This window comes from Salvia hispanica, chromosome 1, assembly GCF_029641045.1.
Source record: "Salvia hispanica isolate PSC_SH4W2 chromosome 1, Shi_PSC_v1, whole genome shotgun sequence".
In the NCBI taxonomy this organism is placed as follows: Eukaryota; Viridiplantae; Streptophyta; class Magnoliopsida; order Lamiales; family Lamiaceae; genus Salvia; species Salvia hispanica.
The window spans coordinates 35,657,677-35,719,777 of record NC_142692.1 but is presented as its reverse complement, the minus strand read 5'-3'; the positions used below and the strand labels follow the sequence as shown (position 1 = coordinate 35,719,777).

The 62,101-nt window shown below is 36.3% G+C and overlaps 4 protein-coding genes and 2 long non-coding RNA genes across 8 annotated transcripts; 2 read left to right on the top strand and 4 right to left on the bottom strand.

Moving 5' to 3' along the window:
- The first annotated feature begins 10,827 nt into the window (after positions 1-10,827).
- On the top strand, positions 10,828-14,025 carry LOC125197470 (uncharacterized). 3 transcript variants are annotated; one of them, XM_048096221.2, is made up of 3 exons: positions 10,828-10,955; positions 12,974-13,315; positions 13,401-14,025. In XM_048096221.2, the coding sequence occupies exons 2-3, from the start codon at positions 12,974-12,976 to the stop codon at positions 13,941-13,943; spliced, it is 885 nt and encodes a 294-aa protein (XP_047952178.1). In that variant the 5' UTR covers positions 10,828-10,955; the 3' UTR covers positions 13,944-14,025. The 3 variants fall into 3 exon arrangements, with proteins under 3 accessions (XP_047952178.1, XP_047952177.2, XP_088922148.1); XM_048096220.2 differs by lacking the exon at positions 10,828-10,955 and having other exon boundaries at positions 12,863-13,145; positions 13,239-13,315; XM_089066022.1 differs by lacking the exon at positions 10,828-10,955 and having other exon boundaries at positions 12,863-13,315.
- A 1,071-nt stretch (positions 14,026-15,096) lies between these two features.
- On the bottom strand, positions 15,097-15,608 carry LOC148933693 (uncharacterized). The gene is made up of 2 exons (XR_016135933.1): positions 15,438-15,608; positions 15,097-15,325 (listed from the first exon to the last, which is right to left on the bottom strand). It is a non-coding gene; the product is annotated as an uncharacterized LOC148933693 (long non-coding RNA).
- Positions 15,609-25,851: 10,243 nt separating this feature from the next.
- Positions 25,852-28,080, bottom strand: LOC125194801 (protein FAR1-RELATED SEQUENCE 5-like). Its single transcript, XM_048093023.2, has one exon. It carries the CDS (start codon positions 28,078-28,080, stop codon positions 25,852-25,854), a length of 2,229 nt encoding a protein of 742 aa, XP_047948980.2.
- A 1,320-nt stretch (positions 28,081-29,400) lies between these two features.
- On the bottom strand, positions 29,401-30,029 carry LOC148933692 (uncharacterized). The gene is made up of 2 exons (XR_016134475.1): positions 29,861-30,029; positions 29,401-29,756 (listed from the first exon to the last, which is right to left on the bottom strand). It is a non-coding gene; the product is annotated as an uncharacterized LOC148933692 (long non-coding RNA).
- Positions 30,030-37,011: 6,982 nt separating this feature from the next.
- On the top strand, positions 37,012-41,251 carry LOC148933691 (uncharacterized). Its single transcript, XM_089061162.1, has 12 exons — positions 37,012-37,060; positions 37,517-38,322; positions 38,412-39,087; positions 39,192-39,268; positions 39,349-39,501; positions 39,615-39,617; positions 39,732-39,905; positions 39,971-40,122; positions 40,194-40,374; positions 40,457-40,579; positions 40,642-40,785; positions 40,883-41,251. The coding sequence occupies exons 1-12, from the start codon at positions 37,012-37,014 to the stop codon at positions 41,249-41,251; spliced, it is 2,907 nt and encodes a 968-aa protein (XP_088917288.1).
- A 690-nt stretch (positions 41,252-41,941) lies between these two features.
- On the bottom strand, positions 41,942-44,903 carry LOC125199291 (protein FAR1-RELATED SEQUENCE 5-like). The gene is made up of 3 exons (XM_089061158.1): positions 44,894-44,903; positions 43,544-44,309; positions 41,942-43,412 (listed from the first exon to the last, which is right to left on the bottom strand). The coding sequence occupies exons 1-3, from the start codon at positions 44,901-44,903 to the stop codon at positions 41,942-41,944; spliced, it is 2,247 nt and encodes a 748-aa protein (XP_088917284.1).
- Between the last annotated feature and the right edge of the window lie 17,198 nt (positions 44,904-62,101).

Here is a 62,101-nt window from a genome sequence, read left to right as displayed (position 1 = left end):
CTGCCTTAAGGCTAAAGGATAATTAATTAAAACCATAACTCAATATCTAAGCGATAATTATGAACTAAAAGTTTATATATGGTCTCCATCGGTTGGACTGCCAAATTTTGTGAAGCTGATTTTCTAATATTATCGCCACCTACAGAGTAGGGACAATAATCCTACGAAAACAGTAAGTTCATAAGGGCGGACTTCTCAAGTAATAAATAGAATGAACTAGAAAGTGGTTCCTAATATTATCGCCACCTACAGAGTAGGGACAATAATCCTAAGGAACTACGAGTTTCAGGGTTCAATCAGAATTTATGAGATAGCTTGGTTTTGTTATCAACACATGAATATTGTTATGGGAGTGTGTTGTAGAAATAAAATTCTGTAATGCTAAACCTGATGGTCGTGCTTAGGCAGCATTAGATATGTCGACCTCCAGAGGAGGAAGCTATTGATATGTCGGTGTTGTGACCAGTAAATTGTCAAAATTTTAATGCGTATTAACCTCCAGAGGAGGATACAATTTATTAATTTGGCTGTTGTAAGATTTTGAAAAGTTTTATGGTTAATCTACTCAATTTCCTTACATAAGTTTATGACAAATAGTAAAATCTTCTGTTTGCAGTGCAATAAAATCCGTCAAGATGTCTTTTAATCCTCTTTCTGCCATTCTCAAAGAAAACAAACTCGAAGGCCAAAATTACATCGAATGGAAACAAAACTTGGATATCGTTCTCACAGCCGAAGAGTACAAGTTCGTGCTCACTACTCCACGCCCAGCTGTGCCGGCAGCTAATGCCGCGCAAGCATTGCGAGATGCACATAGACGGTGGCATAAGGCGAATGAGATGGCTAAGTGCTATATGTTGGCTTCTATGTCATCAGTACTCAAGCATCAGCATTCTGCCATGGAAACTGCCGCCGAGATCATGACAAATCTCGCAAATCTTTTTGGTACTCAGAATCGAACGGCTAAGTCTCAAGCTTTTCGGAGTATCATGACGAAGTCTATGAAGGAAGGCTCGTCTGTGAGGCAACACGTCCTCGAGATGATGAGTCACCTCAACCAAATTGAGGTATTGGGAGGGACGATCGATCCCGAGTCCCAGGTTACTATTATCCTTCAGAGTCTTCCCCCTAGCTTCCAACAGTTCAAGCTCAACTTCGAGATGAACAAGCGGAATTACACTTTGGCAGAGCTGCTGACTGAACTTCAGTCGGCAGAGGACCTTATGGTTCAGGCTAAGGTAGCCATGTTGAGTTTGGCGCCTAATTCCTCTGGCTCTAAGCCTAGAAAAGGAAAGAAAAAGGCACCGAACCCAGTGGCAGCTAAGAATGCTAAGGGAAAGAAGAAACAACGGGGTGACAAGAAGCAAACTGGAAAGTGCTTCAAATGTGGAGAGAAAGGGCATTGGAAGCCAGACTGTCCTAAAAAGGGCAAGGCTACAGGTATGCACCATGCTCTAGTAGTCGAGTCATGTTTGGCTTCGACATCTACTCATACTTGGGTTATTGATACTGGAGCAACTGATCATATATGTTTTGATCCTGACTTAATGCAGGTGACAAGACGGCTACATGATCGTGAGATCGAAGTCCAGCTGGGCGACGCTACGAAAGTGGCGGCCGTTGCAGTGGGAGACGTTTATTTACGTTTTTCTAGTGATAGATTTTTGATTTTGAAGAATGTTTTGTTGATACCTTCTTTTAGAAGAAATTTAATTTCAGTTTCTAAATTGTCTTTTGATGGATATTCGATTTCTTTTGATGACAATTGCGTTATTAAGAAAGATGGCTCTTATATCTGTCGTGGTATCATGGAAAACAATCTGTACACAATCACTTCTACACAATTTAATCAACGTAAATCAGAACTCAATGCTACATCGAAAATTTCTAAGAAAAGAAAAGAACCTTCAACTTCAATGAATGAAACGTACTTATGGCACCTTAGACTTGGTCATGCCAACGAAAGAAGGATTCATGCGATGGTTGATCAAGATCTTATTAAAGGTCTTGAGAAGGAACCGTTTTCGAAGTGTGAGTCCTGTCTCGAAGGCAAGATGACTAAGAGACCTTTTAGGTCAAAAGGGAATAGGGCCAAGGAAGTACTTGAGCTCATTCATACTGATGTGTGTGGACCAATGTCAACCGAGGCAAGGGGCGGTTTTCGATACTTCGTCACCTTTACAGATGACTACTCGAAAATCGGATACATCTATTTGATGCGCTACAAGTCTGAAACTTTTGACAAGTTCAAGGAGTTTAAGTCTAAAGTAGAGACGCATCATGGTAAGAGTATCAAATGCCTGCGATCTGATCGCGGAGGCGAATACCTAAGTGCCGAGTTTTTGGACTATTTATCAGTGGCGGGAATTGAATCCCAAACGACTGCGCCGGGCACACCCCAGCAGAATGGCGTGGCTGAAAGAAGGAACAGGACCTTATTGAATATGGTCCGATCGATGATGAGTTATGCACGGTTACCTGTTTCGTTTTGGGGTCACGCTTTGCTTTCAGCAAACTATCTTTTAGACAACTTACCTTCTAAATCAGTTCCTACTACCCCGTATGAGTTGTGGAATGGGCGTAAGCCCAATCTGGAACATCTCAGAGTATGGGGGTGTCCGGCTCATGTATTGGAAAAGGATCCAACTAAGCTGGAATCTAGGACGAAGGTTTGTGTGTTTATAGGATACCCTAGAGGAACGAAAGCTTATGAATTCTATAGTCTCAGAGATCAGAAAGTGATTGTGAGCACCCATGCCACATTCTTAGAGGAAGATTATGTAATGAATCATAAGCCCAGCAGTGAGATAGCTCTTGAAGAGCTCACTCAAGTTATAACTTCCATTAACCAAGAACAATTACCTAGTGTACAAACAATTCCAGAAATTTCAACTAATACACCAAATATTGTAGTGCCGCGCCGCAGTGGGAGGGTCTCTCATGAGCCCGATAGATACATTGGTTTGGGAGAGTGCATGGATCACTCCTCGGACAGCAATGTACTCGATCCCTGGAATTTTGCAGAGGTGCAGGCAGATGTCGGTCATTGCGAATGGGTGAAAGCAATGGATTCGGAACTACAATCAATGGTAGACAAAGACGTCTACGTTTTGTCTGTCCTACCCGAAGGCTGTACTGCCATTGGGAGCAAGTGGATATACAAACGTAAACGTGGACCCGATGGAAGAGTTAAAGTCTTCAAGGCAAGACTAGTGGCTAAGGGGTATACCCAAAAGGAAGGCATCGATTACGATGAGACCTTCTCCCCAGTGGCCATGCTCAAATCGATCCGTATACTTTTGTCTATAGCAGCTTACATGGATTGGGAAGTATGGCAGATGGACGTTAAGACTGCGTTTTTAAACGGGAGTCTTGAGGAGACCATCTACATGGAACAACCGGAAGGCTATGTGGTAAAGGGCAAGGAACACATGGTTTGGAAGCTTAAGAAGGCCATTTATGGCCTCAAGCAAGCATCTAGATCATGGAACCAGTGTTTCGATCAAACAGTTCAAAAGTTTGGATTCGAAAAATGCCCTAATGAAAGCTGTGTGTATAAGAAGGTTGAAAAAGGAAATGTTGTGTTCTTAGTTTTGTATGTAGATGACATTCTTCTAATTGGAAACAATAAAAAGATGTTGTCATCAGTGCGAACTTGGTTGTCCAGCCAGTTCGAGATGAAAGATATGGGTGAAGCGGGACACATTCTCGGTATCAAGGTTCTTAGGAACCGAGCTAAGAGAATGTTGTGCTTATCCCAAGAATCTTACATCGAAACAGTGCTTAGACGATTTAGCATGCAAGATGCCAAGAAAGGTTTTCTACCTTTTAGACATGGCATCCATTTATCTCAAGAGATGTGTCCTAAGACAGCATCTGAGATAGCAGAGATGAGAAGAATACCATATGCCTCGGCAGTTGGTAGTCTCATGTATGCTATACTTTGTACTAGACCCGATATCTGCTTTGCTGTTGGCATGGTAGCAAGATATCAATCTAATCCCGGCCAAGGACATTGGACTGCCGTAAAGAACATACTCAAGTACCTTAATCGGACTAAGGACTATGTTCTAGTTTACAATGCAGCCGAGCTCTGTCCTTTAGGATATACAGATTCAGATTTTCAATCTGATATAGATTCGAGGAAATCAACTTCCGAATATGTGTTTACCTTAGGAGGTGGAGCCGTAATTTGGAAGAGTGTAAAGCAGAAATGCATTGCAGACTCTACCATGGAAGCCGAATATGTGGCCGCTTCGGAGGCTGCAAAAGAGGCTGTATGGCTTAAGAACTTCCTTCTGGACTTAGGAGTGGTCGCGAATATGCCCAAGAGCATCACCATTTATTGCGATAATTCTGGTGCTGTGGCAAATTCGAGGGAACCGCGGGCTCATAAGGCGAGCAAGCACATGGAGAGGAAGTATCATATCATTCGAGATATAGTGTAGAGAGGAGACATACAAGTGGTCAAGATTGAGTCAGAGAACAACCTGGCAGATCCTTTCACGAAGGCATTAGCGGTAAAGCCGTATGAAAGCCATGTTGAAGGAATGGGAGTTCGACTAATTCAAGACCTCAATCCGCTTTCAGTATAAGTGGGAGAATATTAGACGTTAGCACATTTTTTGTATACTCGAAAGTGTTTTGAGTATAAGTGGGAGATTGTTAGAGTTTGTATACTAGAAATCACGTTTCGAGTGATTGAATACTGTAAAACTCTTATTTTATTTTCCAATAAATAAAACAGATTATTTTTGTCATAATGTTGTTATGTTTTACATTTAATGGATGTTAATGCATGTTTAAATGTATAAGTTAACTTAACAAAGTCTAAGTCTTTTGTTTTAGTAGACTGGTTGTGGGCGTCGTCCACTTTAAGGTAATACGGTCAGTTCTAAACAAAGAAAAAGATGAATTTCACAACCTAGATGGAATTTGACTACCCATCGAGAAAGGTTGCAATGTCAGTCCGCATATTTCTAAGCCTTACTGAAATAAGATGACATTGGTGTGGTATAGCACTGAACGGATCTAACAGCAAGACTTGCCTTAGGCTATCTACTGAAAGGCGAGGTCTTGATAAATATTTATTTCTTAATCAATGTAGGTTAGCATTGAGCATACGGTATTGATTATGCATTACTTTGACTTATCAAATGGTGCGGGTTTTTCGTAACCCAATTATCCTGATATATTGGGTAGTGGTGATCGATACCTAGCGATGCTAGGATTGCTGTTATATTGAATCGTGCACGAGCTGAGTCTCGTTTGATAATGTCCTCAAGAGGAGCGCGAAACGAGGTTTTATTATTCGGAACCTAGCTAGTTGGAGTGTGATTACTCTATGAATAATAAATAAGTGTTTCATGCTAAGTCCACTCTTGGAATTAATAAGAAGTTAATTAATTAAGTCAATAGCAGACATTAATTAATTAATGGACATTTTAATCTTAAGCACGGGAAATGAAAGTTAAACGGAAACCCGGATTACTTGTAATTTCGGATTTGGATGGGGAGAGTTCAATATTACTTCTGTAGTGGCTGCTCGTAATATTCCAATTATAACTTATATTAAATTGTGGGTTCAATTTAATTAGTAAAAAGTAAATTGGATGAGCCCATATCCAAAACCTTCCATAGATCCCTGTCTGGGCCCAAAAGGAACTTAATATAAATAGGAGAATAAAGGAGACAGAAATAACACAATTCAGATTAGTGTAATTTTCGAAAATTATAGCTCCAAGCTGTAGAGATTTTCGAATTCCTCTCCTATTCCAAAAAGGATTTCTTCTGTCTTCTTCATTTAAGTCCTAGTATTCTAGTAAGATCAGCCCACACTGATATTGGGATACAGTTCGGGAACCAGAGAGAAGATTTGTGGTTTAGTACTCAAAGCATCACGTGGAGAAGAAGCTAGCCATCTTCAATTCTTTGGAGAATTAATTAGGTATTTTTCCTGCTCCGTAGAAAAGCATGTTTTAGGTTTTCAATATTCTTAAAGCATGATTAATTCAAGTTATGAGCATGATACATGTGATAATTACGCGAATAGCTTTTGTCTAAATAATCTGCTAAATAGATCTGATTATTATGTGATTGTTATTTATGCACCCGCTTCCGCTGCCGGTTCCAACAGTTGATACATTGATTATCTTAGCCGCGACACCGGAGTCTCCAGGGTAAGGCGAGGGGAAGCATATCCTCACGCGCGAGGCACAGGCTCTGGTTCGACAGCCACTTCAGGTTACATGGATCGAGACGATGTGGCGTTTGAAATCCCTGCCCCCTTGCGCAAGCATCCTTGTCGTGGTCTCTCTGCAACGAGGCAGAAAATGATCGAATCTTGCAGAATTTAAGCGTATGAAAAAAGTGTTTCGGACCACCTCTGCTTGAGCTTGTATGGAATGACAGTAGTCCATTATGCCGTCCACGGTCCATTGGGGAAAATGCTTCAGCAAAATCTCGAGGGCTTTAAATGCAGCAAGGCCCTGAGAGTCATAGGCAAAATACGAGAAATGAGACGGAATGGAAAGGGGAAATGTAGAACTTAACTATATTGGGTTCATTTGGGTATTGGGTTTAGGCCTTGAGAAATCTCGTGCCGGAGGTCAGCCTTAGCCTGCAACGAGAAAGGGTATAGCCACATCAAACAGTGCGAGACATGGATGCAGCAATTTGTAAAGATGTTCCTCCGTCCCTAGAATCAGCATCTACGCGGATACCACCAACTCCATAAGCTCCTTGTTTCCTCAAGTCCTTTCACAACTCCGCCACCTTGCCTCACCACAAATACAATTTTGACATGTCCTTCTTTGGGGCACCTTCTATCCACTCATGCACTTTCTCCAATCCCAATCAACAAGAGTTGAATTAAATATCTCTTCAAGAATTAAACTAAATTATTAGGCTTCTATTTTTATTAATACAATATAAAATGCTTAAGCTAAAAAATGATGAACTAAGAATATTCAAAATATTAAAACAAAATGAAGTCAATGCAAAACCAAGATGAGAAGCAAATCTTTAATTAATTTAATTCTTATTCACCAGAAAATATTAATTTCACAATAGCTTTAATCAGAATGAAAAGTTCCAAAAATAAACTCAAAATAGTTATAGATGTTGAGTTGTCTATCCTCGCATAAAATGCAGACTATTAGCATTGGATGCCTTCTACTAAAAAAATCCTACCAGTTTTCTTATAAAACTATTTCACAATCACTATGTATTGAATTTATTAACTTGAATAGTCTTTTCTTTTCGTTATTCTTATTTTTTTTATTTGGCAATTTTCATGTTGGTTACAAGAAAAAGATTATTCTAGGCATAAAATAGCCAATTTGGGATTGTTGTTTATGTCAAGTACTGCAACTAATAAACATTTTTGCGCTGAGGTAAATTATTGAATAAACTTTAATCCTGTTTTTATTGAATTAGACTTAAGTTTAAACCCTCCTAATAAATCTTTAAAAACAAATTTTTTTAGTATTTTAAATAAAAATTTTGTCGGCAACGAATAATTTGGACTTGAGATAATGTCTTAACCCATACAATTTGGCCCTGAGTTAATATCAACTGCAGCTAATTAAATCAAGATTAATTTATATGCAATATAATATCATCTTATGCTTTATACCCACGGATAAAAATAATAACAGTTACGCTATTTTTTTTTCAGAGTGCATCTAGTTTAAAAATTCTAATAAAAAAATATGTTCAGTCATAACTCCCGAAATTGATTGAAATTAAAAATATTAATAAAGTAATACGGAGTACAATTTATTTATTAGGTACTTAGAGCAATACATGAAAAGCATCACTCAACATGAGATCCATCACTTTATTGGACATAACTTTAATATAAAAAAGGAATATAAAAGAAAGGTGGATCTCCGAAAATTATAATCTTAACCGATAGTGGGAGTGACAATGATGTTTCCACACTCGTTCACCACAACCCAGACGCGGTTGCAGCTGAAATTCAAGATCTTGGGAGATCCTTCTTTTATAATAATCGCCGTCACAAACTCATTCTCACTCTCTATCACAGCCGATGCCTCTTCCCCGTTCTTCATCAACAACTCCGGCCACGAATTCTTCCCTATACATACATTCACAATAAACTATAACTAAATACTTCATCTCAACTTGTGTATAGAGAGAGACATTCAACAAAACATTTGTAGCTACAGAGAATTAATTAAGGTTGTTCTTGCCTGGACATATTGATTCATCTACTATTGATTGCATGCTTGCTTCTTGCTTGAGTGAATTGTTGATGATTGATGATGCTATATTTGCAAAGACTTCACACCGTATTATTTATAGAGAGAAATAGATAGAAAGAGACAATTGCACGATTATAGCACGTTTAGAATAAAGTTTGAAAAATGGGACCATTGCAATTTTTTTAATATCATTTTGCAATATTGCTTGCTATGAATTTATGAGGAGATATATTGTCCAAACTTTCTCCTTCACACACAAATTTGATCTTATCCTTTCTCAAAAAATAAAACTAAAAATAAAAATAAAAATAAAAATAAAAATAAATCAAGAGTGTGTTTAAATTTTAGTACAAAACTCTTCTCTTTAATGAAGAGAAATTTGAAATGTCTCAACTTTTTTGCTTCGTTAGATCTGAATAATTGTCGAGTTGAGACACAAACATTTTCATGTTTGTACAATGAGCATACTTCGTAAGAAAAAAATAAGTTCAAATTCTAATTACTCACACTCATGCTCTTGATTTTTAGAGAAAATATAGTTGAATTAAACCAAAAAATGATGAACTATAACATCATAGAAACAATTCAAAATATATAGTACTCGTATATAATTAAGTTTTATAGTAACTTCTTCTTTTTTTGTCCTCTAAAAATAGAGAAACTTGTAAATGACACGAGTTTTAATGTGCAATTGATAAAATAAGTGAGAAATGAGAAAAACCAAAAAAAGTGAGAGAGAGAGGAAAAAAAATAATGAAAGCAGTGTTAGTTAATTGTATGACGAGTAAATGAAGGTTTATAGCCTTTAATTGAAGCAATGCACTTTTGTTTCGAGTTAATTATCAAATAAACTTCAATTCTATTTTTTTGAAGCAGACATTAAAGTTTAAACCCACTTAACAAATTGTAAAAAAGGAAAAAAATTTAGTAAATTAATGAAAAATGTTGTCGGCAACAAATTATTTGGACTGGAGATGATGTCTGAAACCAAACAATTTGGGCTGGAGTTAGTATCAACTGCAACCAATTTAATCGAGAGTAAATTTATATACAATCTCATCTAATTCATTATAGCCACCAACAAAAATGATATTAAAACAAATATTACATCCGTTTTATTATAGTTGCAATATTTATTTTTAACATGTGATTTAAAAAATTTACTCCGTATTTTATTAGTTAAGTAAAAAAAATAAAATAAGAAAAATAAAATTACAAAAATACAATTTATTTATTTATTGGACACTTATTACAATACATAAGCATCTAAGAACTTTACATTATATCAATCACTTTATTCGACAGAACTTTGAAATTAAAAGAAAACATAAAGATGAATCTCCGACGGTCACTATAAGGTATAACACTATAGTTCAACCGACAATAGGAACATGAATAACGTTTCCACAATCATTCACCCAAACAAAGACTCGGTCACAAGACTCACAATGGTAACCAAAGGTAGTTGGACTTCCATCTTTTAGAACAATTGCCGTCCGTCACAGACTTATTCTCACTCTCTATCACCACCACCGCGTCTTCGCCCTTCTTCATCAACAACTCCGGCCAGCAATTCTTCTCTATACATGCAATTTTCATATTAAAATTACCTAAATATTTTATCTCATTCTCAACTTATATACAGACATTCAATAAAACAGATGCATGCTTAATTCTTGCTTCTTGCTTAAGTGAAATAGATGGTTGATGATGGTATATATTTGCACATACGTCACACCATATTATATATATAGAGAGAAATGGAAAATATAGATTTTTTTTAGATGAGAGAGAGAGAGAGAGGTTGCACGTTTAGAATTAAGTTTTAGGACCATTGTAATTTTTGTACTATCATTTGCAATTTTGAGCTTTTTATGAATTTTTGTGGAGATACATTGATCTTATATGATTCTTATCCTATCGTTAAAATTTGTGGAGATACATTGATCTTATATGATTCGTATCCTATCGTTAAAATAAAATCGAGAGTGTGTCAATTCAAAAAATAAAAATATCAAGAGTGTGCTGTAATTTGGTAATGTGACTACTCATTCTCCAGAATTTCAAAAAATAAAATAATCAAGAGTATACTGTAATTTAAAAAAATAAAAATAAAATAAATAAATTAATATTTTATCCTTAACTCCTCTAGTTTAAAATTTTAATAAATTTAAAATTGTTTACTTCACAAGTCACAACACTCCAACTTGACTGAAATTTGTTTTGCCAATATTTGTTTCTTTATTATAGAATAATAATTTAACCGACAGTGGGAGTGAGAATGATTTGTTAAAAATGAAGTTTGAAATTGCAAATATTTTATTTTTATATAGGGGATTATCATTTGTAATTTTGCTTGTTATCAATTTATGTGGTCATATATTTTCCAAACTCTAAGGCCACGTTTGGTTGCCCGGATTCTGGCAGGGAAAGTAATTTGATTCCTCAAATTTTAAATTCCAATGTTTGTTTGATTTTTAAAGAAATTAGGAAAGTAATCAGAATCCTAAAAATGTGGAAAGTTGGGCAAAATACGCGGATTATGATTCCCTAGCCTAACCCAGTTATTCTTTTTCCAAATCTGAGGATTTTAAAAGATAGCAAAAAATATACGCAAAAAAATTCCTCTCTTCTCTTCTATTTATTTGCGGTTCTTTTCTATTCTCCACACCTTCACTTTTGATTTGCAGTCAGTCAAATTTCTGCCCAAATTCTCTTCAATAACAAGTAAGATTTTTGCTTCTTATCAAGAAATTTATGATTTATATTCTAGGTTTCTACAATTTTTTGAGCACTGAGTCGTATATATGCATATGACTGCTTCTGTTTTGTATTTTCATATATGCACGTATATTTGTATTGTACTATGTATATAAAATGTGTTATGTCCGTGAGATCTTATGGTGTATAGCTTTTAAATGTCACAAATTTTCAATTCAGATTATTCTTTGTGAATATGTGCAAGTTTATTGTTGTAGTTCTAATTATTTATTCTTATCAGCTTTATATTAGGCTTGTTTAGAAATAATTTTGTTTTAGTTTTTAAAAATTGTTATGTCTAGCTTTAATTTCTCAGGGTCTCTTGGGAAGGATGATGAAAGTAAAATCAAATTTGGGAAAAAATCTTTTCCTTCTAATTAGTACGCATATGAAGAGAATGGATACATTGAAGCTAATGATGCTTATGATTAGAGCTATTGTTGCACATCACTATCGAAAATATTATTTAAAGACCCCATATTCCGTGAGTGAGATTGACCGATCACGTTACATTCACAGACTGATCTATGAGAGTGATACCACATGTCATGAACAATTACGTATGGATAGATATACATTTAGGCGCCTAGTTCACATGCTTGGAACTATTGGACGACTAAGACCTACGAATAACCTGACAGTTGATGAGCAAGTTGCTATATTTTTGTACATCCTAGCCCATCATCAAAAGAATCGTACAATGAAAACTAATTTCATGCGGTCAGGTGAAACAATTAGTAGGTATTTCAATAGGGTACTCAATGCAGTTCTTAGGCTTCAAGGTCATTTACTAAAAGCTCCCTCCTCTATACCTGAGGATTCAATTGATGCGAAATGGAAATGGTTTAAGGTATCCTAAAAACACCTTCTTTGTCATTATATAAACAAATATCTTTAATATTGATTGAGTTAAAATTGTAGAATTGCATAGGAGCTCTTGATGGTACCCACATTGAAGTGAAAGTATCCGAGGTTGATAAACCTAGATATCGCAATAGAAAAGGTCATACTTCTACAAATGTTTTAGGAGTATGTTCACAAGACATGCAATTTATATATGTACTTGCGGGTTGGGAAGGCTCAGCGGTAGATGGTAGAGTGCTTCGAGATGCTTTAAGTAGAAGAAATGGGTTACCAATACAAGATGGTACGTAGCTAGACACTTTTAAAATTTGAATTCAATATATATGAATAATCTAATCAATAAATTTTTAAAATTAGGTTACTACTATTTAGTGGATGCGGGTTACACAAATGGCAAAGGCTTTCTTGCTCCTTTTAGAGGGCAAAGATATCATCTTAGTGAATGGAGGAATGGGCGTCAACCAACAACTCCAGAAGAATTTTTTAATATGAAGCACGCATCAGCTAGAAATGTTATTGAGAGGTGCTTTGGTATGCTAAAGATGCGCTGGGGCATTATTAGGAATCCAAATTTTTATCCAATCAAGCAACAAGGAAGAATTATAATGGCATGTTGTCTTCTTCAAAATCACATTAGAGAACATATGCCAGTTGATCCAATTGAAAATGATTATGGTGACAATTTGCGAAATGAAGAAGAGGCTATTGGACTAGATGGAGAATCAATTACTTCTGTTGAACCAACTCAAGAGTGGACAAATTGGAGATATAATTTAGCTAATGAAATGTTTAGTCAGTGGATGGAAAGTAGACATGTTGCTTGATATTAGTATTTTATTTTTTTCTTTCATAATATCTGAATTTACAAGTGGCAATCTGACATTTTGTGTTGATTGAGGTTATTAATATCTTTTTGTTGATTTATCCGATAAATTCTTTTAGCTTTCAGTTTGATTTTTTTTGTATCTTTTATATCATAACATGTATGTTAGTTTCTAGTATATTTGCTCATGTTTGATATCAAGAATCTCATTATCTTGCTTCTTTGGTGTTTTTTATTTATGTTTGAAGCTCATTCATATAAGAGAATTGTACAGTACTTGTTTCTATCAATTTTTCAGATGGCTCGCCGAGGAAAGAGTAATCATGTATGGACTATTGAAGAAGATGCAAAACTCGTAGAATCCATTGTTGAGTTGAAGAGGAGTAAGAATTGGGATGGTGAAAGTGGAAGTGGGTTGAGGAAAGGTTATCAAAAGGAGTTGGAAAAAATATTACAAGAAAAGCTTCCAGGTAATGGTCTTAAAGAAAAGCCACACATCGAATCTCGTTGTAAGTTACTGAAAAAACAATATCATGCTATCTATGATGTACGTGCTAATGGAGAATTGAGTGGCTTTGGCTGGGATGATGAAAGAAAATGTGTTACTGCAAGTGCGGATGTTTGGGATGATTATTTGAAGGTAAAAATTTGTATATTTCTTATTCCATTTTTATTTATTTGTTGCATGACGAAATATTATAATGAAATTGTGTTATTGTGTGTAGAGCCATCCAGATTGTACTTTCATGAAAAACAAGTCTTTCCCTTACTTTGATCAACTATCAATTGTATGGGGTAAAGATAGAGCTGCTGGATTACATGCTGAAGTTCCAGTAGATGTAGTCGAGGAATTAGATAGAGAAGAAAATGTAGATCAAGTAGATGGAGAATCTGGTGAAGATGGTGTACCTTCATTAACTACACCTCGCGACGAAGGAACTTCAAAAAGACTTGATCGTAAGAGGAGAAGAAGTTCAGATGGTTTCATATCAAGTTTGGAGCGAATGACTAATGTGCTTGCTGCGCATATGGATAAGTCGAATGATCAAATGAACAAGATTCTGGAAAGTGTTACCGGAGGTGACAAAGAGAAAAAAGACAATCGTCGTATGCTTTATGAGAAATTGCAAGAGATTGAAGCGTTAACTGATTCTCAGAGACAAAAAGCTGCAATGAAACTTGTTCGAGATCCTGATTTATTAGATTACTTTTTCACTCTTCATGATGAAGGGGCGAAAAAGATGTTTCTAATAGAACTATTAGGATGAAATTACTTTTTTACGTTTTTGCTACCGGACTAGACTTCTTCAATTTCATGTTATTGACTATCTAAACATTATTTGCTTTTTTAATTATATTCAATCCGTGTTTTTTTAAAAGTAATTTTTGTATTGTATTTTCTATATTTTCATAAATTTATTAGATGCATGTAATGAGAATTATATTTAATTAGCATTATTGATATTAGAAGGATGATATATATATATATATATATATATATATTTTGATTAATTGTTGTAGTTTTTAGTTTAGTATAAAGTTAATATAAAATTCAAAATCTTGACGTTTTCCAAACACTGGAAAGTAAAATTATTGGGAATCATATTACTAGGAATCACTTTCCTGGAAATTACTTTCCCTGACAACTTTTCTTTCCATTACTTTCCTGACAACCAAACATGCCCTAAGTAGTTTTCCCACTTTCCCAAGAAGAAGAAGAAAGATTGCGCCAATTAAAAAAAAAAAAAAACCAAGAGTGTGCAACAATTTAATTAGTAATGTGAATACGTACTAATCAATTTTTTTATTAATAAGCTATTAACACCAAGTTATATCACACACATAAAATACAGATTCTAAGAAGAATTGATAAAAAAAATAATATTACTATAGTTTTTATCATTAAAGTATCTAGATTAAAATTTAAATTCAAAATTTGTTTAATTAGTTCATTACTACCGAAATTGAAAGGAAAATCGAGAGAATTTTTTTTTTTCAGATCCACATGTTATTATTGTGAAATTATTCTTTAATTAAAGAAATGTATATATGATATATGTATTGTGTTAGTTGTCAAATAAACTATATTCCCATATTTTTTTTGGTAAATTAGACTTTAATTAGTAGATATTTTTTGGACAGTGAATTTTTTTGAATTGTGGTTGTTTTTAAATTTGCATTTTTTTGGATAAAGTCTTAACTTTCCATCTAATATGGAGTATATAACATTAACATTTCATTATAAAATTTAAAGCCAAATTTACTTCTGGAGCTAGAAACATAAATTTCTGCACAAAGTATTCACAAAACATAGACAGTAGTAGTACGATTTATTCATTGTCCACTAAATATCAACACTTGATATCATATTCATCATTTTATTCGACATAATTTTAAAATAAAAAAGCAAAACACGAAGGATGAATCTCCACAAATGATCTTAGTGCAATTTAACCGACATAAGGAGCGGTAACGACGTAACCACAGGCGTCTACCCAAACCCTGACGCGGTTACAATTGATTTCCTTGGTAGTAGGAGTTCCTTCCAGTATAATTAACGCCTTTACATACTTATTCTCACTCTCTATCACCTCCGCGGCCTCTTCGCCCTTCTTCCCCACCAACTCCGGCCATGCTTCCTTCCCTATACCTACATTCACATTAAAACCAAATAGTCTTAATTTAATCTCAAGACTCAAGTTATGTATACAAAAATTCTGGAATAAAAATATTAGTAGATAGTATTAAAATGTTGTTCTTGCCTGGACAAAATGATGGAAAATCTAGAATTGATTGCATGCTTGATTTCTTTTTGAGTGAATTAGATGAAATTGGTTGATGATGTTGGATTCTACATACTTCACACCATATATATAGAGCGAGAGAGGGGATTGCACGTTTAAAATGAAATTTGAAAAATGGGGCCATTGCAATTTTTTATTTAATATTTAGGGGATTATAATTTTCAAATTTGATTGTTATGAATTTATGTGGAGATGCGTACTATATCATCCAAACTTTCACTGTCACTTCTAAGTAGCCCTCGATCCTTCACATACATAAATTTGTCCTTATCCTCTTATAAAAAATCTAGTGTGAGAATTAAATAAAAAAAAAAGGTGACTACTAATTTACATGAACTAGCCATTAAAACCTAATTATATTACTCAATTAATTAAGCAAATTATTGATTTCATTGAATCCACACTCAGTGGATATAATAATAAGTCAGTTAACTACGATCTCAATAATACTCCAGTTAAATAGTACTCCCTCCGTCCGCGAATAGGAGTCCCGGTTGGCCATTTTCATCCGTCCGCCATTAGAAGTCCCGGTTAGACATTTTATCTTGGGAGTATAAAAAATGACCCCACTTTTCCCTTAATTTAGAAGCTGCAATTAATTTTAATCCAATTGCAAATAATAATATAAATGGGTCTCACATTCCACTATCACACACTTAAATTATTACACTCAAACTTTTCTTAAAACCCACACCCAACTCAACTGGGACTCCTATTCGCGGACGGAGGGAGTACTCCCTCCGTCCCGCTTTATCAGTCTCATTGACTTTTCTGCCCTCTTTTTGTAAAAATAATAAAAAATAGTTAAAGTGGAGAAATGGTAAAGTAAGAGAGACAATAATTTAGAATAAGACTCTTCTCTATATTATTCTCTCTCTTAATTTATCATTTCTCCTTTTTAACTAATTTTTATCATTTTTACAAAAAGAGGGCAGACAAGTCAATGGGACTGCTAAAGCGGGACGGAGTGAGTATTATTGAATGAAATTTCGAGTAATATTCCAGTTGCAAGTTTAATTCAGATTTTTATGCCAAATAAAATAAGAAAACAAAACATACATTGTTTTATTCTGCACTAAAGTTCGTAATTAATGCATATTTTTATTTTCTCTTTTCATTCAGACGATGAATAAGGGTAGTTTTCCATATACTCATATAACGACTCGAACTTTCAACTTATTGGATGAATGTGCGGTTCGTTTGGAAAATTCCTACCTCTCTATCTCTGAGATGTTTGATTAAACAATACGGGTCTGAATTCATCTTTGGGGAGTACTAATGGTTAAAAAAGCATATCTGCATATCATATTTATTACTAGTATTTTTAATAATTAGAGACTATCGAGTAAAATGAAGGCTGTATATAAAATTAGCCTTTAATTATAGAAATGCTTTTTTGTATTGGGTTTGTTAACTCTCAAATGAATTTTATTACCTTCCTTGGAAAATTAGACTTAATTCCCAAATCAAAGGATATTGTCTATATTTTTTGGACAGTGGTTTTTGTCGAACAAACTAGTTCGATGTGTCTAGACAAAACTGTTAGAATTTTTGGACTTCCACATTACTAATGTAATGTGTATGACTATCTTTCAGTTGCCCAATTAAAATGATCCAATAAAAATTAAGGTTTGGGCTAAAGTGTATTTAATTGTTATGAAAATAAGTGTAGATGCCATAAAGTGATTTTCTATTTGATGAGGGACCGAATAGAAAATAAAGAGGTTTATATTTAATATAAATATAAGCTAGGGTTATGGTCCCCAATGTCAGAAGAACGTTCAATATCTCTGTATTCTCTCGGCAGACTATTGCGAAGAATGTCTCTGATCGTTTGGAAGATCCATAGCCGTTGCAAAGCAATTCTGCCTTTCAATTCGTTATGGATCAAGGTACGCTTCCACTCTATAGTTTCTGCTCCTTCTCCGTCGTTCTTGGTTAATCATCATAGAGAGCTTTTAAGTAATTGTTCATTCAATTATTCCAACAAGTGGTATCAGAGCCACTCTATTGATGATTCTCTGAGAATTGGAAAAGGAGAATTAAGGTTTTTTGTTCTCGTTTATATTTGGATTTCAAGAAATTAAATTTCTTGATATTAGGGTTTGTGATTTCGGTGATATAATTCTCTGTCAAAACTTTGGAATAGAATGAATTATGCAATATCCTAGTTAAATACGACCGCCGCTTTTAAGAAACAGGAACAATTTGAGTATGAATTTATAATCCATGTAGGGGTGGGTAGGTAAGGTATACCTTACCGAAACCACCATACCGTATACCTTACCGTAAATACGGTATGCGAAAAAGTCATACCTTTACCTTACCAAAGTTTTCGGTATACCGAACTTCGGTATACCTTATATTCGGTATGACAAATTTCCATACCGATACCGTACCTCATTTTCGGTATACCGTACCGAAGTTCGGTATACCTTATTTTTGCGGTATACCTGACTTTCAACATCAATTAAAATAGAAAATTAGAGTTTTTAAAATATTATTTATAGTTTATAATTTTAAAAATAACTTAAATATTATTTATTCATAATTATATTTATATTTCACAATAGATTTATAATTTAAAAAAATATAAAATATATTTTATATACAATTGTGTTTATATTATTGTGGTATATACCTTAATTTACGGTATATACCTTAGTTTACGGTATATACCGAATTTCGGTATGCAGCGGTATACCTCGGTATTTGAAAATTCATATCGTTACCTTACCGCAATCTTTCGGTAAGGTATCATACCATACCGAAAGTCACGGTATACCAAAAATTCGGTATTTTTGGTATTTTTTCGGTACGATAAGACCGGTTTTTTTGGTATTTCGGTATTTTTTCCCAGCCCTAAATCCATGTTATGCACATGTCGTGAATTTCCTTTGTTGAATAAATTGAGTTTTTCAATTCAAGGTTATTTGTTTGTCACACATACCCGTAATTTTCTTACAGTTGTATTAAGATTAAAGTTTCCTTATTACATGTGTTTTACTGCCGCCACATATTTAGGAACAGTGAATTGAGATCATTATGCATACCAAGAATTTACTTTTGCTTGATGATTTTACAATTTGTGGTGGATGTTTGGTAAAGTATTCACGACAGAATTATTGATGTGGATGTTTCTTTATTTTGGTATGCAAATCAATATTTTATAAAGTATTTGGTTTGCTTTTGTGGTAGAGGAATATCTTTTATTTCCATGAAAGAATTGATGAATTGATTTATCAATTCAAGTTTGTACGTATTGATGTACACCTATTGAGGTTGTTCTAGTGATGAACTGAATTTTCAATTTATAGTGTTATGTGCGCAAAAGCATGTATAATTTATTATTGAGGATGAGATTTTCGTTTAGCAAGAATTTCATTTGGAGAATTTGAGTTTTGGTTCTTGCTTATTAAGGTAAATCCATGAAATTTAGGGTTTGTGTTTCATGCATTTGTTTGGTTATTTATTTTGATGTTGTGTTTGCTTGTTATGTTCGTTGGTTACGATCTTGGGAACATCAAAATTCAGAATTTTTGTAGATTTTGTGGAAAAATTGAAATTGGAAAAGTAAACGGAATCCCATTAGGAGTCAGCAATTTGCGATTTGCTGGGGAGCTTCTGGAATGGCTGTCAGGATTCAGTGACTCTCTGAGTTCACGAGGTACATGAACCCAGTGACTCATTGGCTAGCCATTGTATTCCAGAAAGTTATTAATGACTCGCTTGCGAGCGTTTATATTCAGGTTTAAGTTTTATTTTTAAATTCAAATTTTTGGGTACATCTCATGTTCCTTATTTTCTACTAATGAGGGTGTATTTTAATGCGGATATTAGTCGGCCAAAAGGAAGATTAATATTTGGCACGAAATACACATATACTTATGGTAATAAATACGTGACAATTATTCAGTTTTCTTGTGAGAAGTGTGATGCCAAAAGGTGGACACTACTTAACAGGATCTTATTGTAAGTATTTAACCACTTTAAGGAGGTTGCCATTTACAAGTTCATATTACTGTCAAAAGACTTTATATGGATGTTGTGCTCGGTACCTCGTAATGTTTTACTAATGTTCAAAGTAGATTAGTCGAAGCAAGACGTTGCAAAAGTAACCTCTCTTGTCTAGATTTCTTTATTGCGAATGTTAGGACTATATGTGTATATGTATTTTAATGCAGATATTAGTCGGCCAAAAGGAAGATTAATGTTTGGCACGAAATACATATATACCTGTGGTGATAAATATGTGATTATTATTCAGTGTTCATGTGAGTAGTGTGATGCCAAAAGGTGGACATTACTTGACCAGATCTTATTGTCAATGTTTGATCACTACAATGAGGTTACCAATTACAAGTTCATATTACTGTCAAAAGACTTGATATGGATGTTGTGCCGGTACCTCGAGATGTTACCTTCTTATTTTGATTTTATTATGTGAGCATGACAACTATTTTGGTTTTGTTCTCTATTCAGTTATGATGTCTGCTTCTGTAGTTTCTTCCAACATGAACATATGTTAGTGTTGAATGGGTCAAATTTTAAGGATTGTAAAGATTATATTTTGATTGCTCTGGGTTGCATGGATCTGGATTACGCGCTAAGGATTGAGATCCTACTTCTCTTACGGACGTAGTACTTCTTATCGAAGGAGAAACTACGAGAAGTAGGAATACTCGAATCGTGTAAGTCTACTGATCATTGGGTTTAGCATCCCAAAAGCCTTTCGAGGCACTGCATCTGAGTATATCACTAAGGATAGTGAATACCTTGCCAAAGTTAAGGAACGTTTTGTGAAAAATGATAAGATTGAGACAAGCGGGTTTGATCTCAATAAAGTATATAAGGGCAAGTGCAACATAAGGGAGCACATTATGAAAATGTCTCACGTTGCTTCACTCAAGCTTGAATTCTAAAGACTTGTTTTCGCATTTGGTTTAACACATCTGGTCAGTATCTCAAGAAACAAAGTAAAGGGCATTAAGAGAAAATGTATTGAGAATGTTGCTATGGATAAGGGTTCATCACAAAAGAAATAACATAAGGTAATGATAGTTGTTTCTTTTGTGGTAAACATGGATATAAAAGGAAGAATTGTAAATATCACGCATCGCGTGCAAAAGAAGTTACAATTCTTGTTTTGGTATGTTATGAAGTTAATTTGGCTTTAGTCCCTAATGATATTTAATGGGTAGATTTTGGTGCTACTACTCACATAAGGTTATCAATGCAAATGCTGTTTGAGCTGCCGAAAGTTAATTGGTGTTGAAAGATACATCATAAGTGTGATATGATAAATCGGTGGAAGTATAGGCTATTGGGCATTGTAAATTGTTATTAAATATTGGAATTTTTCTGATTTTGAAGGATACTTTATTGTACTGTATTTTAGACAAAATTTGGTTTCTATTTCTGCTTTGGACAAATTTGGTTTTTCTTGTTCATTCAGAAATAGTTAAGTTCTTCCTTCAAATAATTCGAGTATTGTGGGCACTGTTTCTTAAGTGCATATAACAGTCTTTGTATGCTCGATTATGTTATTTCATATTCAGAAGCTTTACATGTTGAATCAAATGGGACTAAGCAAATTAAATGATGAAAATTTGGTTAATTTATGACACAAGTGTTTTGGTTATATCTTAAAATAAAGGATTGTGAGACTTGTGTCAGATGTTGTATTGAATACACTTATCTTTTCAGAACTTGATTTGTGTGTTTAATATATCGAAGGAAAGCAGACCAAACTTAAGAAATTAGGTGCCAATAGAGCTATACATTTTAGAATTGATATATACGGACATTTGTGGTTCATTCACTTCGGTTTCTTGGAATGATCAACAATATTTTATATCATTCATAAATGAATATTCTTGTTTTGGGCACCTACATTTAATCTATTAAAAGTCTGAGGCTTTAGACAAGTTCAAAATATTCAGGGTTGATGTTGAGCTCCAACTCAACAAAGGCATTAAGAAAGTCAAATCTGACCGTGGTGGCGAATACTACGATAGAAATGACTGCTCAAGTGAATAATGTCAAATACCTTTTGTCTTCTATTTGGAAGAGTGTGGGATCATCCTTTTGTACACCATGCCGGGATCGCCTAGCATAAGTGGTGTAGCTAAAAGACGAAATAAAACTCTTAAAGAAATGTGAAGGAGTATGATTTATCATTCTTCCTTGTTGCATTCGCTTTAGGGAGAGACATTAAAGATTGTAGCATATATTCTCACTTTGGTCTTCCAGAAAAATTTAGGGGTTTTTGAATTTTTTGATCCCACAAAAGGAACTAATTTTTGGGACGAGAAATATAGTATACCTTGAGGATGTTGAGTTTGGGGGGAAGAATGTGTTAAGGAACATTACTTTTGAGGAGGAGTCTGTATAGACACCTACTACTGCTTCTGACAATGATCAGGTATCAATTACTATCATTGAAGAAGAACCATATTAAGAACCTCAAGATCATATTGTTGTAAACATTCAATCTCATGCGGATGATATCATTTAAAGTCAATGTTAACAACCTCAATTAAGACTCTCGTCAATGGTACCACAAATTTTATGAAGTAGTTCTTTAATTTGGATTCAGAAAGAATGCTATTGATGGTTGTGTGTATCACAAGTTCAGTGGGAGCAAATGCATCTTCTTTTGTACTTGGAAATCGAAAGAAATAATTTTCGACTGTCACAGAATGGATATAGTGAAAAGGTGCGTAAAGTATTACAAACCTAGTCTCATTCAGTGCCCTAAGATAAATCTTGAGATTTAGAAAATGCAGAAGATTCCATATGCTTCGGTGATTGGGAGCCTAATGTGTGCTCAAGTGTGTATTAGACCCAATTTGGTTTTAATTGTTTATATGTTGGGCAGATATTTCAATAACCCGATATGGATCATTAAGAAGCAGCAAAACGGGTTATGAGATATTTATCGAGAACTAAGCATTACATGCTCGCATACATAAAATCAGATTATTTGGAGAGATCTTTAGGCATTTTGATTCTGATTTTATTAGATGCTAATACAGTATAGGATCCATTTTAGGTTACGTGTGTCTGTTGGCTGTAGAGCCATTTCGTGGAGAAGTGTTGAGCAAACACTTGTAGCTACTTCTGCCATGACAACAGAATTTGTAACTTGTTCTGGGACATCTTGTTAATGAATATGACTATGAAATTTTGTCACTAGGCTGCATATTGTAAGGTATTGAAAGACCACTTAAGTTATGTTGTGACAATAACTCTGCAGTATTATATTCTAAAGCAACAGGAGCTTCCTGGTTGTTAAATAAAGGGTTCGGAATGGACAAATATATATAGTGCATAAGGGAATGGATTTGATGATTACAAATCCAGTCATTAAGGGACTATCACCCAGGGTCTTTCAGGAGGGGCTTGTAGCCTAAATGGGTGTTATGTTGTTTAAGGGTACTTCCGTTCAGTGGGAGTAGTTTTGATTATTGCTCTATATAGTTTTTTTTGAACATGTAGTTATAAAACTCATGTTACTCTCTGCAGAAATAAAGTATTATGTTTTGTCCATTAATTTTGGTTTGATCTCACTTTAGGAGGACTAGATGGAAATAGGCATGTATGATCACCTTGCATGGAATTTCCATGCTACACTCCATAATTGATCTGTTGTTGATTTTATTTGCATATGTGATTACTGATGGGTTTAATCATGAAAAAATATGTTGACTGCTCCTTTAGTCCTATGTAGATATGGTTGATAATAAGATTGTTTGAAATACACTATGTGATAGCACTTTTGAGCGCTCACTCGGTTTGTACGCATTTATTTGGTGTTAAGTGTTGCCCAAGTGGGAGATTGTTAATTTTTGGGCTTCCACATGACTAATTTAATGTGTATGGCTATCTTTCAGTTGCCCAATTAAAGTGATCCAATAAAAATTAAGGTTTGGGCTAAAGTGTATTTAATTGTTATGAAAATAAGTGTAGATGCCATAAAGTGATTTTCTATTTGATGAGGGACCGAATAGAAAATAAAGGGGTTTATATTTAATATAAATATAAGTTAGGGTTATGGTCCCCAGATGTCAGAAGAACGTTCAATATCTCTGTATTCTCACGGCAGACTATTGCGAAGAATGTTTCTGATCGTTTGGAAGATCCATAGCCGCTGCAAAGCAATTCCGCCTTTCAATTCGTTATGGATCAAGGTACGCTTCCACTCTATAGTTCATGCTCCTTCTCCATCGTTCTTGATTAATCATCATAGAGAGCTTTTAAGTAATTGTTCATTCAATTATTCCAACAAAAACTATAACTAATTTAATGAAAGAAACTCATTCCATATTGGGTTAATTTAATTCAAAAACTCACTTATAGCTACGCTTTTGCAAATAATTTGGATCGCATTTTATTTGTTAAAAGAAAACATTAATACTCACAAAATAATTTTAACCTTTTCTTCTTCATTAGGGTTTTCGAATTTTAACGAGTGCATATTTAATGTAACTTTTTCATTATAATTTCGACCCGTCAAATTTTTCCGGACCCAAATGTGTGGCGAATAAGTATTTCCGAAAACTTGAAGTGCGTGTACACTGCAACAAAGAAATACAGTAAAAGAAAAAAGCAAGTACGATTCATTTATCGGGCTTTTATAGCAATACAATGAGGTAGCGTATACTTGACATGAGATCCATCACTTTATTCGACATATACTTTAAAAATAAAAAGGAAACAGAAAAGATGGATCTTTTGAATTTATAATAGTACACACTTTAACCAATATAGGGAATGCGAATGACGTTTCCACACTCGTTCACCACAACCCAGACGCGGTCGCAGCGGAAATCCAAGGGAATGGGAGTTCCATCTTTTATAATCGTCGCTTTCACAAATTTATTCTCGCTCTCAATCATCGCCACCGCCTCTTCCCCGTTCTTCATCAACAACTCCGGCCAGGAAGTCTTCCCTATACATACATTCATGATAAAATTTACTACTAAATATTTCATCTCAACTTATATATAGAGAGACATTAAATAAAACAGATGTAGATTGTTCTTACCTGGACATATTAATTGATCTATTATTGATTGCATCTTGCTTCTTGCTTGATTGAACTGTAGTAGATGATTAATGATGGTATATTTGCACAGACTCCACACTACATTATTTATAGAGATAAGTAGATAGAAATAGAGAAATGCATGTTTATAATGATTTTTCACGTTTAAATTGGAATTTGAAAAATGGGACCATGGCTATTTTTCATCATCATTTTACAATATTGCTTGCTATGAATTTATGAGGAGATAAATTTTCCAAATTCTTGCTCCTTCACACACAAATTTGATCTTATCCTTTCTTATATATATAAAAAATCAATAGTGTGTCCATTGTACAAAGTCTAGAAGAGAAATTTGAAATTTCTCAACTTTTCTAGTTCAGTTATATAATTAAGTGTCTGCGTTAATACATTTACATTTTATATTTGTACAAATGGGCGCACTCTTGATTTTTTATGAGAAAAAAGATGAGATCAAACTCTAATTACTTAAGCTCTAACATAAACTTTTGATTTTTAGAGAAAGCATAGTTGAATTAAATTTTATCCTGAAATCACACATATATTACCATGCATAATCATCGTGGGACAAGTTTCATTGTGCCGAAGTTCGTAACCAATCATCGTGGGACAAGTTTCTTCATTCATCCTTTATGCTAACTCGAATAAAAATGCATTACTTGAAGGAGAAGCTGTTTACCAGTTAAACTACTCCGCTACGACAATGCGAATATGAGTATGAATTCATATTTGGGCCACGGGGAATTGAATATATTTTTATACCGGTAAGGATCTCCTCATCCAATTTTTATGCTCCATTCTTAAGCCACTAATGTAAAATTGACACATAGAATTTATTTATATATATATAAAAAAGCATGATCCATGAATCTGCCGCCCTTAATCAACCAAATCAAAACAATATTTCCATGAAACTGCCGCGCTTAATCAGCGCCAAAATATCAAAACAAATTGCTAAAGCCACTAATTTCACTGCTACTGTCTATGTATAGAAGAACTACACCATACAATCAATTACTTCCATTAAAGAATCACTATTTCTAGATTATTTTTCCACAAAGCAGCAACTGAAAATTTCAAATATACTCCAACCAAGCAGCAAAAAAAATGAAATCATGAAATTACCATAAAAACTTAAAAATGGTTCACAGCAAACTAATTGAGTTCGTCAATCCTTTTCTAGTTCAAGCTCAAACACAATTGGTCTTTAGTGCATGAAAATTTCAAAAATAGCAAAACAATAATCCAGATAATTTGCTCTTCTTCATTCCAAGCAAGCTTGCATCTCTTTCTACACCAAATTTATGATGTATTATGAGGATCAAAAGCAGTGTATGTTAAGTTCCAATAGTCATCATTGATGAGCACATTCCCTTCAGATTCCCGCCTAGAAGAAGCATGTTCCACACCACTCTCCTGCGTAGAAGAAGCATGTTCCACACCACTCTTTATTGCTTTTGGTTTCCGTTTTTTACTAATAGCTTGTTCCAAAGCATTCTTCGGTCTCTTACATGTTTTGTATGTAACCTTTCCTTTAGGTTTCAAGCCTTTAATTTGATTTTCATCGCAGTCACCTTCGGTTGCAACATCTCCGACCTTCTTTGCCTCAACAACAACACTTTTTCCCTTCTCTACCATTCCATCAATGTTGTTTCCCATTTTCAAGAGACATTCCATGGCATAAGCATAACTATCTTCACTTTCGGCTGCCTTGCCTGCCAATTGTATGAATGAATTACATAACTCTTTATATCGCTGTTTCTTTCGGGTTTTTTCATCAACAACGACAGCTCCTTCCTTGCAAACTCTTGTCATCCCGCTCTTAGCATGTTTGGTCCATCGCTTTAAGATATATTCATCGGGTATTCGAATGACATTCATTAATGTAAAGACTTTTAAACTATGTGAGCATAAAATACCCGAGAATTCAAACTTTCTACAGCTGCAAGAAATGGAACCTTCAATGGAATCATATGTGACAATATGTTCATAAGCCCGATCAAGAGGTCTAACCTTATATATTCTTGAACTTCCAAGTTGACTCTCACTCTCAATCTTGCTTTCGAATGCCTTCCTCAACTCCTCATTAAATAATGCAAATATCTTGTGTGTATATATGGCAGCTCCATGCTTTAGTATTTCTAATGGAAAAGTCATGACAGGAGAACTTTGAGCATTTTTGAAATCTTCTGCAGCTTCTTTCTCGCGTCGATCATCTATCAACCTTTGAAAATGATGGAACACCTCAACAATGTTGTTTTTGTAATTTACATAATGTTTCACAACAGCATTCATGCACTCACTTCGTTGAGTTGTAATGATATCAGCGCAAAATGTATTTCTTCCATACACCAATGCCCATTTTTCCCTTAGAGAAAACATTATTGTCAGCCACTGATTATCTTGCAAGTTGTATTTCTCTAACATTTCATTCCAAGCCCCGAGGAATTCCGATTCTTCTTCAAAGTCGTATACACAACAACTAAAATCAGCTGCAAATGTGTTCTTAAAACTCGAAAAAACACTTGAAAGATGGATCACTGCATTCTGAAAAATGTGCCAAACACACAAGCGATGGTAAGTAGAAGGCCACTTGGAAGCTAAAGCAGCGCTCATTGCTTGATCTTGATCTGTTAAGATAGTCTTTGGTCGTTTTCCCATCATGGCATCTTCAAATGCACTAAACAACCACTCAAAGGTTTCAATTGTTTCGTCGTATAATAATGCTGCACCAAACACAATTGTTTGTTTGTGATGATTTACGCCGACGAATAAAGCAATTGGTCTACCATCTCGATGTTTTCTATAGGTAGTATCAAAGCAAACTACATCACCAAAATGACCAAAATCTTGTATCATTCTACCATCAGTCCAAAATATATTGGTAATTAGATCTTCCACGTCCAGCTGTATTGCATAGTAAAAGTGTGGATCCTCACTTTTCATCATTTGTAAAGATTGTAACACACCTCCACAATCGCCTTGTTTAATCTCCGAAGTCCTCTTAGTTCTCAAATAATTCTTCAAATCAATATGAGTGAAACCAAGATGTTGAATTCCACCAGATTCTTTTGCCATTACATCCAGAATTTTCTTTGGAGGCAACCCACAACTTTGAGCAACATCAACTTGAGTTTGTTGAACATTAGACATTTCCCGGAAACATCTAAACATGTAAGATTGTTCCGGATCACACAAATCATGATTGTGTTCTTCAACAAATTTCACAATATGACACTTTCCACTGTACCTAGAGTTGATTTTCAACATAGCCTTACATCCGCACCTAATTTCAGGACGAGGTTTCTTCACTGTAACAGCTCGACTGTCTGTTGCTCTAAAACCTTCTTTACCGCAACAAAAGCTTATGTCCAAAAGCTTGCCTGTAATTGGATCCTTATGAGCAGATTTTTTTCGAGTTCCAAATCCTGTTGCTTTAGCATATTTCATATAAAAATCATATGCCTCAACTTCGTTTTTGAACTCCATTCCTATATTAGGAATAAAGTCTTGTGATATAGTATCATCCATACCTGCAAATAAAAAATGAAGGTAAACAGTAACAACATCAACTTCTTTAATACATATTAAAGAAAACTACTTAGTTAGGATCTTGATTTTATGTTTAAAAGACTGTAGATACACATCTGTAACGAGAAATCAGAAAAAAAAAATATTCTAACATAACTCATTTAACGTGAGATCAGAAAAAAAATTGCAAAGTTTTTACCTTTTTGGATGCTTCTAAACAATTACTTGTGAATTGTTTTTACCGAATGGTATATTGTGAGCTTCAACGCTTCAATGGAGAAGGAAGAAATACTTCCCACTAGTAATAAATTACAGAGGCTCTGATTTTGAAAATGGAAGATGAAAGCTGATTTTGAAATTGAAAGATGGAAGGTTGTTTTGAGTTGGCGTCTTTAGCAATTTGTTTTGATATTTTGGCGCTGATTAAGCGCGGCAGTTTCATGGAAATATTGTTTTGATTTGGTTGATTAAGGGCGGCAGATTCATGGATTATGCTTTTTTATATATATAAAAATAAATTCATGTGTCAATTTTACATTAGTGGCTTAGGAATGGAGCATAAAAATTGGATGAGGAGATCCTTACCGTTTTTATACTACTAAATTTATGTGGGGAATATAGTCTTAAAATAGTACTAATCCAAATAACATTTATTTTGCTAACATTTTTTTATAATAAGAGACTATAGCGCGAGTAAACTGAAGGCTGTGTATAAAATTAGCCAATAATTTAAGAAATGCATTTTTGCATTGGGTTAGCTGTCAAACGAATTTTAATATTACCTTTTTTTTTTGGTAAATAACTTTAATCCAAAAAGGATATTGTCAAAATCATTTTCTGGACAGTGGTGTTACACAATTGGATTATCACAAATAATGTCGGCTACAAACAATTTGGATGTGTCTGTCTCTCAACAAAAATTAATAGAACTAATTCAATGAAAGAAATTAATTAATTCCATAAAATGGGTTAGTTGTCAAATAAACTTAAGTCCAAAAAAATTGTCAAATATAGAATTTAATCCAAAAACGTCAATCAATTTATTAGGGAATCCAAACAAAGTTAAAGAAAAATATATAATTACTTATTAAAACGAAAAGGCTTGCAAAGAAATTAGAAACAAAACAAGATAGTAGTATAATTTAAACAATACTAAAATGAAATAATTTCTGTATAGACATATAATACGAATAACATCAAATTTCTTAATATCCATGCACATTGATATGCACATTTTTTGATTGGGCGGATTAATCTTTACTTCCTATCTACTACTATGATATATAAAACAATAACATAAATATACATATATATACGAAGTTACAAAAGACCACAATTTATTTATTGGACACTTATCACAATACATTAGCCTCCAAAAACATTACTGACATTAGATCCATCACTTTATTCAACAGTACATTGAAATAAAAAAGAAAACATAAAGATTAAGCTCCAACCGTCACTATAGTATAAAACTATAGTTTAACCGACAATGGGTACGTGAATGATGTTTCCACAATCGTTCACCCAAACAAAGACGCGGTCGCAACGATAATCAGAGGTAGTGGGACTTCCATCTTTTAGAACTATCGCGGTCACAAACTTATTCTCACTCTCTATCACAGCCACCGCGTCTTCGCCCTTCTTCATCAACAACTCCGGCCAAGAAGTCTTCCCTATACATACATTCATAAATAAATTAACTAACCATTTCATTTAATTTATATGGACATATTCAATAAAACATTATGTAGCTAGAGAGTATTAAGGTTGTTCTTGCCTGGACAAAATGACTCATCTATTATTGATTGCATGATTGATTGCTTCTTCTTGCTTCTTGCTTTAAGTGAAATAGATAATTGATGATGGTATATTTGCATAGACTTTACACCACATTATTTATAGAGAGAAATGGAAGATAGGGATTTTTTAATCAAAGAGAGATTGCAGTGTCTCCAATGGCCGACGTCAGACCGGACGTCCGCCGTAGTAGCAGCGAAGGGCGCCCGCGCCTGTCCCATTTGCCCGTCCTCCCCACGGGCGGACGGACGTCTGACTTTATATATATATATATATATATATATATATATATATATATATATTTTAAAAAAACTCTACAAATAGGGCTCGTTGAACTTCATTTCATTCACACCACTTGTGTTGACAACTTTCTCTCTCTAAATCTACAAATTTAATTTCTACTACAATGGAGTACAATAGGAATTCCCCCACCACGAGCGGCGGAAACACACTCCCAATTCCCACCGGAACAGAGGGAAACTTTGCGGGGATGAATCCCCAATTTGCGGGGATGAATCCCCAAATGTTCTATAATATGTTCCAGTTGATGAGTTAGATGGGTGTGATGATGACCGGGGCAGCGGGGATGGGCGGTACGCCGTCAAATATGGCGGGGGTGGGTGGGATGATGCCAGGGGCAGCGGGGTTTGGCGGTATGCCGTCAAATATGGCGGGGGTGGGTGGGATGATGCCCGGGGCAGTGGGGATGGGCGGTACGCCGCCAAATATGGCGGTGGGTGGGTCGATGCAGCACAGGAGCCCGAGGACGCCTAGGGAATCTGTCTATCGCCCATATATTGATTTGTTGGCCGACGATTCCCCTAGTACTGTTTCGGAGACTCAGTACGCCGGCATCGAGACTTTCTCTTTTGAGGAGCTAGGAGCGAAGTTGGGGCTATCGCCGATCCGTGAGACTCCCGATGAGGCGGAGCCTGCTGCAAGGAGCATGAGCAAAGGCAAGGGCAAGACTAGGGGCGGAGGTAGGGGCGGGGGTAGGGGCAAGGGCAAAGTCCCGAGCTCTTCTTCGAACACGGGGGAAGAGGTAGAGGAGGAGGGTGAGGATGAGGCGGAGGAGAGGAGGACAATCTGGACCGTGTGGGAAAATGCCGTGCTTGCGAAGGCCTGGGTCGGTGTAGTAGAAGATCCCTATGTCGGGCCGAACTAGTATGTTGACCGATTGTGGCTTCGCATTAGTGAGGCCTACCGCTGCTGCAAACCGTCTGGGGCGAAGCCTCGTACTTCCGAGCAATGCCGGAAACAGTGGCTTCGGTTGAGGCCTAAGCTCAGTCGTTTTGCCGCCCTCTACCACAACAACATGCGCATGGCAACCAGCGGCATGTCTGAGGATGATGTGAAGAGGCGAGCCTTGGCCCAGTACCCCGACAAAGAATTGAAGTTCAAAGAGTTTGACCAATGGGAGGCCTTTCTCGTGGTCAAGGAATCGCAAAAGTTTGTTGTGGGTGTCGACTCGGGCTGGAAGCGGACGAAGATCAACTCTTCCGGTGAGTACAACAGCAGTGCTGGTTCGCACGAGCTCCCCGAAGCCGAGGAAGTGGCCCCGCTACCACGAACAGACTCTCGCCGTCGTCGTCGGCCGATGGGGAAAAAGGCTGCGCAGCGGATGGTGAGGGGAAGCGGCAGCGGAAGCGGGTTCTACGAGGTCGAATCAGAGGCCCCAGAAGACCCAGGGAACGACCGTTTCGCCCGCGCGTAGCTAACGAAGACCCTGATGCAGAGCACGAGTAAGTGGTTTAATACCCACGATCCTGTGTTCAAAAGGTTGTGCAAGGATGTGGTCGATCAATGTCGGCGCGATTTAGGAATGCCACCCATTGATGAGGACGGAGACGAGGACGAGGAGGAGTGAGAGCCGAGGGTATTATGTAATTTTATTTTTAAATAATGTAATTATTTTTTAAAAGTATGTAATTTTCTTTAAATTATGTAATTTTTTTTAATTATGTAATTTTTTTAATGAAGTTTCGAATTTTCCCGTATTTCGTGTCGACATTTTAATTCCGTAAATTTTAAGTCCGTAAATTGAATAATTGCGGGAAGTCCTAGTGCAGTGGGAAGTCCTAGTGATGTGGCAGTGGAATGGAAAGGGCTAGTGATGACGTGACAAATAGTTTTGTGGGAAATCCTAGTGGAAAGGGTGCCACCAGAGACGCATAGTTTTTTTTTTTTTTTTTAAATCACGTCTAGAATTAAGTTTGAGGACCATTGCAATTTTGATTTTCTATGATTATGTGCAGATCATTATCCAAATATATGTGGAGATTCATTATTGATCTTATGATTCTTATCCTATCGTAAAAGAAAATCAAGAGTGTGTCAATTAAAAATTATAAAAATATCAAGAGTGTGCTGTAATTTGGTTATGTGAATGCTAATTTTCCAGCAATATAATGAGTTATCAAATAAACAAATTATATGATGAATTGATATAAAAATTTCCAACACACACCTCAAAATCTATATTACCAATTGTTTTTTCTTGATTATATATAATACTCTCTCCATCCGTCATTAGGAGTCTCATTTATGAGCGACACGAGTTTTAAGAAATGTTAAGAAAAGTAGGTGGAAAAAAGTTAGTGGAATAATGGTCTCACTTGTATATATTAGTTTTAAATGAAATGTGAGTGAAATGAATTAGTGGAAGGTGAGACCCTATTACCATTTTATGGTAAAAGTGAACCGGGACTCCTATTCACAGACGGACTAAATGAAAAAAAAAGGGGACTTCTATTCGCTAACGGAGGGAGTAATAATTTAACCGATTGTGTGAATGAGAATAATATTTTTAAATTGGGGGACAGATGAAGATAGTGACAATATAATTGAATTTCACGTTTAAATAAAGTTTGAAATTGCAATTTTTTTTATTTGTATATAGGGGATTATCATTTGTAATTTTGCTTGTTATGAATTTATGTGGACATACATTTTCGAAACTTTCGTTCTAAACTTCTAATTAGAAGTAGTATTCCCTCCTTCACATACACACTTATCCTTTCTCATAAATAAATCAAGATTATGCCAATTCAAAAATAAAATAAAATAAAAACTAGGAGTGTGCAATGCAATTTAATTAGTAATGCGAATAAATATTAACTCTACACTAATGAGCTATTAACACCAAGTTATATTACTTGATTAAATAAATAAATTGAAAAGTGCTAGTAACAGTTTTATTTTCAAACAAAAAATACGGATTTTAAGATGAATTGCTAAAAAATAATACTTATTGAAGAGACTAATAGAGATGCATGCGGTTTTGATATCACTCAATCTAACAGATCCAGAGGATTCGACTAGATTTAGAGGCTAGAAGATCATGAAGCTATCAGACATGGGTCGTTGGATGCACTCTATTTCTTCAAAACTTCAACCCACTATACTACAACTAGCACATGGAAGTAAATGATCGATCCCACGAGGACGAATGTGTTACGAAACTGCATTTGAGGATGTTTTGGGAAAGGGTGGTTGGCTGCTGCCACGCAATTTTGTGGGTCGAGTACTAGAACTACTGGATCTGAGAGACTTAAACTACTTTACTCTACCTACTGGGTCTAAGAAATGAGAACGTACGGAACATGCATGACTTAGAGAAATGAGATATTTTAAAGTTCTAAGACAACTAAAGTTAACTTAACTAGATAGACTTTCCTAATTTGGACAAACAGGTATAAAGCGAAAAGTGGGGACAAGTTTCTTTAAACTACCAGGGTCTGGAAAAACATGCGGAAAAGTAAAAAGACAATGCAGACAGTACTGCCAGGGTCTGGAGAACATGCAGAAAAAGCAAAGTACATAAGCAGAAAGTACTGACAAAAGCAAATCTGGTTCTAACTACCAACAACTTCATCTTCTTCGGGAATCAAACGAGAATAGCAGATAAAACAGAGTATTAAACACCATGAAAACAGAGAAAACTTCAGATCTAAACTTAAAAACGAGATATTAAAGCCTAAACTAACAGATCTATGCTACTGGACCTAGAGGATGCATAAACAGAAAGTAAACAGCCATAATCATGCAAAACGTAAACAACAAACATCAGATCTACGAGACTCCAACTCAAATCCACCACGATTCAACAAATCCAAACATCTCCATACTAAATCCACAACCTTCATCAACAAACTAACAGATTTCAGCTCCAAACATCCAACAATCAACAAGAACGAAAGCGAAAAGGCAAGAAATAAACATCAACTTGGCGATATCCAACAAAAACTAACATTAACTTTCATAATAACGAGAAATAGGTTCGAATCCAGCAGATCAAAGCAAGAACTAGAGTTACGAAACTTAAAACCAACAAGTACTTGAAACGAAACAAACTAAACAAAGCAAAGTAGATATTGTTTCTTCGCCTTCACAAGGCGGTGTTACACAGCAGCAAAACAACGATGAGAACCACGACGGCGGCCAGGATCACTCCATCTCCAAGTGCGCAACAAGTGAAATGAGGAATTTTGAAGTGTGGAACTAAGGAACGGAACAAGAGCTCGAGCTAAGATTGTGTGTAGAAGTGGTTGTCTTGTTCTTCAAGGTTGAGCTCTTTATATATGTGAGGCTCTGATCCCTAGGGTATCCCTCTGGTAATTAGACGCTTTTGCCATTGAATAAGACTCTTTAAAATAATCTGCTCATGCTCCATTCTGCTCCTGTCGCCAACTTTTAATTCTCCCAGGTCCGAACGACGACATCTGATTTTTACTTCAATTTCATCTCTTTTGCATCTGTCAGGTCAGGTAACAACAATTCCTAGGTCCGGCAGATTTATTATGCACCTGAACTCAGAAACACAGATTAGCGCCCCAAATGCACAGAATTTTAACCCAAAACCAATGCATGAAACGAACCTTATCACTTATAGTTAAGGGGAGTGATCAATTGCTAACTCATCATTTAATTGCTAACTACAACTAATTTAAGGCCATAGGATTTTAGAAAACGTGTGATCTGCAATTTGCCACGTGTAATTTTCGTTTTTATTAATAAAATAAAAAAAAAGATTAAAAAAAACTCCAAATTAGGGTTTTGGATGAAAATGTCAATATAGTGTTTCGAAAATATCAACACAATGCTTTGAGAATGTCAACACAATGCTTTAAGAATGTTAACTCATTGCTTATATTACATTCTACATGTATTATATTGACATATTTTATAGTATGTTGACATTTCTGCTGTACGAAAAAATTAAAAAATTTCGAAAGTTTTTTCAAATTTTGACGTCGGAACATATGCATGTAGGATATCGTTGGAATCCTTGTGAAATTATCTTTAATTTGATATATGTTATATGAATTTAAAGTTTTGAGATTTCTTTTAAAAGTTAGTTATAACTAAACATGTTATAATTGACATTAATACCCCTATTGATATTTTTTGGAATTAATCCTATGGCCTTATTGTGTTTTTCGTTGATCGTATTGACATTTAGGGATTGATGATCTAAGCCCTTAATTTGAATATCTAATGGTTATTATTTAGTTGTAGTAAGCAATTAAGTTATGAGTTAGCAATATAACACTCCCATATAATTAATATTTGATCTTTAAAAGCATCTAGTTTACAGTTTAAATTAAAATTTTGTTTAGATAATTACTACCGAAATTGAAAGGAAAACTGAGAGCAAATATTTGTTCAGATCTTCACATCACTTTTGTAAAATTATTCTCCAAACTGATAGTATGATTTTTGCTTCCAATTGAAAGACGTTCTCAAAGTTCTTATTTAAGATAGTTCTGAAATGATCTATTTATTGTGTTAATTGTCAAATAAACTTTGATCCCATACTTTTTAGTTAATTACACTTTAATTAGTGGCTATTTTTTGGACTGTGTTTTCTCTTGAACTAAATATTGTAGTAGTAATAGATTTATCATGTAATCTGGATTGAAGTCATAATACTTCAATTACTAGCTAGATGTATGTGATTGGAAAGTGTGTGTTTGATTTGTGATTACATCAAATTTAACAGAATTATTATGTGAAGCCAAAAACATCAAATTTACACACAAACAAATTAAAGATACTGTATTTAAACAAAACAAGATAGTAATAGTACAATTTATTTATAGTACATTCGTTCAAACTAGTAAGGCCAACACACAAGAGAGTAGCAGGAGGGAGTACCATTTATTTATTGGACATACCTTCAAACTATTAAGACCAACACATTACATTGCATCATATATATATATATATATATATATATATATATATATATATATATATATGGGAGCATTAAGGTCCTATTACCCCCTAAGTGTCTTTCCTCTTCTTAATATCAACCATTAGATTGATGGAATGGATGGAGTAGATTAAAAGTGACAATCTGATCCCGTATTGCATTATTTGTCCATTTTCGTGCATTAAAAGGGTAAAGAAGTAAAACAACATAATACATAATCGGTTTCAAAACGGCAGGTCCGAAATTAACGCGGCATTTTCATCGACCTCTCAACTCCCCTCTGTCTCACTCCATCCCATCAACACTATTTCTGAAATATTCTCTCCTAAATCCACAAAACCCTAGCCGCCGATCGGTGAATTAGAATCAAGTTCTACGAACGCCGGCCGCCTCGAACGCTCCGTTGGTGCACCATTCCCGCCGTGGAATCTACGTCGCTGGACGATTCCCTACTTGAAATCACTACGTGCTCTTCGTCGTCGGAAGTCGAAACATCTCCTCCCAAAATCGAGGTTTGGTTCTGTTTTTTTTTGTTTGGTAGGCACAAACAGTCCTAAACATCGATTGAAGTCACAAACACTCTGAAACATCGATTCTGAGTTTATAAACGAAATAATGCACAAAATTCTTTGGCTCGATCTTGTTGGGAAAGTTGAAATTGCGGTTGGTAAGGATAGGGTTTTGTTCATCTTTGATATAACAATTACTTCTCTGCTTTGGATCTGGGTTTTGCCGTAGGTGTAATGCAAAAAAGACGTTGTTGTTTTGTTGGAGACGTTGGTATTGTGAGCATTCCATTTATTGTATTCTTGTTTTTTCGGGCATTTTTGTACACTTTTCAGCATTTTTTGGGTGAAACCGCACGGAGTTAAGGGTGAAAACTCACCGATTTTTCCCTATCGTCGCGCAGATATACAATGACTAAAAGACAACGCCTTTACAAAAGCCAGCCAGAACAGAATGAAGGTTATGCATCATTCCATCATTTTTGTGGATTATTATTCATGTTTGTGCATTACATCTTGAGTTCTGTCCATTACAAAATAAAAGGCTTGCAATACTTACTTAAACGCATAGAGTAGATGCAATTTATGTTCTGTGGTAATGTGGCATGTAGTTGTTGGATGCATCCCTTTTGCATTGGAATGCTTGGGTTTATGCATTATAGCTTCAGTTCTGTGCATTGGTAAAAAGATGACATGCATTACTTACTTAATCGCATAGGGTATTTTGGCTATTTTGTTATGTGGCAGCTTGGCATGAATTTGTGGGATCCATCCCTTTAGCAAATCATATGCTGGAATGTTTGTGTTTTGTGAATTACAGCTTCATTTCTGTGCATTGACAAATACATGGCGTGCATTACTTACTTCAACGTATAGATTGTTTGATCCAAAACATCTTTTCACCTGTTCTGGGCAGGTTCCAAGCACCGTCGGACTGAGTTTGACCAAGCCGTAGAGGATGTTATTCCCATAGGATTAGCTGAGAAACTGCGGAAAAGGTTAGCCGAGGAAGAGGCTGCAACAAGTTCACGCAATGAAGAATTGGAGAAAAAGAAACCCAGGGGAAAGAAAGCCGACCACCTTTACTGTCGTCAAAACCCAACCGAGTTCATATCGTGTATACAAAACCTGACTCCCCGTCAGAAGGAAGCTGTGATCGAACTGGGATTCGGCGCTGTCCTAGAGTTCAACATCAGGGAGTACCCAGGTTACCTAGCTTACCGGGTGTTGAAGTCGTTAAATCTGGCTCGGTGTGAGATTCCATTATCTGGTGGCGACCGCCTAACACTAGATGAGGAGGATGTCCACCTTACATTGGGCTTCCCGAGAGGGCGGATTCAGATTGCACGCAAAGAAGAATATCAATCAAACTTCGAGTTCAACGATATGGTTGCTGCGCGGTGTAAAAAGTCTCGGTACAAGCTGAACGCGACAGATGTTGCAAATATGATTACGGAAGAAACTGATGGTGGTCCGGTCTTCAAGCGTCTATTCATGTTCTTACTTGAGAATGCCTTGATGGAGACTCCGTCAGATGGCAATTGCAAGCCAAAAATACTACACTTTATCGACGATGTGGAGGCTATCAGTGACATGAATTGGTGCGGTTACGTCTTATCCGTGCTGGAAGTCACTTATCCGGGCTGGGACAAGGGGGATACTGCATACTTCACCGGGCCAATCCATTTTCTTTTGTTAGGTAATTGTGGCATTGCATTATATGTTACAGTACATGCATTAATTTTTGCTGCATTAATGAACCCAATATGTTGCATTAAAATAGCCTTTACTGTGAATTGTTTTTGTGTCAGTGTGCGTACGTGGACCGTGTGGTTCACATACGGAGGCGAGTCGAGCGTGCTTGGCCCACAATAAAAGGTTGGACAGCGGAGACCCTCAAGCAAAGGGAAGATGCAGAGCTTGATCAGTTCGGAACGGGGAGGTTAGAGGGCCGCATTGACAAACATCAGTATCTTATCGACGAGGAAGCAAGGAGGCTGGACGCTATGGAAAGGGGAGTGAGTGGAACCCCCAGCAGGAACAAGGCGAAGAGACTCAGAGATCGTTTTGTCGCTTCGAGTTCTTTGATGGGACACGCCATTTTGAGGTGGGTCGACGATTTTAAGCAGATACCTATTAAACTGCTTGAAGATGGGTGCTTCCGATTGGGGAGTCAGATTGGGTTGAAGTTGTTAGGGATGGAAGATGAAAAGCCTGTGGAAGATGAGGACATCATGACGACACTAACACAAGCGAGGGAAGACGAGGAAGAGTACAGTCCCGAGTGGATTGCTGAAATGGAGAAGATGATGCAGGCATACGACAAAAAGAAAACAATAAGCCGTGGATTTGATAGGCCATCGTTCGTCTTGGATGGATTTGATTTTCCGGACCCTTTTGCTACGCAGAAAGAACAACGGGCAGAGGGTTCTTCTAGGGAAGAGGAAAACACTAATGCCGAGGAGACCGGAGCTGATGGTGTTGGAGGTGAGCATGATGGTGTTGTTGTTTTTTGTAAAGTTTACAACGCCTTGTAAACAGAGGTTTTTGCTTTATTAAATCATAATTCACGCATTATTTACTTTTGTCAGGAGACAAGCCTATTTTGGATGTTGGATCTGGAGCGGCATCTGGGACAGCCGCAGGTGGTGTTGAAATCAGCCATGGGGTAGGAAAATTACATCATTGAATGTGTACTAATCCTTCATGTTACAAAATACCTAACTGTGATTCCATTGTTTACAGCAGGATGAGGCTAGAGGTGATAGTGAAGGAGGCTGCGGAGATAAAGGCAAAACAAAGAAGGCGAAGGGAAAACAAATCCTGGAACGCAGTGAGATTCCATCTGATAAGGCTGTAGGTCGTAAGGAGTTGAAGGGAAAACGGGCTGCCAATACAAAAGTAATTCCTTTAATAAAATATTATAATAATAATGTTGTGCATTATTTGACAGGTTGCATGCATTGAATTCAACTGTTCATTCATTAAAAGTATTCATTGGTTGCATTATATAGGCTGTATTAACCATAACAACATGGTGTGTATAATGCATTACAAGGTATTGTTAGTGCGCATTATTTAGGTTTTTTGTTGAAGTATACAATACTTATTATGCATTAAATGCTGCAAAGGGTATTGAGATTGGTGTGGGGGAAAAACCAAAAGAACCTGAAGTTCTTGCTGGAAAGGAGGCTGCTGGAAAGGTGGGTGGCGGAAAGGGAAAGGGTGTTGCTCCACAGGTTGTGGCTGGAAAGGGAAAAGGTGTTGCTGTGTCGGGCTTGGACACTCCAGATGGTGATTTTGAGGTATGTTGTATTTTAAAAGTGGGTTTGCGGATGAACTGTATTAACCCTGTCACCTATTATTGCAGGATCCCGGGAAGCTGGCATCATCCCGTTTCAAGACAGCCAGTCTGGCTGCCCGTTCTCCATTCCACAACCGGGCGATTACACTAACGGCAAAGCCAAACTATCCGGACAAGTCGCTATACTATTGGGTGCTGAGCACAGCCGAAGTGAATAAGTAAGTTTTTTAGTTTTGCTCGACTATTTCGTGTGAAATGGGTAACTTATGCACACTTTATTATTGTGCAGGGAGACGGTTGTCTACGTAGACGACTGTATCAAGACAATGCAGCTTGAATTCTTGTCGCTGGCGCCGTTCAAGCGCGTGAGCCCAGCCATTGTAGACACTTGGAGCGCCCACTTGAATAACATGGAGAAGCTCAAAGCTCCCGAAACAGTTGCTAGGGTCTTCTTCTCGACAAAACCATGCGTTAGTGAAATACCTTGTCCCCTAGTTGCTATTCAGTATTGCAATTATAAATAATTAACTTGTTTACCACATTACACTGTAGAGACACACCGTGATTGATACCCCGGCTGAATGGTCAGAAGACCAGTTGAGGGAGACATTCTGGACTCGGTTGTTCGATGATGTACTTGGAACGGGAATCTTCAGATGGGAGAACTTTGACATGGTAAATTCTATTACGCTTAAGCCATCTGATGTACATACGTTAACCTAATTTCATTTGTACAGTTTTTCTTCCCGGTTTGGGGTTCTACACATCAGTATGTGGTGTGTTTTGATCTGCAGGATGGCAACATGAACATCATCGACCACACATTGGCTGACTCCCACAAATCTTTCAAGGCAAAATATGGGAAAACACCCTCCCTTCTGGTGCGTGTTTGAGGGTATTCCTTTAAGTTGCATTACATTCGGATAACTGTGCATTATTTGTGTTTCTAATGCATTTTTTTGTGGGAATTTGTTGCAGAAACAATTTTTCGCAGAAGCGCTGGTGAAGTTGAAATCTAATCAAAAGGCAGCCGAGGTCCGAAAATGTAAGACACATGTGGTGGCTATGACTTGGAGGAGAAACGACCCATCTGTGGAGACGGCGGTGTACATCATGCGGCACATGGAGACTTATTTCGGCGGAAAGGACAAAGATTGGCAGTGTGGATTCACCGGCAAAGGGACAAAAAATCTGGAAATGTACAGAATGAAGGTAGCAAACGCACTGTTGTCTTCTACACACAATTCTGAGCGCGACACCAACATCTCTTATGCCGCCAAGTTCTGGAAAGAGAAGCCGCCAAAGTTCAATTTCGATAAGTGGGTCGACGAGTTTGGGCTGGATTGATTGCAAGAGTACTGATTAGAAACGATGTGGATTTTAAGTTGAAGACAGATAGTTTGGGGTAACTTATTTTGATTTGGTCAAATGACGAATGCTTTGAACCATACACTTGTTTTGATAACTGATGCATATTTTGGTACTATTGTGTGATGTAGTGCAGTGATATAGGATTAACTTAATCAACAATGGATGAAATAACCGAGAGTAATGCACAACATAGCACTATTAATGTAATGCTATGAAACGATAATGCATATTAACAGATTAATGGAGTAATGGAATAAATAAACGAGAGTGCTGCGCAATATGGCGTGTTTAATGCAAGTCTAAAAAACGATAACGCACAAAAACGGAGTAATGCATAGAACATACAAATTAATGCAAGGATATCTATCATGAATGCACATTATCAACGAACTCGACTAATGGAACAAAACGACAGAGTGATGCATAGAACATCCTCACTAATGCAAGCCTATAACTGCGATTATGCACAAAACCAAGAAAATCAACTAATGCAATGAATTGAGGGAGTGATGCACATAATATCCTTATTAATGCAAGGTTGTAAGTCGATAACGAACAGTAAACATCGCAAGTCCACGGAGTTGTTACGAAAAAATTGACGACATCGCTACAAATAATAAGAACAGAACCGAGGCGAAAAAAGTATTTTATTCGTTACAAAACACATCAAGCTTTCCGCTTGCCTTTACTGAGCGCTTTCTCCTTCTCCATCTCTTTAAGCATTGGACAGTTTCTAGAGTCGTGATGGCCCAACTCATCACACGCCTTACAACGTCTAAGAGGTCTAGCTGCCTCCTTTATAGCCTTTTCTCTCTTTGAAACCAGTCGGCTCGCGGAGCTGCTAGCATGACCCTTCGTCTTTACAACATCTGGAGGATGGACCTCTACAACTTCAGGCCTTGGCATTCCGTAAAATTCTTCAATCATGCGCCTCTTTTCAAACGCAGAGGTTGGAGGAGTTCCAGCTTGAAGAGAATTACCAAGTTCTTCCAAACCACTTACGAAACCACGAAGCACTTCAATGTCACTCTCAAAACGTCGAATAAAACCGTAGAACAGGGATATTCCTTGATTGGTAACAGTCTGCCTATCGTCAATGGTGGACCTTGTATCTACGGTGGACATTGTATCTACAGTGACATCAAGTCCATGTACGGCCTTGGCTAAGGGAGTCTTCATCCATCGGCTGTTGCAGTACATCTCTGGAATTTTTGACACTTCATTGTTCCTGAATAGGAAAAAAATATGGCAACACAAATAGCCCTGCCTACCGAACAATTTGCAGTCGCACGAGTATGATTCGTCAGTCTTGTCGTGTGTCACGGAATACGAATTCCGTCGGCTATCCCCAAGCTTGTAGGTGTCAATCGTATCTGTTGATGAAAAACCAAGCACACGGCATCTGTCATTCCCATCAACAATTTCTTCTTGTATCTTCCTGAACATACTGTCTGTGTAAATCGTCGCAGCATGTTTCTCGAAACCCAACTTAGTGGCCAGTATGGGCACGGAAGTAGCATCGTTGTAGTCCAGCTTTGTTCTAGCATTCCGCTGAAAGTCCAGAGCATTGTTGAAATACAAGTATAATTCGGCAAGGTTCGCTCGGGGCTTCATAAAATGTTTGTAGAAACTGTTTTCAGATTCTGATATGGACGTAGTCCTAATCATCGAACCAAGTGGGAAATCTCTGAAGTATGCCGGTATCCACATCTGTCTATACTCGTACAATGTGTTCAACCAATCAACGTCTTCCAGCTCATAACGCTCAATCACTCCATTCCACTCCTCTTCAAATTCATCGGGTTCAAGCAAGTCCGACCAAACGCATGCATTGAATTCCTTCTTGAAATCTTCGTCCCTAAGCAACCTGCCTGGAACCTTGGAAGCCAACTTGTGCATTATATGCCACATGCACCAGCGGTGTCGAGTTCCTACAAGAACCTCTTGAATAGCTGATCTCCTGCCCAAGTCTTGATCGGTCACAATCATTTTGGGGGCTACACCCATGCATTCGACGAAATGTTTGAACAACCAGGCAAATGCCCCTGTTTTCTCGTTGCAGACCAAACCAGCAGCAAATGTTACGGGTTTACCATGATTGTCCTTCCCCGTGAAAGGTGTGAAGATCATGCAATACCTGCGATGCACACAGGAATGTAGCATTAGCATAATTAATTCAGAATAATGCATAACGATAAAGTTGTAATGCACCTTTTTGGCTTTATAATGCACTCAGTAAAGTACAAATAAACAGAATATAATGTATACCTGTTTGTGTTGTAGGTGGAGTCAAACGCCACTATGTCACCAAACATATGGTAGTTCATCTTCATCAAACCATCACACCAAAAAAGGGCAACCAACTGGTTAGCAGCATTAACTTCGTAGTGATATGTGAAGGCATCCGACAACTCCTTCTTCTTCGCCATGGCGTCCAACACCATCTGCACGTCACAACCGTGTGCGAATGCTTTGATGTCGCGAGATGTATTCCTGATATCCCCAAGATTGCAACCGACTAGATCAAACCCACCGAAGATTTCCTTCAACACCTTAAAGGTAAGGGTGGGGCCTATATTAGCCTTGGAACAGTCAAGAATGAATTTGTGATGTACGTCATCCAACTTCCGGTTTAGTGTCATAAACTGCTGATGCTCCGACTCCACCATACAATGGTTGTGAACCTCGTTGAACTCGTGAATAATATATCCCGGTATTCCTGCTTCGGAAAAGTACTTGAAGGATATAGAAGCTTTACAACCACATCGCTTGGAAAGCCGCCTGCGTTTAAGAGTAAAACCAGAGCGTGCATTCACATCGTCTTCCTCGTTTGACCTCTTGCAGCCCTCCCTATTGCATACCACATAATACCAAGTAGTAACACCATCCGTCGCCTTCCTCATACCTTGTTTTCGCGTATCAAACCCAACAGCGCGGGCATACACATCATAAAACGCAAACGCAAAATCTAGGGATTGGAACTTCTGACCAATCACAGGCTTCAATTGTGGAGAACATTCAGGTATAACAAACACTGTACATAAAACGAAAGAAAAAACATATAAGAAATTATTATCATTACATGATACAAATCGTACATTACAACTTAAAAATAGTGCATTAGAATACAATATTTGAACATTACATACGACGAATATTACCACACTGTAGCCGAGACAATAACTAAACCCTAGACAAAACAATGAAACGCGTCGACTCCTAAAATGTCAACGAGATGAACGAACTCAAAACCAGATAAAACAAACAAGCATTCGTGAATTAGGTTTCATTACATGATATAAATCGTACATTACTGATAAGAAATAGTGCATTACAGTCTAATATTTGTACATTACATACGTCGATAAACACCATACAGTAGCCGAGAAAATAACTAAACCCTAGACAGAAAACTGAAACTCGTCGGCTCAACAACATACTACACCATGACCACCCATTACTGCTAAACCCTAGAAGATTATATTAAACTCGCCCAATACATTCACACACGACAGAAAATAAACAAAACCCTGCGAATGATTAAACGCAAAACTCCTAAAATATGAATGAGATGAACGAACTCAGATTCATAATAGACATGTGAAGACCTTAAATTACCTTCTTCCATTGTTGGAGAATAAGAAAAAAATCACAAACGATGGAACTTTTTCAATTCTTTTGATTCACGAATTTCTCCAGATTTACGATGCATCCAATCTTATTAATTCCTCAGTCATGTATTGATACAGAAAGATTTTTTGGAGAGAGAAGAAAGATTCTGCTAATTCCATGAAAAAAATCGATGAAGTATATTCTGAAGAGAAAATCAAGCAAGTTTCCATAACTAACTCCATTGTGAATTCCTAAAACACCCTACACGATTTTTTTAAGCATTTTAATTAATTACATGTGGCATTATTTATGGCCATAAGATCTTTAAATTGAATGACCAAGATTAAAAAGGAGAATAGAACATAAAACCAAAAAAGGATATGAATACATCCCTATATATATATATATAGAGTAGTGATATAAGAAAAGTGCCCATTAAGTACATAACTAGAGAATAAATCACAGCCACAAGATCAAGAAAATCAAGGGCTAGTTTTAACACATTTGATTTTCGAATTTGAAGGAGAAATCAGTTCACTCTATCACAGATTTACTTCACTATACAAGGCGGGGGTATAATGGACATTTCACAAATAAAATTAGGGTTAACAATTGAAATAATTTCTCATTACGGAATTCAATCAATCCCGCCATCACTCCACTTCCCGTCTTCTCCTTCTTCACCTATTCTCGAAATTTCGTCGTCGTCTTCCCATCGCTGCAATCGTCATCCATCGTCTCCATCCATCGTCGCCGTCTTCCCGTCGCTGCAATCGCCGTCGCCTCCATCCATCGTCGAACAATGAATTCAAATCAGAAAGATTTTTCAAAATGTAAGTTGTTCTACTAGTTTCTGATTTAGATTTCTCATTCTGAATTAGATTTAGTTTTAGAATAAAAGTTAGTTTTGAGAATTCTACAAATTCAAACATCGACAGTTTTAAATAAGTGAGATATGCAATAGTTTATTATGGAATCCAAATTGAACATAAGAACATCTACTTACAGTTAATTACAACAGTTAACTACTTCTATTTTTTGTGTAGGTTTTGATCGATAGAAAAGAAAAACAACCACCGTAGACTCCGATCGTGAGTAACAACTACCTGCTCTGTTTTTCATTTAGTGAAGTATTCCAGTGTTAGAGTGAAGTGTCTGTCATCTATGCTTGTAGTGCTTTGTTTTTCCATTTCAGTGAAGTAAAACATGGTTAGAGTGAAGTATTCCAGTGTTAGAGTGAAGTGTCTGTCATCTATGCTTGTAGTGCTTTGTTTTTCCATTTCAGTGAAGTAAAACATGGTTAAAGTGAAGTATTCCAGTGTTAGAGTGAAGTGTCTGTCATCTATGCTTGTAGTGCTTTGTTTTTCCATTTCAGTGAAGTAAAACATGGTTAGAGTGAAGTATTCCAGTGTTAGAGTGAAGTGTCTATCATCTATGCTTGTAGTGCTTTATTTTTCCATTTCAGTGAAGTAAAACATGGTTAGAGTGAAGTGTTTGTGATCCATGCTTATAATGCACTGTTTTTTCATCTTAGTGAAGTAAAATGTGCTTAGAGTGAAGTATTATTTGGTTAGAGTGAAGTGTTTGTAATCCATGCTTATAGTGCACAGTTTTTACATCTCAGTGAAGTAAAATGTGCTTAGAGTAAAATATTTCATGGTTAGAGTGAAGTGTTTGTGATGCATGTTATTAGTGATCTGTTTTCACCCCAGTGAAGTAAAAATGTGCTTAGAGTGAAGTATTTCATGGTTAAAGTGAAGTGTTTGTGATCCATGCTTATAGTGCACTGTTTTTTCATCTCAGTGAAGTAAAATGTGTGTAGTATTTCATGGTTAGAGTGAACTGTTTGTGACGCATGTTATTAGTGATCTATTTTTCATCCCAGTGAAGTAAAATGTGCTTAGAGTGAAGTATTTCATGGTTAGAGTGAAGCGTTTCTGATGCATGTTATTAGTGATCTGTTTTTTCAACTCAGTGAAGTAAAATGTGCTTAAAGTGAAGTATTCCATGGTTAGAGTGAAGTGTTTGTGATCCATACTTATAGTGCACTATTTTTTCATTTTAGTGAAGTAAAATGTGCTTAAAGTGAAGTATTCTTTGGTTAGAGTGAAGTGTTTGTGATGCATGTTAATGGTGATCTTTATGTGTTTGTGTAACGCCCCGCTTTTTCGAACCCTAATTTTTGTAACGTGGAAATTTCTGCATTAAATTCTTTTAATGCTATGATATATGTGGAATTAAATTGATGAGTGATTTATTGCAATATCCTTGCGACCTAATTGCGATATGGAGTCGAGTTTGAGTTGAATAGTCAAACATGTGGAATATGTGACGTGGCTATTGAATAGTCAATATTGTGGAAAATATGACGTGGCCGTGGAATGGTCAAAGTCGTTTGGAAATGTGAAGTGGAGGTGAATTTCGAAAAATGTGGATATTTTGATGTGGGAGGAAATAATATTTGGGGTGAATTATTTGCCTAAGGGATGAGTGAGAATTTAATAGGAGCATTATTTAAGTATGTGGAATTTTCGACCCTCCTATTTATTGGAGAAGAAATCCTATTTTTCTTGGATTTAATTATTGCTTGGGATAATTATCCGAATTAAATCCAAAGTCCGAATATCCCTAATTTGTTCCATGAATTTTCGGCCCCTATGATTTCTTTAAAGAGATTTTCGAAAATCTCTTATTATGGGAGAAGGGATTATTTTTATTATATTATTTGATCCCTTGTTTATTCTCTTCCATAAATAAATTCAAATATCCTAGCATATCTTGCCAAATCTAAGAAGATCTTACCATATCCTAATTTAAATAGGATTTAAATCTAATTCCTTCTAAGGAATGGAAAGTCACGCCACTTTTGGCTATACTTGGGGAGTATTTTATTTATTATATTCTTGCTCCGTGATATTTTATACTACTCCGTGAAATATTCAAATTAAATCATAGGCTAATTTAATAGCCTAGAATTCAAAATTCCCTATTTTTCTCTACCACTTCAACGCCACTTAACCACCATATCTTCTCCAAATCTTGATTTATTTAATTATTGGAGTATATCTTGCACTCTATAAATAAGAGGAGAGAAATCAAAACCCTAGCATTACAGAAAACCGCCCCCCTCTCTTCACGTCGCTCTCTCCATCTCCTCACTCTCTCAAATTTTTCTTCTACTTCCTTCATTTATTCTTCATCATTTGGAGAAGAATTGAAGCTGTAATTCAAGAAATCATTGAAGAATCAAGATCCTACTTGTTTCTACCGTTTGTTTTTGCAAGAAAAGGTACTTCTATTATTAATATTTTCTTCCTCTACCGATTAATCGGTGTTCTTGAGTCCACATGCATTTAGATCGAGTGAAGGGGGAAATTAATCGGTGAAATTGGATGCATGTGTGTGACTGTGTGTGTGGGTGTGTGTGTGGCCGAGAGTGTGTGTGTATGTGCATGCCTCGGTAGGCGTGCACATGTGTGTGGTGTGTGTGCGTGTGTTGTGTGGAGAAAAGCACTCATGCGTGACACGATTTGATGATAAATCTGGAATTGTTGTGTGAATAAAAACGATATGATAATCGTACTTTGATTATTGATGATTTTGAAAATAATCGATGGGAAAAGGGTAACGTGAGATCATGCATGATTTTGATCCATGATTGAGACTTATTTGAAAAATATGAACTAAAGGTGATAGTTCGCGTTCCCGGTGGGATATCAAGAAGAAGTGCATTTTTGTTGAACTCGAAAGAAATCGAGGTGGGCTTTACTCTAAACTCTCTTCTATGTGCAAACTTATGATGTTGGAGAAATAAGGGTGGATTGAACTGTTATGCCATGCCTATAAATTATTTTGGATATTGTGATTGCCTGATGCCTAGATTGTGAGTACGCTCCATTAGGCTACAGCGGCTATAAAAACGAATTCGGGTCTGAGTAGGGCCGCAAACCCTATCAGGCTAGTGTACACTGGGGATCGGGAGCCGTCCTTGCTAGTCGGCCGATCTCGTGGGCGAATAGTGTGGCCACACTTTCGTCGCACCATATGATAATGATGATTGATGAGAAAATGGGAGGTATTATTTGACTGGCCAGTCCATGATGAATATTTTGTGATACTCGATGCTTATCTTTAAATAAATGTAAAACCTCGAGTTCACTATAGTAAGGGTGGCATAACTATAAAATGATTTGGCATGAGTCCACTGAGTATGTTTAAAATACTCAGCCCTGCATGTGTTTTCCCTATGTGCAGGTTGAGCGGCGATGGGCGGTTGGTGGTGTTGAGAAGATTGAATCGGATAAAATGGATGTTTGGAACTATAAGTGTAGTCGTGTCTTCATACATGGCTCCGCTTTCTCTTGATATGCTTCCGCTGAATATTTTTGGAAAAATTATTATTTTTGGTTATGGTGAACTTAATTCTTTGTTTTGGAATGAGGGGAATTATTGCGTTTTGTTGGAATTACATTAAACCCTTGACTTTTGAGCTTAGTCTATTATATCTATTAAATCTTGATTCTCGTGAGTTAGCCGTTGACTTGTTGCCTTGATCTTCATTAAATACTTGGTCAAATCTCTCTAAATGAAACCCTAGTCTACATTCTTGTCGCCTTAAGTTCGCCTAGTTAACAGTCGCCGCATTTATTATACCCTAGAAATGCCGGGCTGTTACAGTTTGACTGTTGTTATGTTCAAGTATATTGTGTTTGAATGTTGTTATTAATCATTTTTTACTTTCTTTATATGATAGGATAATCAGTGAATCTTTGGGAAGCTGCGGATATACGTAAAGAAAGACGAAAGACGAAAGACGAAGAGAAAAATAAAGAGTAGGAGAAGCTTATGCATGTATAGAGAATGAAACAATTATAGAAACTGATATAGTTCATAACATGATTCAGTTCACTGTAATACCTATTCGGTTCATTTACATTCAGTAGTTTCATAACTTACATTAATATTTTATTCAAAAATTTTATTTATGTAGTTTCATGGATATATAGATTCAATTGATTTTTAATAGCTCTTTTGTTCACAAATGATATTTAACAAAATATAATTCACAAATAAACTAATTAATTGTTGATATGAATTAAACAACTAAAGAAGTGAATCAATTTGCAATCACAATGAACTAAAATAAGCACACAATGAACTAAAAACATGTTATTAGTGAACTAATTCAAACTTATACTGAACTAAAAAATAGGTACGCAACAAAATAAGTATGGTGAACCAAGAAGTTTTCAACGAAACAAAACTCACTTACAGTAAAATAAATATTGTTTATAGTGAAGTAATATGATGTTTGATATTTCAGTGAAGAGTATTATTTATATTATACTAATTTTCACTTCAGTTAAGTATAATGAGCATATCGTGATGTATATTGTGCGTATAGTGAAGTATATTCAACATTCCTCATAGCGTACTGTTTTTTCATTTTAGTGAAGTATATTGAGCATATAGTGATGCATATAACGTTTATAGTGAAGTAAATGTTGTTTTCATTTCGGTGAAGTATAATGAACGTATAGTGATGTATATAGTGCATATAGTGAAGTAAAAAACATGTTTAGAGTGATGTATTTCATGGTTAGAGTGAATGTTTGTGATGCATGCTTATAGTGCTCTGTTTTTTCATCTCTGAAGTAAAAACATGCTTAGAGTGAAGTATTCCATGGTTAGAGTGAAGTGTTTGTGATGCATGCTTATAGTGCTATGTTTTTTTCATCTTAGTGAAGTAAAAACATGCTTAGAGTGAAGTATTTCATGGTTAGAGTGAAGTGTTTGTGATGCATGCTTATAGTGATCTGTTTTTTCATCCCAGTGAAGTAAAAACATGCTTAGAGTGAAGTATTCTATGGTTAGAGTGAAGTGTTTGTGATCCTTACTTATAGTGCACTTGACAGGTCCCAAGAGTGTAGTGCAGGTTTGTGCTGTGTGTGATATCACTCGATCTAACAGGTCCAGAGGATTCGACTAGACTTCAGAGGCTAGAAAACCGTGGAACTATCAGAAAGGGGTCGTTGGATGCACTCTGTCCCTTCAAAAACCTCAACCCACTATACTACAACTAGCACAGGGAAGTAAAGGATCGATCCCATGAGGAAGCAGGTGTTACGGAACTGTAATTGAGGATGTTTTGGGAAAGGGTTGGCTGCTGCCACGCAATTTTTGTGGGTCGAGAACTTAAACCTACTGGGTCTGACAGATAAGCGAAATTTTAATCTAACTATCGTGTCTAATGGATCAGGAGAACTTTACTCTACCTACTGGACCTAAGAAACGAAAGCGTACGGAACATATATGACTCAGAGAAAATGAGATATTTTAAAGTTCTAAGACAGCTGGGGTAAACTTAACTAGACAGACTTCCCTAATTTGGACAGACAAGCATAAAGCAAAAAGCAAGACAAGTTTCCTCAAACTACCAGGGTCTGGAAAGCATGCAGAAAAGTAAAAGAGACAAAGTAGATCGTACTGACAGGTCTAGTAGATATGCAGAAAAGTACTGACATAAAGCAGATCTGGTTCTAACTACCAACAACTTCATCTTCTTCAGGAATCAAACGAGAATAGCAGAGAAAACAGAGTTTTAAACACCATGAAAACAGAGCAAACTTTAGATCTAAACTTAAAATGAGAAATTAAGGCCTAAACTAACAGATTTACGCTACTGGACTTAAAGGATGCAGAAACAGAAAGTAAATAGCCATAATCATGCATAACGTAAACATCAAGCACCAAATATGCGAAACTCCAACTCCGAAACACCAAGATTCAACAAATCCAAACATCTTCATATGCAAATTCCCAACCTCCAACAACAAACACAGATCTCAGCTCCAAACATCCAACAACAAACAAGAACGAAAGCTAAAAACAAGAGATGAACATAAACTCAGAGATATTCGACCAAAAGCAAACATAAACTTCCATAATAACTAGAAATAGGTCTGAATCCGGTAGATCAACGCAAGAAACTAGAGTTGTGAAACTTAGAAATCAACAAGGTACTAAACGAAAGCAAATAAAATTGTTTCTTCGCCTCCACAAGGCGGTGTTACACAGCAAAATAACAACGATGACGATGAGAACCACGGTGGCCAGAATCCTCCATGTCCAAGTGCGCAGCAGTCGAAGATGAAAATTTTAAGTAGGGAACTAGAACTAGAGATAGGAGAGTTTAGAAGTGGCTGTTCACCCCTCTTCTTCAAGGTTGAGCTCTTTATATATGTGAGGCTCTGATCCCTAGGGTATCCCCTCTAGTGATTTTACGCTCCTGCCCTTGAGTAAGACTCTTTAAAATAATTTGCTCTCGCTCCATTCTGCTCCTATCGCCAACTTTTGATTCTCCCAGGTCTGAACGACGACTTTTGATTTTTGCTTCAATTTCATCTCTTTTGCATCTGCCAGGTCAGGTAACAACAACTCCTGGGTCCGACAGATTTACTACGCACCTGAACTCAATAATGCACATTAGCGCCCCAAATGCACAGAATTTTAACCCTAAACCGATGCATGAAACGGGCCTTATCAGCACTGTTAATTATAGTTCACAAAATGAACTAATTTATTGTTTATGGTGAACTATATTGGCTTCATAGTGAAGTATATTTTTGTATAATGAATTGTATTGGCTTGAAGTATATTTTGTTCACATATGAACAGGTATTTGACAAAATATAGCTCACTACATTAAAAATGAGTCAAAGTGATCTAATTATGTTTTAAAGTGCTCAATCTTCTATCAACAACACCACATAGATCTGCATCTCTGTTACAACAATTTATCCCATGGAAAATCCTAAAAATCCAAATGATTTCAAATTCAAACGAAACTACAAAATATAAATTTGTTCATTCTCTAACTACATCACTTGCATAAAACTACAAAGATAGAGATAGATTATTGAGTTTGAGCGAGAGAGATTGAAGAATTGAAGAAGCGTGATCTGAGCCCTAGATTCCATGGCGTGATCGACATCCTCCGCCTCCAGCTCCTCAAGCTCGTTGCAAAGCCGCTCCTCCACCAACCGTACGTGCTGCCACGTCATCTGCAACTCCTCCTCCACCCTCTCCTCTCCCTCCAGGCTGCTCCGGAGCTCCCTCTCTAGCTCCAAATTCCTCCGCCGAAGCGCCTCCGACGCATCACTGTGACGGCCACAGATAGGCACAGAGAGAGAGAAAATGAAAATAGAAAGAGAGAGATAATGTGTGAATGAAGTGTGTATGTGAGAATATGGGAACAAAGTTTATTTCCAAAAATACCCCTATGCAATTTTTATTAATTAATAATGTGCACTTTTATTAATCATTGGATTAAGATAATATGTGGCTGAGATCTATTCTCTAGTTATATCTTTAAAATTAGTTAAACCCTGATCACTTCTATATATATATATATATATATATATAGGGAAGCATTAAGCTACTTTCACCCCTTTAGATACTATTTCTTTTTTAATATCATCCATTGGATGAAAGCAGTGGATGGTCCAGATTCCAAAATTGAATTTATTCTCGTCATGCATTATTGGTTTAATTTCGTGCATTACCAGGGTATAATAGTAAACATATAATGTCTGGAAACGGAAGGTCCGATAATTAAGCGAGAATTTGATAGACCATTCAACTTCTCGCTCCTCTGTCATTCCATCCATCATACCACGATCAAAAAACTTCCTCTCATCTTCAAAATCCGTCAAACCCTAGCCGCCGCCCTTGAAAACCCTAGGACTTCCGCGACTTCGATTCTCACCGTGAAAAGCTTCGACCGGCGAGGATTCCGAGTGTTCAAGAGTGTTGAAAATCCCGCTTCAGTTCGTTCGCGCCCTCGGTCCACTGTTCATATCGGTGTTTCATCCACGGTACGCTTAAAAAGTTCCAATTTTTAGTGCGATTTCTTAGATAAAATGTGAAATTGTGAGTATTAGATGGTGGGTTATCCAAATTTGGAAGGTTATTGTTGATTTCTTAGTGGTATGTGTTCTGACAGTAAGTTTTAGTGATGAAATTGACATGAAATTGGTGATTTTGTTGATTTCTAAGATGTTGATTTTGTTGGGCCTGTAGACTAATTTGGTGTGGTTTCTGTTGTCGTTGTGTATGTTAGATTTGCGATGTCAAATAGAGGCCGTCCCTTCAAAAGCCAGCCGACGCAGTCGGAAGGTGAGACCGTTGCGCCGTGTTTATGAAACTGATTATGTGGTTGTCCTTATTTTTGTACATTATTGAAAGTTTTTGTATACATTTGTTGACTTTATTTTTTGCATTACAAGTCTATTGTCTCTCTGTATCATGCTTGCCTCAGTGGTGACCGGTTTTGTTACATTATTCAGTGACTTTTATGCATTATTTGATTGGAATTGACCATTATTGATGTATGCGTTTAGTAGAAGGGTCATGTGGTTGGAGGTGTCCACTGATAAGTTGTGAGTTTTAAAAACTAGTGGGTTTCTTATATTCCAGTATGATGCATTATTGATCATTAGTTGTACATTGTTAGCCTTTATTTGTGCATTACAAGTCCAGTGCAACTCTGTTATATTCTAGCTTAAATTGGTGTACATTTGTGATACATTAGTCATTTCAAAGGCTGCATTATTATGTTGGTCTGCACCATTACTGATATATGTGTGTAGTAGTATTGATCATGTGGTTGGAGATGTCCACTAGTTCGTCTCATGAAGACGCAGAGAAGAGGAAGCCGAGGGGAAAGAAAGTCGATCACCTCTACTGTCGACAAACCCCCACCGAGTTCATTGCCTGTATAAAAAGCCTAACTCCACAGCAGAAGGAAGCCGTGAATGAAGTGGATTGATCGTATGGATAATCATTGGAAATGCTATTTATATTACTTTTAGCACTATGTTTTTTTTGGATAACTAATTTTGGTAGGGAAAAAAATGACTTGTTGCCATGTCTGTTTTGATCCATACATAGTATGCGGAACTACTTGCTAATAGAAGCATATTTTGGTACTAGTATCTGATGTCGTAAACACAACATATATAATGGATGTAATGAACCGAGTAATACACATAATAACATTATTAATGCAAGGCTATTATTCGATAATGCACATTAACAGAGTAATGGAATAATGGTATAAATAAAGGGAGTAATGCACAGAAAATCATTATTAATGCAAGGCTAGTATTCGATAATGCACGTTACCAAAGTAGTGGAATAATGGTATAAATAAAGGGAGTAATGCATAGAAAATAATTATTAATGCAAGGCTATTATTCGATAATGCACGTTAACAAAGTAATGGAATAATGGTATAAATAAATGGAGTAATGCACAGAAAATCATTATTAATGCAAGGCTATTATTCGATAATGCATGTTAACTCCCGACAAAAGCAAATTTATTATGCATAAAATGTTCACAGCGCTGTAAATAATAAAACTAAGACAACGAAACAAATAATAAAACTGAATACAAGACGAAAACTAATTTTTTAGGTACAAAACACATCAAGCTTTCCTCTTGCCTTTACTAAGCTCTTTCTCCTTCGCCATCTCTTTAAGCATTGGACAGTTTCTAGAGTCGTGATGGCCCAACTCATCGCACGCCTTACAACGTGTAAGAGGCCTAATAGCCTCCTTTACAGCCTTTTCTCTCTTTGAAATCAGTCGGCTCGCGGAGCTGCTAGCATGACCCTTGGTCTTTACAACATCCGAAGGATGGACCTCTACTACTTCAGGCCTTGGCATTCCATAAATCTCTTCAATCATGCGCCTCTTTTCAAAGGCCGACGTTGGAGGAGTTCCAGCTTGAAGAGAATTACAAAGTTCTTCCAAACCACCTACGAATGCACGAAGCACGTCAATGTCCGTCTCAAACCGTCGAATAAAACCGTAGAAAAGCGATATCTCTTGATTTGAAACAGTATAACGAACACTATACATAAATAAAAGCATATCACAATTTATTTTCATTATATGATATCAACCATACATTACATATAAGAAAGAACGCATTATACACTGCTATTCGTACATTATATAAATCCAGAATTACAACATAACAGAGGCGAGAAAACAAAATAAACACTAAACCCTAATACATGAGACTTGTCGCCTAAGAAAAATACTAAACCACATCCACCAATTACTGCTAAAGCTTACTGGACTAACTTCTTCCATTGTTGAAGAACACGAAAACGATAATATGGCAAGATACGGGGCTGCTCCAATATGGTGACGACGAGAAGTATAAAAATAAGAAAAAATCGACATCAATTCTAACACAATGATTTTTGTAACTGGGAGAATGATGGAAGAATAGAGGTAAAAGAGAAGAAATATTTTCTAGAATCAACATAAGAACTACTTAAATTACCTTCTTCCATTGTTGAAGAAAACAAGAAGAATACAGAGAAATTAATTCAATCAGACCCTAATCTCGTCCATTGTTGAAGAAAACAAGAAAAATACACCGAAATTTTAACGACCAAATAACGAAGAAATATGAAAGAGAAGAAAGATGGAAGAAGGACGACGGAGAAAGAATTCTGGGAGACTGTGAAAAAACCGCTGCAAGATCTTTTGAGGGAGAAAATCATGGACTTACCATAACCAACGATTTTGTCATTCCCTTAAAAGCCCTTCACCTATTTTTTAATGAATAAAATTAATTCAATCAGGCCCTAATCTCGTCCATTAGATCTTGATAATGAATGGTGGAGATTAAGAAGGAAAAAGCATCAAATATAGGAAAAGTAAATGAATACACCTCTATATATATATATATATAGGATTGTGATCAATTGAGATTATTTAGGCTAATTGAGAAATGAGATGCAATATCAGCCACTCATTTTTATTAAATGAGTGGTCCAGATTTTGCCACACAATAAATATTTTTAGATTAATTTAATATGAAAGGGTAGAATGGTAAATGTTGATTCCTTGCATCTGGACGCATTGTTGGGAGAGAAAAATTGGGTTTAGATCTGAAAATCCCCAAAACAGAGAAGAAAACCTCTCAATCTCGACTGCAATTGAGCGGCGAGGCATCAATTGGGGAGTGCTGAAGAAGAGCTTATGCCCGCCGTGGGGGTGATGCGGCGCGGATGCGCCGGTGTGCGATTTCTGTCTCGAAACGTAGGGTGAAACGGAGTGGTGAAACAACAGAGGCTGTGGCAGCTGTGAATTGAGCTTGTAGCGATCATGTAGCGCATGTTTGAGCGCCGCCTGCGCCTGCGATTGCGCTGATATGATGGCGACGAGGTGGTGGCAGCTCGATCATGTCTCCGCCGGAAGAGCTGCCACAGCAGGGAGCCGGACGCCGTCGCCTAAAGTGACGGCAGACAAGCTGACGAAGTCGAAATCTAATAATCAATCAATTAACGCGGACGGCGAATTCAACTTCGTGTTCAGGCAGCTCGCCGGAATCACGAGCGCGAATCTGAGGAGCGAGCCGTCGCCGTTCCGGACTTGGCGAGCGCTTGGAGGAGCTTCGACGAGTAGATTTGCTGCTGCGTCTCCGATTTCCATTCGATTGGTGAGTTTTGGTGCTGATCGTTATTTTCTGCTATATCGCGGCTATGGATTTTCTTCTTGTTCCGTCTCCTCATCGACGATCTACCGGAATTTAGTGCTGGATTCGCTGACAGGAGTGATGATGACATCTTATTAGCTGCTGCTTTTCAATGAATCCAACGAATTTGATTTGAAGATTTTGCAGCTGCAGATTCAACAATTAAAGATGAGACAAATTCAATACCACCGCCAGATTATGGAATTGGATGAACTGATTTCAAAGATTGATTCATCAAAATTTGCTTTTGTTATAAAATTTGAACTTTTTGCAAGCTTGATTATTAATTCGTTTATGGAATTGAAAGTTTTAGGTTTAAATTATCAATTGTGTTGGAGTGAGGAATCAAGCTTAATCATAATGCACTCTAGGTGTTTGGTGATATTTCCTAATTGGGAATTAGTTGCTAAGAGTTAGATTCTCAATTTTAATGTCAACTACGCACCTATAATGTCAACTACATATAGGTGATCGGAGAAGGTGAAATGCTGATCGGAGATGGTGAACTTTGTGAGTATTTCACAAAAACAGGAACCCGAAAGCTCACTCTGCATGTCTGTTTAAATTTGGGAGTAAATCGTTTGATAGGGTGAAATGCACTTCAATTTTTGTTCTCATTTCACCGCATCTCTCATACTCTGTTTCTACTTTTCTGGCTAATTCTATTTTCTTTTCATGTTTTGATTGTTTGAGCTAACACTGTGTGGTTATTTGGGAAAAGTAGATCAGGTTTAGGTGAATTTCTTTGTTCTCTTTTCCATTTTTATTTATTTGAAACAAGCATTTTTGTTGTGGTTGTACCATGTTTTAATTCGAATTCATCTATTTTCTTTTCATGTTTTACTGATTTCTGTAAAATAGAGGCATTTTGATACGTCTCTGTTTTTTTTTTTGCCTTGTAGTGCTTGCTGTGATGACTGTAGACTAAGTAGTTGTTTTTCCTTGATCATGATTTGATGAGTTGCTATTAACTTGTGTTTTTGCTATCAACATTTTTATGAGATTTTTGCTTCTGTTGCAACCATATTACCATATTTTTGCAGTAGATGATTCAATTGTATTAGATGTGAACTCATTTGAGAGATTGATTTTCCAATATTTGCTTTTGTTATAGGATTTGAACTTTTTGCAAGCTTAATTGTTGATTTGTTTATAGAATTGGAAGTATTATCAGGAATTGGATGTCAACAAAACTTGGATTTGGGTTGCAGAATTTACCCCAAGAGAAGATGCCTCAACTTGTACAGATAATCAGGAAGAGGGATGAGCATTTGGCACAGGATGTCAATGAAATTGAGCTTGATATTGAGGCTCTTGATACGGAAACGCTGTGGGAACTTGATCGGTTTGTGACCAATTCGAAGAAGATGGTGAGCAAGACAAAGCGGCAAGCGTTGATGATGAACAACAATCCAACTGCTGGAGTTTCTATTTCCTCCAGTCCTATTACTGATGCTGATATGGTAAGTTAAATTTGCATCAAGATTTTTGTCTTTTTTGTGGTGTTTTCACTGTTTATTCATGTTGTTGGTAATGTTGTGTAGGGCGCATTGAGCGACAAGAATGATGATTGTGGCAAGATGATGAAACAAAATGATGAAGAAGATGTAGATATTGATGACGATATGCCAGCAACGAGTTTCCCTGTTGTTGTGGAGATTGAGTTTGTGAAAGAAGGTGTTGTTGGGCAGGAGAATGATGGTGTTGTTGGACAGGAGAATGATGGTAGAGGCAATGGCAGCAGTAGCTCAAGCAGTTCTGGCAGCTCAAGCAGCGATTCGTCATCCTCGAGTGGTATTGATACTGATTCTTCTTGCGTTTCTACATTGTGTTGGGGGTGAAAGTATGGAAAACGGAAACATAAACAGATGTTCATTCGTTTGAGCTTGTTTTTTTACAGATTCTGATTTAGGGAGTTCCTCTGGTAGTGAGTCCGACGCAGATGATTGACCAATTTGATGATTGAACTTTTATTTGATGATTGAATTGGATGTCTGGCAGTTTTATTGCTTTTTCTTGCCTGTTAACTGTGATATCTCAACTTTGTTTTAGTTCATTTGATATTTTGGCTATTGATATGTGAATTATAAGTGTTATTTTTTAGTTGTTGACATTCGATATTCTCGGTATTGATATGTCAATTGTAAGTGTTATTTTTTAGTTGTTGACATTTTAATACGAGTTGTTGACATTCGACATTTTCGGTATTGATATGTCAATTATAAGTGTTATTTGTTAGTTGTTGACATTTGATATTCTCGATATTGAAGAAATGTTAAATGTACAATTTTTTTATTGTTGTTGGATGATTTATCAAGTATGAAAGGAACGGAAAATACGTAAAGAATTCTGCTTTTGAGGAAAATGTTACGTGTCTCTCTCTTTTATTTCTCCAAATTAAAGCATGAAATATTTTGCACTCTGATTGTTTGGTAATATTTCTCATTTGAAAATTAGTTGCTAAGATTTAGTTATCTCCCCTTTTTAATATCAACTATGCATGTCAACTAATCTATGTCAACTACATATACAATTAATGTTAACTACACACATATAATGTCAACTACATTTACAATTCATGTCAACTATGTGTACAATCCATGTCAACTATATATACAATTCATATCAACTACACACATATAATGTCAACTACATATACAATTCGTGTCAACTATACACATATAATGTCAACTATAAGTTGTTAACATTTGATGCAGGCTATTGACATTTGATGTGCAAGCTATTGACGATAATACCCCTAGTTGACATAAACTACACGCTGTTGACATGGTACGAAAATTATGAATGAGTGGCTGCATCAAATGTCAACAACTTATAGTTGACATTATATGTGTATAGTTGACATGATTATGCCAACTAGGGGTATTATCGTCATTTCATTTCTAAAATGGCGGAATATCGAATGTCAACAACTCGTATTAAAATGTCAACAACTAAAAAATAATACTTATAATTCACATATCAATACCGAGAATATCGAATGTCAATAACTCGTATTAAAATGTCAACAACTAAAAAATAACACTTATAATTCACATATCAATTGACATGTAGTTGACATGGCTTGAAAGTGTAGTTGACATGGCTTGAAAGTGTAGTTGACATGACTTATAATTTCGTGACAAGGCTTGTACATGTAGTTGACATGGCTTGAAAGTGCAGTTGACATTACTTATAATTGTTGACATGGCTTGTGCATGTAGTTGACATGACTTGTACGTGTAGTTGACATGGTTTTTTTTTGTTTTTTTTACATTTAAAAAAAAAAAATTTAAAAATTTAATTTTTTTCAATTTTAAATTTTTTTTATGTCAACTACACAGTTGTTGACATTTGAGGTCAACTACATAGTTGTTGACATTTGATGTGTAGTTGACATGGATTGTACACATAGTTGACATTATATGTGTGTGCAGTTGATATGATATGGCTTGTACGTGTAGTTGACATGACTTGTACGTGTAGTTGACATGGTTTGAAAGTGTAGTTGACATGGCTTATAATTATTGTTGACATAGCTTGTAGTGTAGTTGACATGGCTTGAAAGTGTAGTTGACATGACTTTTACGTGTAGTTGACATGACATGAAAGTGTAGCTGACATATTACTTACTTTCAGAAACATCGCAGAGCTTCCACCAACATACACAAAATCTATTAGTCAATTAAAAAATTTAACAATTTCGACACGAGGATTCAATATCTCACAAATCTTATTGTTCCAATTTTTAGATCTACAAATTCCAATTCAGGAAAAATGAGTAAAATTGCAGATCTCACTACAAAATCCAACAAAGAGTAGAAATCAATGCTGTCGGCGAGGAGCTCTCAGCATCCATCTCGAGATCGGGCAAAACGTCGCCGTCTTCGATTCCGAGGAAGAGATCGTTGAAATCAATGCTATCGAGCAGAATGACGCCTAAGAAATCGGGGAACTCGGCAGCGTCGATCGAGAAGCCTTCCATTTCGCCTTCCATATCGGAAGGCGAAATGTCAACATCTTGTCAACAACTTGTATATAGTGTCAACAACTAAAACAATTCTTGTAATTAAAAGATAACTACTATTTTATGGCTCTGCACATCATCATCGTCATCATCAATATTGAGAGTGCTGCTTTTCACTCTATTCCTTACAAGATCAAGATGTTTTCCTCTCTCTCTCTCTCACTCTCACTCTTTCTCTCAAATAGATCAATATGTTTCTTTCAGGAACCAAGAAGCTATGGAAATCTTAGCTCAAGAGGCAAACAGAGAGAGAAATTAGATATGGTAAGATATCAAGACCAATAAAAAATCAGCAGAATTAAGTAAGACAGCAACTCCATCAAGAACAATTTCAGCTCAAGAATAAGAAAAACAATCCACCAAAAAAAATCCCTCATTGAAAAGAAAGGAAACATTTGCTAGAAAAACAGAACACATTCAACCATCACTATAAACAAGAAAAAAGAACATTTTATTCTGGAAAAAAATCGAATCTTAATAATTAGATTAGAGAGAGACAATTCACTCTAAACTTTCACACGCATAAACGCACACACCTTCTGAATCAATTCATCAAACACCTGGAGAATACGATCGAGCTCCACCACCTCTGCCGCCCACTTGCGCTGCTGGTGGCTCCAAAATGGCAC

What these genes read in the sequence shown, in the direction of transcription:
- LOC125197470 (XM_089066022.1), top strand. Translation starts at nt 12,863, where the DNA reads ATGTTTGATATCAAGAATCTCATTATCTTGCTTCTTTGGTGTTTTTTA. An exon ending in TTTGGGATGATTATTTGAAG is followed by an intron (nt 13,316 to 13,400) that starts GTAAAAATTTGT and finishes TATTGTGTGTAG; the next exon opens with AGCCATCCAGATTGTACTTT.
- LOC125194801 (XM_048093023.2), bottom strand. Translation starts at nt 28,080, where the DNA reads ATGGATGATACTATATCACAAGACTTTATTCCTAATATAGGAATGGAG.
- LOC148933691 (XM_089061162.1), top strand. Translation starts at nt 37,012, where the DNA reads ATGACTAAAAGACAACGCCTTTACAAAAGCCAGCCAGAACAGAATGAA. An exon ending in ATTGTGGCATTGCATTATAT is followed by an intron (nt 38,323 to 38,411) that starts GTTACAGTACAT and finishes TTTTTGTGTCAG; the next exon opens with TGTGCGTACGTGGACCGTGT. An exon ending in GATGGGAGAACTTTGACATG is followed by an intron (nt 40,580 to 40,641) that starts GTAAATTCTATT and finishes TCATTTGTACAG; the next exon opens with TTTTTCTTCCCGGTTTGGGG.
- LOC125199291 (XM_089061158.1), bottom strand. An exon ending in TCCACCTACAACACAAACAG is followed by an intron (nt 43,413 to 43,543) that starts GTATACATTATA and finishes TGTGCATCGCAG; the next exon opens with GTATTGCATGATCTTCACAC.